This window comes from Rutidosis leptorrhynchoides, chromosome 3 (genome assembly GCF_046630445.1).
Source record: "Rutidosis leptorrhynchoides isolate AG116_Rl617_1_P2 chromosome 3, CSIRO_AGI_Rlap_v1, whole genome shotgun sequence".
Taxonomy (NCBI): domain Eukaryota; kingdom Viridiplantae; phylum Streptophyta; class Magnoliopsida; order Asterales; family Asteraceae; genus Rutidosis; species Rutidosis leptorrhynchoides.
In genome coordinates, this window is record NC_092335.1 from 672,814,599 (window position 1) to 672,886,687 (window position 72,089).

General features: G+C 33.5%; 1 protein-coding gene across 1 annotated transcript; it reads right to left on the reverse strand.

Moving 5' to 3' along the window:
* Positions 1–33,731: 33,731 nt before the first annotated feature.
* LOC139899372 (E3 ubiquitin-protein ligase MIEL1-like) lies at positions 33,732–36,833 on the reverse strand. The gene is made up of 12 exons (XM_071882201.1): positions 36,684–36,833; positions 36,494–36,581; positions 35,813–35,869; positions 35,692–35,724; positions 35,519–35,596; positions 35,381–35,424; positions 35,258–35,298; positions 34,977–35,059; positions 34,801–34,892; positions 34,646–34,715; positions 34,504–34,542; positions 33,732–33,997 (listed from the first exon to the last, which is right to left on the reverse strand). The coding sequence occupies exons 1-12, from the start codon at positions 36,779–36,781 to the stop codon at positions 33,869–33,871; spliced, it is 852 nt and encodes a 283-aa protein (XP_071738302.1). The 5' UTR covers positions 36,782–36,833; the 3' UTR covers positions 33,732–33,868.
* Between the last annotated feature and the right edge of the window lie 35,256 nt (positions 36,834–72,089).

The following is a 72,089-nucleotide window of genomic DNA, read 5'->3' on the forward strand; positions in this document are numbered from 1 at the left end:
TCTGATCTTAGATATTGTTAGATATTATCGTATCTTTCATTATAAATATCCTCCATATTTCTGGAGATATTTTTATAACTATTCTTATCTGAAATCATTAATCTCTTCTTGCTATCAGTATTACATCATATAGAAACTGTTAGTTTCTATATTCTGTAAAATTTCGAGCTTAAAATATGAATGTTATTGAAGTAATGTTGGGAACTGATGCATGAGTTAGTATAATATAATGACACTTGATCAACGTATTTATATTACAGTAAGTCATGCTGAGTTTCTAATGAAACGTGATGGCTCACAGACTCTAACGTCATCATGTGCCATGTTACACGACTCTTACGTTCTGTCTAATCTATAAACATATCAAGAACATATTTTTGATAGTCCTATCTTTTCCTTGAATTCTGGTAATCTGACAAGTTATATCGTGCTATTACCGTTTCTTTCTTAGAACATTAACAATGTTCATTCTGAAACTTATATCTGTGAATTCTGGACCATTACAAGAGATGTCCAATCGCAAGAAGAAGAGAACGAAGGGACAAAGTTCCAAAATAAAAAATTGGAGTATAAATCGCAGAAATTAGGAGGGAGTATTAACGGTGGATGACAGTGATTATAGGAGATAGGAATAGGGACATTGAAATATAAGGAAGAATATAAAGCCCAACAACAACACCGAAATTACAAACTGTGAATATCAGTACGTATAGCAATATAAAGACATGGGAGGATTATAAATACAATAATCCCTAGAGCATAGTAGAAATAAACAGATTCATCCTGTGGAAGCTGGAAAAGGAGAACGATTGTTACGACAGTCAGGATAAGAACAAGGATTAGAATTGGATTAAGCATTTTCACAATCTTTTAGATTTGGGAATTTAGTATATAAGTGGTGAAAAAAATTAATGGAATGAAAGAAGTTCATTTATAGTAAAAATACCAGACAAAGAAAATCGAGGCAGATCATCATATTTAATTATAGAGATCTTAAATTTTTTTTTTTCGCCGAAGAATCAAATCTTTTAGATTTCGAAGATTTTCTTTGAATCCCTCGAATTCCGAAATTCAACCATGACTAGTCAAAAAGTTATGATGAAACATGTCCTTCTTATTTCACTTTTTCGTGATAGCTTCACTCGTACGCTTTGAATAATCGAATTGTTACTCCATATTACTCAATGATGATAAAACTCTAATTATCAGCTCATATTCGTCAAGAAAACATATTTATTGTTAGCCATAACGACCTCACTCAAATTTCGGGACGAAATTTCTTTAACGGGTAGGTACTGTGATGACCCGGAATTTCCGACCAAATTTAAACTTAATCTTTATATGATTTCGATACGATAAGCAAAGTCTGTAAAGTTGAGTCTCAAAAACTTTGAACTGTGTTTCATATATCCATCTAACCTTTAACTATCTCCGACGACTCACGAACAAGTGTTGTATATATATATATATATATATATATATATATATATATATATATATATATATATATATATATATATCTAAATAATTATAAATGAGGGTATTGAAAATACTAAAATAATGAATCACTCGAATTAAAATGTAAAAGTAATAAATAGAATAATTAAGTTCTTTTAGGAAAAATATACATATATATATATATATATATATATATATATATATATATATATATATATATATATATATATATATATATATGAGACACAAATCAATATATGATTATATAAATATGATTTCTATTTATAATTATTATATTGTAAAATATATGAAATATATAAATATTAAATATTCAATAAATATAATCATATCATTTATAAAATAATAAATTAAATGTAATTACAAGTTGAATTATAGTTGTAATATTTTCATTACATTCATTATGATTATTAATATCAATATTAGTACTATAAATATTAATAAAGATTATAATATGAAAATTTGATATATTAATTTGTTATAGTGTCATATTTATTAATGTTATTATTATCATTATGTCATCACTAATCACTAATATAACTAATAGTGAAGTTATAATTTTAGCCATTGTGATATCAATATTATTAAAAATTATAAACTATCATTATATTACTATCACTTTCATTATTATTATTATTACTTAACATTAGTAAAAATTATTATTAATAATTATCAATATACTTGATATTAATATTAGTATTATTATTTTTAGTTTTATTATTAGATATTAATGTTAAAAATTTATCATTATCATTATCATAGTTAATGTAAAATAATAAAATCTATTATTAATAACATTAATAAAATTAGTATTCCTATTATTACAAATCAGTATTTTAATTATATTTAATCAATATTAATATTACTAATATATTTTATTATTTATTAATAATAAAAATGAAAATTATATAAATAATAAAAAGAGTATGAGTTGTTACACACACCTTTCATACTGTGTTACAATTTTGTTTTGACTCTAATCTGTTATCCATCTATCTCAACTTTTGATTTTCTTTAACTTCTTCCTCTTGTTTTTTTTTTTTGATATCAACGTAAATTCTTCTTCTATATCAAAGGATCGATTAATTATTGTTATTAATTAAATCCCTCGAATTCCCAATCCTCACTAACAATTATAACAATCCAAAAATTATTGTAGCTGTGAAGTTAATAATTTTTTTTTCATACTGATACCTCTGCTCAATTACTTTTTAGTCAAATCCTCAAAACGAACCAATTAACAAAATCCTTAAATGCAATGTTATTAGAAATCATTCACTCAAACTTTCTGCAAAGTTTGGACTTCCAATTTTTCAAAACGATGTCAAATTCGTGAGTCAAAGTTTTGAGATAAAAGGTCAACCGAGTGTTCTAGGATTAAATTGGAGTTATAGGAGTCGTTTCAATTGAAATTAATGATTCATAAAGCTTACATGAATCATTTGCATCATATTTCGTGTTATGAAGTTTGTCTAATACGCTTGAGAAATATGAATCAAAATTTTTTTTTATTTTTTTTACAGCGACGCTGTATATAACTATATTCATTTTTTTTTCTTTCTCGTTTTATATTTTTTTTTTATTATCAAAAACATCAATTTCTGATTTCTTATTATCCACAAGTCTTAAATAAATCACGAATTTCGTTTGACTTGGTACTCTGGTCGATTAGCTCAGTGAAGAATGAGAAGGTGATAGAACACTATGAGGAGGGGTTAAAAAAAAATAAAATGAGTATACATCAGGAAAAACACAATAGAGTAGTTGGTTAAGGTGTTGGGGGTATAAGCCGGAGGTCGCCGGTTCGAGTCTCGGCTTGGACGGTTTGATATTTTTTTGGAGCTTTTTAAGGTAGCAACCATTATTATTATTATTATTATTATTATTATTATTATTATTATTATTATTATTATTATTATTATTATTATTATTATTATTATTATTATTATTATTATTATTATGATTATGATTATGATTATGATTATGATTATGATTATGATTGTTATTGTTATTGTTATTGTTATTGTTAGTACTAATTATTATTGTTATAACTATTATCATTACTAAAGTTATTATAATTACTTAGTATTATTATTATTATAAAGTATTAGGATTATTATTATTATTACTATTATCATTATTAGGAACATAATAAAATTATTATTATAAACATTAATTAGTGACAAAAATAATGCAACTTATTATTTTTTGTTTTTTTTTTGGTAAATATTAGTAATTATACCATTTCTAGTACTATTATTATTATTATTATGAATATGTTTAGGATTATTATTATTATTGTTATAAAACAATACAAGTTATTATTATTCTCACTAATATTGGTATAAATATCATTTTTCGTAATTATTAGTTTTACTATTATTATTATAGACATATTTTAACAATATCGTTATTAATATTAGTATTATCAATATTAATAAAATTATTTGTATTAATAAATCATTATTATCAAAACTATCATTTTCATTACAAATAAATATTTTGTACCTAAAATATACTTAATACATATATTATAATCATAATAATAGTTTATACATCACATATCAAATATGATAACATTATTTATATAAATACTTATATATAACGAATTAAGAATATTTTTATATAATACTAACCATATATATATAGAGATATATTAATATAACCAAATATATAGATATTAAACATTTTAAATATATACACAAACTAAATAAGTATAATATATAATTCAAGTTATAATATATAAATTTGTTCGAATACGATTATACATTTTAATATATATACAAATGATATAGGTTCGTGAATCTGAGGCCAACCCTGCATTGTTCAATTGTTCATTATCGTCCTATGTATTTTTACTACAAAATACATTAGGTGAGTTTCATTACTCCCTTTTTAAATGCTTTTGCAATATATATTTTTGGGACTGAGAATGCATGCGCTTTTATAAATGTTTTACGGAATAGACACAAGTAATCAAAACTACATTAGATGGTTGAATGATCGAAATCGAATATGCCCCTTTTTATTAAGTCTGGTAATCTAAGAATAGGGAACAGACACCCTAATTGACGTGAACTCTAAAGATAGATCTATCGGGCCCAACAAGCCCCATCCAAAGTACCGAATGCTTTAGTACTTCGAAATTTATATCATGTCCGAAGGAGGATCCCGGAATGATGCGGATATTCTTATATGCATATTGTGAATGTCAGTTACCAGGTATTCAATCCATATGAATGATACTTTTGTCTCTATGCATGGGACGTATGTTTATGAGAAATGGAAATATGAAATCTTGTGGTCTATTAAAATTATGAAATGATTATTTATGCTAAACTAATGAACTCACCAACCTTTTGGTTGACACTTGAAAGCATGTTTATTCTCAGGTACGAAAGAAATCTTCCGCTGTGCATTTGATCATTTTAAAGATATTACTTGGAGTCATTCATGACATATTTCAAAAGATGTTGCATTCGAGTCATTGAGTTTATCAAGATCATTATAAAGTCAATTATAGGATATATTATGAAAGGGTATGTATGTCTGTCAACTTTAGATGTAATGAAAGATTGTCTTTTCAAAACGAATGCAATGTTTGTAAAATGTATCATATAGAGGTCAAGTACCTCGCGATGTAATCAACTGTTGTGAATCGTTTATAATCGATATGGACTTCGTCCGTATGGATTAGGACGGGTCTTCACATAAGGTTAATTTGACGAAGACTCTCGCACTTTATAATTATGACCGATGGACTATTATGGACAAAACCAGATGGACATATCGAATAATTCAGGACAAAGGACAATTAACTCATGGTAATAAATTAAAATCAACACGTCGAACATCATGATTACGGAAGTTTAAATAAGCATAATTCCTTTATTTTATATCTCATCGCACTTTTAATTATCGTACTTTTAATTATCGCAATTTTATTTACCGTCATTTTATTTATCGCACTTTAATTATCGTCATTTACTTTACGCTTTAAATTAAGTTATATTTATTTTTAATATTTTGCATTAGATTTTAATTGTGACTTAAGTTTTAAAATCGACAAACCGGTCATTAAACAGTAAAACCCCCCTTTTTATAATAATAATATAATTGTAATATATATATTTATATTTTGTACAAATATAGTTATATAAAAATATAGTGTAAAATAAGCCGTCTCCCTGTCGAACGAACCGGACTTTCTAAAAACTATATACTACTCTACGATTAAGTACACTACCTATTGTAGTGACCCGAACTTTTCCATGTTTATTTATATATTAAATGAAATTGTTATTTAAATGATTAAGTGTTTCCAACATGTTAAGCAATCAAACTTGTTAAGACTTGATTAATTGAAATAGGTTTCATATAGACAATTGACCACCCAAGTTGACCGGTGATTCACGAACGTTAAAACTTGTAAAAACTATACGATGACATATATATGGTTATATATATAGTTAACATGATTTTATTATAAGTATGTATCTCATTAGGTATTTTAACAATGAGTTATATACATAAAAATGAGACTATTAATTTAAGAAACTCGAAAACGATATATATAACGATTATCGTTATAACAACGTCTTACTAGGTACATATGAATCATATTAAGATATTGATACACTTGGTTAATTATGTTAAATGATAAGTAAATATATTATTAAGTGTATTAACAATGAAATACATATGTAAAAATAAGACTACTAACTTAATGATTTCGAAACGAGACATATATGTAACGATTATCGTTGTAACGACATTTAACTGTATATATATCATACTAAGATATATTATATATCATAATATCATGATAATATAACAATTTAACATCTCATTTGTTATAATAAACAATGGGTTAACAACATTCAACAAGATCGTTAACCTAAAGGTTTCAAAACAACATTTACATGTAACGACTAACGATGACTTAACGACTCAGTTGAAATGTATATACATGTAGTGTTTTAATATGTATCCATACACTTTTTAAAGACTTCAAGACACTTATCAAAATACTTCTACTTAACAAAAATGCTTACAATTACATCCTCGTTCAGTTTCATCAACAATTCTACTCGTATGCACCCGTATTCGTACTCGTACAATACACAGCTTTTAGATGTATGTACTATTGGTATATACACTCCAATGATCAGATCTTAGCAGCCCATGTGAGTCACCTAACACATGTGGGAACCATCATTTGGCAACTAGCATGAAATATCTCATAAAATTACAAAAATATGAGTAATCATTCATGACTTATTTACATGAAAACAAAATTACATATCCTTTATATCTAATCCATACACCAACGACCAAAAACACCTACAAACACTTTCATTCTTCAATTTTCTTCATCTAATTTATCTCTCTCAAGTTCTATCTTCAAGTTCTAAGTGTTCTTCATAAATTCCAAAAGTTCTAGTTTCATAAAATCAAGAATACTTCCAAGATTGCAAGTTTACTTCCAAGTTTTCTAAATCCATTCCAAGTAATCATCCAAGATCAAGAAAACTTTATTACTTACAGTAGGTTATCTTTCTAATACAAGGTAATAATCATATTCAAACTTTAATTCAATTTCTATAACTATAACAATCTTATTTCGAGTGAAAATCTTACTTGAAATTGTTTTCGTGTCATGATTCTGCTTCAAGAACTTTCAAGCCATCCAAGGATCCTTTGAAGCTATCTATTTTTCTCATTTCCAGTAGGTTTATCCAAGGAACTTGAGGTAGTAATGATGTTCATAACATCATTCGATTCATACATATAAAGCTATCTTATTCGAAGGTTTAAACTTGTAATCACTAGAACATAGTTTAGTTAATTCTAAACTTGTTCGCAAATAAAAGTTAATCCTTCTAACTTGACTTTTAAAATCAACCAAACACATGTTCTATATCTATATGATATGCTAACTTAATGATTTAAAACCTGGAAACACGAAAAACACCGTAAAACTGGATTTACGCCGTCGTAGTAACACCGCGGGCTGTTTTGGGTTAGTTAATTAAAAACTATGATAAACTTTGATTTAAAAGTTGTTATTCTGGGAAAATTATTTTTATTATGAACATGAAACTATATCCAAAAATTATGGTTAAACTCAAAGTGGAAGTATGTTTTCTAAAATGGTCATCTAGACGTCGTTCTTTCGACTGAAATGACTACCTTTACAAAAACGACTTGTAACTTATTTTTCTGACTATAAACCTATACTTTTTATGTTTAGATTCATAAAATAGAGTTCAATATGAAACCATAGCAATTTGATTCACTCAAAACGGATTTAAAATGAAGAAGTTATGGGTAAAACAAGATTGGATAATTTCTCATTTTAGCTACGTGAAAATTGGTAACAAATCTATTCCAACCATAACTTAATCAACTTGTATTATATATTATGTAATCTTGAGATACCATAGACACGTATACAATGTTTCGACCTATGATGTCGACACATCCATATATATTTCGGAACAACCATAGACACTCTATATGTGAATGTTGGAGTTAGCTATATAGGGTTGAGGTTGATTCCAAAATATATATAGTTTGAGGTGTGATCAATACTGAGATACGTATACACTGGGTCGTGGATTGATTCAAGATAATATTTATCGATTTATTTCTGTACATCTAACTGTGAACAACTAGTTGTAGGTTACTAACGAGGACAACTGACTTAATAAACTTAAAACATCAAAATATATTAAAAGTGTTGTAAATATATTTTGAACATACTTTGATATATATGTATATATTGTTATAGGTTCGTGAATCAACCAGTGGCCAAGTCTTACTTCCCGACGAAGTAAAAATCTGTGATAGTGAGTTATAGTCCCACTTTTAAAATCTAATATTTTTAGGATGAGAATACATGCAGGTTTTATAAATGATTTACAAAATAGACACAAGTACGTGAAACTACATTCTATGGTTGAATTATCAAAATCGAATATGCCCCTTTTTATTAAGTCTGGTAATCTAAGAATTAGGGAATAGACACCCTAATTGACGCGAATCCTAAAGATATATCTATTGGGCCTAACAAACCCTATCCAAAGTACCGGATGCTTTAGTACTTCGAAATTTATATCATATCCGAAGGGTGTCCCGGAATGATGGGGATATTCTTATATATGCATCTTGTTAATGTCGGTTACCAGGTGTTCACCATATGAATGATTTTTATCTCTATGTATGGGATGTGTATTGAAATATGAAATCTTATGGTCTATTGTTACGATTTGATATATATAGGTTAAACCTATAACTCACCAACATTTTTGTTGACGTTTAAAGCATGTTTATTCTCAGGTGAATACTAAGAGCTTCCGATGTTGCATACTAAAATAAGGACAAGATTTGGAGTCCATGTTTGTATGATATTGTGTAAAACTGCATTCAAGAAACTGATTTCGATGTAACATATTTGTATTGTAAACCATTATGTAATGGTCGTGTGTAAACAGGATATTTTAGATTATCATTATTTGATAATCTACGTAAAGCTTTTTAAACCTTTATTTATGAAATAAAGGTTATGGTTTGTTTTAAAAATGAATGCAGTCTTTGAAAAACGTCTCATATAGAGGTCAAAACCTCGCAACGAAATCAATTAATATGGAACTTTTTAATCAATAAGAACGGGAAATTTCAGTTGGTATCCGAGCGTTGGTCTTAGAGAACCAGAAAATTTGCATTAGTGTGTCTTATCGAGTTTGTTAGGATGCATTAGTGAGTCTGGACTTCGACCATGTTTTCTTTAAAAATGATTGCTTAACATTTTTGTTGGAAACCATATATTATTAACATGTATATATTATGTGATATATTAATCTCTTAACATGTTTGATATTATGTGATAGATGTCTACCTCTAGCACAAATCCCATTGACTCACCTAATAATAACGAAGAGTCGAATATATATTGGACTGATTCACTAGTTCCCGAAGAAGAACAGGAAGAAGAATCAGAACTGGAAGAAGAATCAGAACCGGAAGAGGAGGAACCGGAGGAGGAAATAGAACCGGTGGGGGAAATAATAAAACGGTTAAGTAAAAGAAAATCCTCAACCAACCGACCAAGGTTAATTATGGTCAATGGTGTTTCCGCCAAGGAAGCAAAATATTGGGAGGATTACCAATTCTCCGATGAATCGGATTCCGACGAGAATTCCGATGATGTTATAGAAATTACCCCAACTGAATTTAAAAAGGCAAAAGAAAATAATAAGGGAAAGGGTATAAAAATAGAGAAATCTAATTCCAATCCCGATGAACTTTATATGTATCGTCAACCCCCGAAGCCCTTAAGTTGTAACAATGACCCGGGAACCTCTAAACCACCAGGTTTTTCTAAACCGTTGTGGAAAACGACAGCTCGTATTAGGGGAACATCATATATCCCTAGAAACTTGGAAAAACGAACCAAAACTGAAGAAGAAGAAACGAGCGAGTCGGAATAAGATAGTTGTATTCGTGTGGTGTAATATATGTAATATAGTGTGCTTATGCTTTATAATATATGTAAAAAAATTGCTTGTATTAATAAGTATTTTTTTTTATGAATCTAACTCTTGTCTATTTTACAGTATAAAAACACAAAATGGATAGACAACCCAATATTTTAAGAGACCTACCCGGAGACATGATTGATGAAATCTTGTCTAGAGTCGGTCAGAATTCTTCGGCACAACTATTTACGGCGAAATCAGTTTGTAAGACATTCGAAGAACGTTCCAAGAATGTCTTGGTTTATAAGAGACTTTCGTTTAAAAGATGGGGGATATCACATTGGGAAACCCATAAGTTACGATGTGTTTACTTTGACGCATATATTGCGGGGAACCCAAATGCTATTTTACGCAATGGGTTAAGAAAAAGCGGCTAACATGCAACATAAAGAAGCATGCTATGCTTACGGGTTAGTAATGTTCGCTTCTCACCAAAGTGAGAAAAAGAACATCGGGCTACAACTATTAAACAAAACGTTCCCACAAGTGACGGAGTCGGTAATTGGGGTAAGAAATGAGGTTTTTTGGTTATTACGAGACTGTTGGTCATTACGTAACCCTCGTCCCTTTGACAACGTTACAACACGCTGTCTTATCAACGGCCATAACGGTTATGTTCCACAAGACCAAGGATGGGAAGTAGTCCTAGTAAAACCAGAATGCATGACTTGTTTCTGGACGTATGAATTACGTGTCTTTATTTCCTTTGTTGAACGACTTGTGTACTAGCTAGAATTATCTTCACAACTATCTTGTATCAAAGTTATTGTGTGCTATATTTCATGCTTTATGTAAAATAAGCGGTATTGTAAGTTTGTAAAATATTGTATAAAAGTTTGAACGCGAAATATTATTATAATCAGTTTTTCATATAGAATTGTAGTAGTTGAATTGTATATTAGCTACTAAGTATGAACTTAACGGGTAGGTACTACCCGAATTTAAACTTATAAAACGCTAATATGAAGAAAAAGCTTTTATAAATGAGTTCATATTATGCTACGAAATACTATTAACTACTCTTAATATTCTGTATGATTAACTTGTTCCATTTGAATATTTTGAAGGAAATGGCACCGACTACTCGACACACCGTGAATATGAATGAAGAGGAATTCCATACTTTTCTAGCTTCAAACATAGCCGCAGTACAGGCTGCGCTACATACCAACAATAACCTTGGATCTAGCAGTACAGGAAATCGTGTAGGATGCACCTACAAAGAATTCACTGCCTGCAAACCTTTGGAATTTGATGGAACCGAAGGACCGATCGGATTGAAACGGTGGACCGAGAAGGTCGAATCGGTGTTTGCCATAAGTAAGTGTACTGAAGAGGACAAAGTGAAGTACGCTACGCATACCTTCACAGGTTCTGCGTTAACATGGTGGAATACCTATCTAGAGCAAGTGGGACAAGATGATGCGTACGCACTACCGTGGTCAGCATTCAAGCACTTGATGAACGAGAAGTACCGTCCCAGAACCGAGGTCAATAAGCTCAAGACAGAACTTAGAGGGTTACAAACCCAAGGATTTGATATTACCACGTACGAAAGACGATTCACAGAATTGTGCCTATTGTGTCCGGGAGCATTCGAAGATGAGGAAGAGAAGATCGACGCGTTTATGAAAGGATTACCAGAAAGAATCCAAGAAGATATAAGTTCACACGAGCCCGCCTCCATACAACAGGCATGTAGAATGGCTTACAAACTAGTGAACCAGATTGAGGAAAGAATTAAAGAACAGACGGCTGAAGAGGCCAATGTGAAGCAAGTCAAAAGAATGTGGGAGGAAAACGGTGATAAGAATCACCAATATAACAACAACAGCAATTACAATAATAATCGCAACAATTATCCCAACAATCGCAACATCAATCGCAACTACAACAAACGACCCAACAACAACAACAACAACAACAGCAACTACAACAATCATCCCAACAACAATAACAACCGCAACAACAACAACAACAACAACAACAACAATCAGAAGCAGCTATGCCAAAGGTGTGAAAAGCATCACTCGGGGTTCTGCACCAAATTTTGCAACAAGTGTAAAAGAAATGGTCATAGCGCTACGAAGTGTGAGGTCTACGGACCAGGGGTTAACAGAACGAAAGGAACAAATGGTGTCGGAACGAGTAATGGCGGAGCAAGTAGTGTCGGAGCAAGTTATGCCAATGTAGTTTGTTATAAATGTGGAAAACCGGGCCACATTATTAGAAATTTCCCGAACCAGGAGAACACGAATGGACAAGGCCGCGGAAGAGTTTTCAATATTAATGCGGTAGAGGCACAAGAAGACCCGGAGCTTGTTACGGGTACGTTTCTTATTGACAATAAATATGCTTACACTTTATTTGATTCGGGTGCGGATAGAAGCTATATGAGTAGAGATTTTTGTGCTAAATTAAGTTGTCAATTGACGCCGTTGGATAGTAAATTTTTACTCGAATTAGCAAACGGTAAATTAATTTCAGCAGATAATATATGCCGGAATCGAGAAATTAAACTGGGTAGCGAAATATTTAAGATTGATTTGATACCAGTAGAGTTAGGGAGTTTTGATGTAATAGTTGGCATGGACTGGCTGAAGAAAGTGAAAGCAGAGATCGTATGTTATAAAAATAAAATTCGCATTGTACGAGAAGAAGGAGAACCCTTAATGGTGTACGGAGAAAAGGGCAACATGAAGCTACATCTTATTAGTAATTTGAAGGCACAAAAACTAATAAGAGAAGGTTGCTATGCTGTTCTAGCACACGTCGAGAAAGTACAAACTGAAGAAAAGAGCATCAATGATGTTCCCGTCGCAAAAGAATTTCCCGATGTATTTCCGAAAGAATTACCGGGACTACCTCCACATCGATGTGTTGAATTTCAAATAGATCTTGTACCAGGAGCTGCACCAATAGCTCGTGGTCCTTATAGACTCGCACCCAGCGAGATGAAAGAACTGCAAAGCCAACTGCAAGAACTATTAGAACGTGGTTTCATTCGACCAAGCACATCACCATGGGGAGCTCCTGTTTTGTTTATCAAGAAGAAGGATGGTACATTTAGGTTGTGTATTGACTACAGAGAGTTGAACAAACTTACCATCAAAAACCGTTATCCACTGCCGAGAATTGATGACTTATTTGATCAACTACAAGGTTCGTCGGTCTATTCAAAGATCGATTTACGTTCTGGATATCATCAAATGCGAGTAAAGGAGGATGATATTCCAAAAACTGCTTTTAGGACGCGTTATGGTCATTACGAGTTTATGGTTATGCCGTTTGGATTGACTAACGCACCAGCTGTGTTCATGGACCTCATTAACCGAGTGTGCGAGCCATATCTTGACAAGTTTGTCATTGTTTTCCTCGATGACATACTTATTTACTCAAAGAATGATCAAGAGCACGAAGAACATTTGAGAAAAGTGCTAGAAGTATTGAGGAAAGAAAAACTGTACGCTAAGTTTTCAAAGTGTGCATTTTGGTTGGAAGAAGTTCAATTCCTCGATCACATAGTGAACAAAGAAGGTATCCAGGTGGACCCGGCAAAGATCGAAACCGTTGAAAAGTGGGAAACCCCAAAAACTCCGAAGCATATACGTCAATTTTTAGGATTGGCTGGTTACTACAGAAGATTCATCCAAGATTTCTCCAAAATAGCAAAACCCTTGACTGCATTAACGCATAAAGGGAAGAAATTTGAATGGAAGGATGAACAAGAGAAGGCGTTTCAATTATTGAAGAAAAAGCTAACTACGGCACCTATATTGTCATTGCCTGAAGGGAATGATGATTTTGTGATTTATTGTGACGCATCAAAGCAAGGTCTCGGTTGTGTATTAATGCAACAGACAAAGGTGATTGCTTATGCGTCTAGACAATTGAAGATTCACGTGCAAAATTATACGACGCATGATTTGGAATTAGGCGCGGTTGTTTTTGCATTAAAGACTTGGAGGCACTACTTATATGGGGTCAAAAGTATTATATATACCGACCACAAAAGTCTTTAACACATATCTAATCAGAAACAACTGAATATGAGGCAGCGTAGGTGGATTGAATTGTTGAATGATTACGACTTTGAGATTCGTTACCACCCGGGGAAGGCAAATGTGGTAGCCGACGCCTTGAGCAGAAAGGACAGAGAACCCATTCGAGTAAAATCTATGAATATAATGATTCACACTAACCTTACTACTCAAATAAAGGAGGCGCAACAAGGAGTTTTAAAAGAGGGAAATTTAAAGGATGAAATACCCAAAGGATCGGAGAAGCATCTTAATATTCGGGAAGAAGGAACCCGGTATAGGGCTGAAAGAATTTGGGTACCAAAATTTGGAGATATGAGAGAAATGGTACTTAGAGAAGCTCATAAAACCAGATACTCAATACATCCTGGAACGGGGAAGATTTACAAGGATCTTAAGAAACATTTTTGGTGGACAGGTATGAAATCCGATATTGCTAAATATGTAGGAGAATGTTTGACGTGTTCTAAGGTCAAAGCTAAACATCAGAAACCATCAGGTCTACTACAACAACCTGAAATCCCGGAATGGAAATGGGAAAACATTACCATGGATTTCATTACTAAATTGCCAAGGACTGCAAGTGGTTATGATACTATTTGGGTAATAGTTGATCATCTCACGAAGTCAGCACACTTCCTGCCAATAAGAGAAGATGAAAAGATGGAGAAGTTAGCACGACTATATTTGAAGGAAGTCGTCTCCAGACATGGAATACCAATCTCTATTATCTCTGATAGGGATGGCAGATTTATTTCAAGATTCTGGCAGACATTACAGCAAGCATTGGGAACTCGTATAGACATGAGTACTGCCTATCATCCACAAACTGATGGGCAGAGTGAAAGGACGATACAAACGCTTGAAGGCATGCTACGAGCTTGTGTTATTGATTTTGGAAACAGTTGGGATTGACATCTACCGTTAGCAGAATTTTCCTACAACAACAGCTACCATTCAAGCATTGAGATGGCGCCGTTTGAAGCACTTTATGGTAGAAAGAGCAGGTCTCCGATTTGTTGGAGTGAAGTGGGGGATAGACAGATTACGGGTCCGGAGATAATACAAGAAACTACCGAGAAAATCATCCAAATTCAACAAAGATTGAAAACCGCCCAGAGTCGACAAAAGAGCTACGCGGCCAGTAAAAGAAAAGATATAGAGTTTGAAATTGGAGAAATGGTCATGCTTAAGGTTTCACCTTGGAAAGGCGTTGTTCGATTTGGTAAACGGGGAAAACTAAATCCAAGGTACATTGGACCATTCAAGATTATAGATAGTGTCGGACCAGTAGCTTACCAACTGGAGCTACCTCAACAACTCGCGGCTGTACATAACACTTTCCACGTCTCAAATTTGAAGAAATGTTTTGCTAAAGAAGATCTCACTATTCCATTGGACGAAATCCAAATCAATGAAAAACTTCAATTCATTGAAGAACCCGTCGAAATAATGGATCGTGAGGTTAAGAGACTTAAACAAAACAAGATACCGATTGTTAAGGTTCGATGGAATGCTCGTAGAGGACCCGAGTTCACCTGGGAGCATGAAGATCAGATGAAGAAGAAATACCCGCATTTATTTCCAGAAGATACGTCAACACCTCCAACTGCTTAAAATTTCAGGACGAAATTTATTTAACGGGTAGGTACTGTAGTGACCCGAACTTTTCCATGTTTATTTATATATTAAATGAAATTGTTATTTACATGATTAAGTGTTTCCAACATGTTAAGAAATCAAACTTGTTAAGACTTGATTAATTGAAATAGGTTTCATATAGACAATTGACCACCCAAGTTGACCGGTGATTCACGAACGTTAAAACTTGTAAAAACTATACGATGACATATATATGGTTATATATATAGTTATCATGATTTTATTATAAGTATGTATCTCATTAGGTATTTTAACAATGAGTTATATACATAAAAATGAGACTATTAATTTAAGAAACTCGAAAACGATATATATAACGATTATCGTTATAACAACGTCTTACTAGGTACATATGAATCATATTAAGATATTGATACACTTGGTTAATTATGTTAAATGATAATTAAATATATTATTAAGTGTATTAACAATGAAATACATATGTAAAAATAAGACTACTAACTTAATGATTTCGAAACGAGACATATATGTAACGATTATCGTTGTAACGACATTTAACTGTATATATATCATACTAAGATATATTATATATCATAATATCATGATAATATAACAATTTAACATCTCATTTGTTATAATAAACAATGGGTTAATAACATTCAACAAGATCATTAACCTAAAGGTTTCAAAACAACATTTACATGTAACGACTAACGATGACTTAACGACTCAGTTGAAATGTATATACATGTAGTGTTTTAATATGTATTCATACACTTTTTAAAGACTTCAAGACACTTATCAAAATACTTCTACTTAACAAAAATGCTTACAATTACATCCTCGTTCAGTTTCATCAACAATTCTACTCGTATGCACCCGTATTCGTACTCGTACAATACACAGCTTTTAGATGTATGTACTATTGGTATATACACTCCAATGATCAGCTCTTAGCAGCCCATGTGAGTCACCTAACACATGTGGGAACCATCATTTGGCAACTAGCATGAAATATCTCATAAAATTACAAAAATATGAGTAATCATTCATGACTTATTTACATGAAAACAAAATTACATATCCTTTATATCTAATCCATACACCAACGACCAAAAACACCTACAAACACTTTCATTCTTCAATTTTCTTCATATAATTGATCTCTCTCAAGTTCTATCTTCAAGTTCTAAGTATTCTTCATAAATTCCAAAAGTTCTAGTTTCATAAAATCAAGAATACTTCCAAGATTGCAAGTTTACTTCCAAGTTTTCTAAATCCATTCCAAGTAATCATCCAAGATCAAGAAACCTTTATTACTTACAGTAGGTTATTTTTCTAATACAAGGTAATAATCATATTCAAACTTTAATTCAATTTCTATAACTATAACAATCTTATTTCGAGTGGAAATCTTACTTGAAATTGTTTTCGTGTCATGATTCTGCTTCAAGAACTTTCAAGCCATCCAAGGATCCTTTGAAGCTAGATCTATTTTTCTCATTTCCAGTAGGTTTATCCAAGGAACTTGAGGTAGTAATGATGTTCATAACATCATTCGATTCATACATATAAAGCTATCTTATTCGAAGGTTTAAACTTGTAATCACTAGAACATAGTTTAGTTAATTCTAAACTTGTTCGCAAATAAAAGTTAATCCTTCTAACTTAACTTTTAAAATTAACTAAACACATGTTCTATATCTATATGATATGCTAACTTAATGATTTAAAACCTGGAAACACGAAAAACACCGTAAAACCGGATTTACGCCGTCGTAGTAACACCGCGGGCTGTTTTGGGTTAATTAATTAAAAACTATGATAAACTTTGATTTAAAAGTTGTTATTCTGGGAAAATTATTTTTATTATGAACATGAAACTATATCCAAAAATTATGGTTAAACTCAAAGTGGAAGTATGTTTTCTAAAATGGTCATCTAGACGTCGTTCTTTCGACTGAAATGACTACCTTTACAAAAACGACTTGTAACTTATTTTTACGACTATAAACCTATACTTTTTCTGTTTAGATTCATAAAATAGAGTTCAATATGAAACCATAGCAATTTGATTCACTCAAAACGGATTTAAAATGAAGAAGTTATGGGTAAAACAAGATTGGATAATTTCTCATTTTAGCTACGTGAAAATTGGTAACAAATCTATTCCAACCATAACTTAATCAACTTGTATTATATATTATGTAATCTTGAGATACCATAGACACGTATATAATGTTTCGACCTATGATGTCGACACATCTATATATATTTCGGAACAACCATAGACACTCTATATGTGAATGTTGGAGTTAGCTATATAGGGTTGAGGTTGATTCCAAAATATATATAGTTTGAGTTATGATCAATACTGAGATACGTATACACTGGGTCGTGGATTGATTCAAGATAATATTTATCGATTTATTTCTGTACATCTATGTGATGACCCGGAAATTTCGACTAAATTTAAACTTAATCTTAAATGATTAATGATTTCGACACGATAAGTAAAGTCTGTAAAACTGAATCTCAAAAATTTTAAACTATTCAAATACCCTTCAGTTGTTCTCAACGATTCGCGAACCATTATATGTAAATATATACATATATATACTATAACTTGAAAACGTAACAAAGTTTTAATTGCATGTTACCGTACATTAAACTTATTGGTTTGTATATCTATTTGAATATATATGATTTCAAGTTATTTAGTAAACGATAGTAACATTCGATTATTGATTCGATTGATATTTAGATAAGTTAACTAAAACGTTTAAGATGAACAAGTAAAACACTAATTTGCTATAGTATTTTCAAATTGCTACAGTACCCAAAATGCTACAGTGTTTTCGAAAATCACTATTTGCTACAGTAAAATTTACTTTGCTACAGTAAAACACTATTTTAAAAATGTATTTTAACAAATAGTGAGACGATGATTTATAGAAGTAAATGACCAAAACACTCTAAAGTTTAAGATATACTTTGAGTGGTATATTTTATGGATAACTTAAGGCTATATTTTGACAAAGGTACGTGACACGAAACGTAAAATGCAAGTTTTCTAAAGGTACGAAAGGACATTCGAAAAACTGGAACCGGGACATAAGTCAAGTGATGACGTACGACTTATCGGAACAAAAATTACAAATCAACTATGCACGGGAATAAAATATAATATATAATTAATTAATATAAATTATATATTATATATATATTATTTAATTATGTCGACAAGCATTAGGACAAAATTATGTGAGCTGGAAAAATGGGCCATGCGATCGCATGGCCAATGGCCTTCAGAACCATGCGATCGCATGGGGTCTGGGGACAGGCCACACCTATAAAAACTCGATCATTCTGCTTCTGTTTTAACATATATTACTCCGTATTTATTTTCTTTATTATTATTATTATTATTATTATTATTATTATTATTATTATTATTATTATTATTATTATTATTATTATTATTATTATTAAGATTATTATTAATCTTATTATTTTTATTATTAGTGTTATTATTTTTGCGATACAAAAATAATAATGTACATAAAATATTACGACGGAGTGCTGTCCAAGTAATTTTCAAAACGAGTTTTCGAGCGAGCTAGAGCTAAGGAAAATATGGGTTATTACCAAGGAGGTTATGGGTAATGTTCGGGGGCATTTTTGTGAATCAAACCTCGTGTTTATCATCTCCGATGCGTCTACGTGCTTTCCTGCAATATTGTATATCAATATAAAACAGTGAGTTCATTGATCCCTTTTTATGCATATTTTTGGGCTGAGAATACATGCGCTGTTTTATAAAATGAATACAAAAACTAAAACTGATTTGAGTGAGTTTCATTTGCTCCCTTTTTAATTGCTTTTGCAATATATATTTTTGGGCTGAGAATACATGCAATATATTTTAAACACAATGGATACAAGTACATACTAAATTCTACACTGAGTTTGAACCAAAAATCCCTTAGCTTTGGTAACTAGTAACTGCCAGTTATAAGAACTGGTGGGCGCGAGTAGTAGTATATGGATCCATAGGGCTTGATATCCTCGTTCGAGCTAGAGCACTAGCCTTTTAACGGACGTATGCTATTTGAGAAGCGTACACGTTGGTTTGCGTGTATTATTAAGATGATTATACAAAGGGTACAAATTATATAAACGTTAAAGTTTAGTTACCAGGGTGCTCAATTTTGTAGAACCGATTGATAAACGTTTCGGATGAAACAACTAAAATCTTGTGGTCCACCTTTTATGTAAAACCTATTGATAAACGTTTTGGATAAAACAACTGAGATCTTGTGATCAACCTTTACATACAGATGATTTGAAATGTTAAAACATATTGATAAACGCTTTGAATAAAACAACTGAACTTTTGTAATCCACATTGATATACGGATTATGTGTAATATTAAAACTATGAACTCACCAACCTTTGTGTTGACACTTGAAGCATGTTTATTCTTAGGTTTCTAGAAGTCTTCCGCTGTTTGCTGATACGTGATACACGTTATGTGCTTGGAGTCATACATGCTATATACAAGAAACTTGCATTCACCAAACCATTACCATGTACCTTATTTTGACTGTATTGTCAATAAATGTATTATTGTAAACCATTTAAATGGTGATTGTCTATACGTAGGAATCATCAGATGTTAAAAACCTGGAATTTATATATTCATTTATGAATTATCTTTTAAAATGAATGCAATGTTACAAAACGTATCACATAGAGGTCAAATACCTCGCAATGGGACCAGATGTTGATGTATTCGTCCAGGTGGATTAGGACGGGTCATCACAATCTAACTGTGGACAACTAGTTGTAGGTTACTAACGAGGACAACTGACTTAATAAACTTAAAACATCAAAATATATTAAAAGTGTTGTAAATATATTTTGAACATACTTAGATATATATGTATATATTGTTATAGGTTCGTGAATCAACCAGCGGCCAAGTCTTACTTCCCGACGAAGTAAAAATCTGTGAAAGTGAGTTATAGTCCCACTTTTAAAATCTAATATTTTTGGGATGAGAATAGATGCAGGTTTTATAAATGATTTACAAAATAGACACAAGTACGTGAAACTACATTCTATGGTTGAATTATCGAAATCGAATATGCCCCTTTTTATTAAGTCTGGTAATCTAAGAATTAGGGAACAGACACCCTAATTGACGCGAATCCTAAAGATAGATCTATTGGGCCTAACAAACCCTATCCAAAGTACCGGATGCTTTAGTACTTCGAAATTTATATCATATCCGATGGGTGTCCCGGAATGATGGGGATATTTTATATATGCATCTTGTTAATGTCGGTTACCAGGTGTTCACCATATGAATGATTTTTATCTCTATGTATGGGATGTGTATTGAAATATGAAATCTTGTGGTCTATTGTTACGATTTGATATATATAGGTTAAACCTATAACTCACCAACATTTTTGTTGACGTTTAAAGCATGTTTATTCTCAGGTGAATACTAAGAGCTTCCGCTGTTGCATACTAAAATAAGGACAAGATTTGGAGTCCATGTTTGTATGATATTGTGTAAAAACAGCATTCAAGAAACTGATTTCGATGTAACATATTTGTATTGTAAACTATTATGTAATGGTCGTGTGTAAACAGGATATTTTAGATTATCATTATTTGATAATCTACGTAAAGCTTTTTAAACCTTTATTTATGAAATAAAAGTTATGGTTTGTTTTAAAAATGAATGCAGTCTTTGAAAAACGTCTCATATAGAGGTCAAAACCTCGCAACGAAATCAATTAATATGGAACGTTTTTAATCAATAAGAACGGGACATTTCACCTATTGTGTTGTAGCAAGGTTTAGGTATATCCCATCTGTAAATAAATAATTAAAACTTGTGTAACTTGTATTATATTTCGCCGTATTTCGTAATAAAAATAATAATATTTCGTATACACCGCTGCACACATCAAGTATTTTTGGCACCGCTGCCGGGGAACTTCAACAACGCCAAAAGCGAAACGCTATAAAAAAAGATTTTTATTAAGTTTTAAACTATTTTTGTAAAAATATATTTTTATAAGTTTTAAATATTTAAAAAAACAAAAATATAAAAACATAAATAAAAGAGAAAAATATATATCTATATTTTTAAGTGTTTAAAATAAAAAAGGTTCATATTTATAAAAGCTAATAAGTAATATATTTTTTATATATATAAGTTTTATTATATTTTCTATAAATTAAAAAGTTAAAAATAAAGTAAAAAAAAGTAAAAAAAAAAACTGAACCTACACGAATTTGAACCTGCCATCAGATGAATCTGCATCATCCGCACTCGCGGAGATTTTAGGCAGCAGAAATCCGCACTCGCGGAGCTACTGTGATAGGCCAACCTAGTACGCATTTAATACCAAATTAGGGTTAAATAATTTATTTAATCTTTTAGGTTAAGATTTAATTATTATTAATAGTAATTAGGGTTAATATTAATTAGTTTTAGTTTAATTAAATTTGTATTTTTATGTATTAATTAGTTTTATTACTTATAAAATTAATACTTTTATAAAATAATAATATAAAAATATTATATTTATAAAAATTGTATTTTTATAACTTTAAGTTTTATTTTTATATTTTGTATCTTTTTATTTCGTTTAATCGTAATTTGTATATTTATCGTTCGTATTTAGTTTAAACTTAGTTTTTGCCGTAGTTACTTTATATTTCTAGATTTTTAGGCTTTGCCGTAAAATCCCTTAAGTGCTTTTTCTTTAGACTAAGATTATGTGCTTTAGAATTTTACGACGTCGCTTATCGCTTTAGTATTTAATAGAATTTAGTGCCTAATTAAGTTATTGCCGTTTTGGATATAGAATTCCTTTTAAGCTTTAATAACTTTAGACGCAATTTTTAATATTTAGTTTTTAGAATTCTAAGTTTCGACGCTTTATTTTCTTATTTTTATTTTTCGACTGTTTGTTTTTCGACATTTGTTTTTCGACTCTTGTTTTTCGACGCGCTTTTTCTTTTTCATTTCGACACTCTAGTTTTTAGGACATAGAATTTTCTTTATTTTCTTCAAATTTCGACGGAAAATTATTTTAAGTGGTTAAATTGATAGACATCCAAAATTTTCTGATTCGTAGTAATTGTTGGATTTGTTAGTGGCGAGTTGTGGGCTTCCGATTTAAAAGGTCCTGGCTACCTGCTGCATCTATTGGCTATTCGAAACGTGGGCAAAATCAGAAAAGTCTATTAATTTGATAACTTATATAAATTTTTTTATTTTTATAACTAATAGGATATTCAATGAATACACCGAGCAAAACGTTCACCACCTTTCATATGTTCACCTCCTGTAACTCGATCAAGACATCTAGCCAATATTGTCGCCATTGATTTTTTGTTAGAATCATCATCTAGTCGACCAAGTACTCCAATTCAAATTTTCGATAATCCATTTTTTGAACCCGACCTCACAATTGAGAACCCGGAGGATATTCAAGGACAATTCAGAGATCCTGAACCAATAATCATTCCTCCTGAACCACAAATTACTCATCCGGAGATTGTTGAGGAAGAAACCATTAAGTCAGAATCCTCTAGTGATTCAGATTCAACAAATTCAATCATGGAAAATCTGGAACCTCTAAGTATGGAAGACCAAATGAGGGCTAAATGCACTGGCCAAGGTCACGCAATTACTCAACCTGACATTAATGCGCCAGATTATGAAATCAAAGGATAAATCGTACACATGGTAACTAATCAATGCCAATTTAGTGGTGCGCCAAAAGAAGATCCAAACGAATATCTTCGAACCTTTAATAGGATCTGTACTCTATTCAAAATCAGAAAGGTTGAGGATGAACAGATCTATCTCATGTTGTTTCCCTGGACTTTAAAGGGAGAAGCCAAAGATTGGTTAGAATCATTACCTGAAGGAGCGATTGACACATGAGATGTTTTAGTTGAGAAATTTCTTAAAAGATTCTTTCCAGCATCTAAGGCCGTGAGATTTCAAGGAGAAATTGTTACGTTCATGCAAAAGCCAAATGAAACTCTATATGAGGCGTGGAAAAGATTCGGAAAGTTGTTGAGAGGATGTCCTCAACACGGTTTAGACACTTATCAAATTATACAAATATTCTACCAAGGTGTCGACATTGCTACACGAAAAGACATCGACACAGCAGCTGGTGGTTCCATTATGAAGAAAACCGCTACCGAAGCTCACAAAATTATTGATAACACAGCCTCCCACTTGCATGACTGGCATCAGGAAAAAGATATTTTTCGTTCATCTAAAGCGGCTAGAGCCGATTCTAGCCATGACTTTGATTCCGTTTCTGCAAAAATAGATGCTTTCGAGAGACGAATGGAAAAGATGACTAAAGATATTAACGCAATACGAATCAGTTGTGAGCAATGCGGTGGGCCACACTTAACGAAAGATTGTCACATTGAGCAAACGATGGAACAACGTGAGAATGTTTCCTACATGAACCAAAGGCCGGGAAATAATTATCAAAATAATTATCAACCGCCAAGGCCAAACTTCAATCGAAATCAAAACATTCTTTACAATCCAAATGGACCCAACAATAACTCGTATAACCAACAAGGTCCGAATAACCAACCAACTCAAAACAACAATTTCAATCAACAAAGACCTGGTTTGTATAAACCATCACAACAAACCGAAGAGAAAAATCCAAATAAGGAAGAAATGATGGCAAAGCTAATGGAATCTCAAACAAAATTTATTACATCTCAAACCCAAACGAATGAGAGGTTTGATCAGTCATTAAGAACTCAAAAAGCTTCCATTTTGAATCTAGAAAAACACGTAGGTACTCTTGCTAGCATGATGAGTGAGAGGTCACAAGGAAAGCTACCGAGTAATACTGAAGTAAATCCTCGGAATGAGAATGTTAATATGGTATCAACGAATTCTGAAAAACCAGCATCAGAAGATGGGAAGGTTTTAGATGTGAGTAACAATGAAGAAGTTACAACACCACCACCACCCGAGTATGTAAAGCCAGTGGTGACACCATACAGACCACCCATCCCGTTTCCAAGAAAAGGAGTTGAGTATGAGCAAGTGATACGTAATAAAGTTTGTGATACCTTTGGAAAGAAGAAGAAGAAGAATAAGAAAATGCAAGAAACAAAAACCGTAGAAGTAAACCCGGTGAAGACAGTTCCATCAAAACTTCCACCCAGGGTGGGTGATCCGGGTGAATTTATTGTTCCTTGTCTACTTAGTGATTGTGTCATGTATGATGCACTATCAGATTTAGGTGCAAGTGTGAGTGTTATGCCTCTTTCATTATATAAGAGATTAGGAGTATGTGAGTTAAGTCCAACGGAAATGAGTGTTCGACTCTTTGATCAAACCATTAAGCACCCAGTTGGAATTGCTGACAACCTACCCGTTCAAGTGGGTAATTTAACCTTTTTAGTCGAATTTATTGTCATTGACATAGAAGAGGACTCAAACATTCCTCTAATTTTAGGTCGACCATTCTTAGCGTCCACCGGGGCGTTATTTGATGTAAGAAAGGGTAGAATGACACTTAATGATGGTGACAAATCGGTCACCTTTGTGATTCAAAAGTCTAAATCTCCACCAACCAAAACCGTTGAACCAATAACTCCAACGGTAGTGCTTAACAATAATAAAACGCCTAAGTGTGGGGAAGATGAAGTAACACCTAATGATGACCTGATAACAAAGAACTCCATTGTTGATACAAAATTAAATGATCCCGTTATTAATAGTTCAATGAAGAAACTTATTAAACGGATTCGCGATGCTAGAACCAAGGGGAACTTTAAGTTATGTAACCGGTTAGTATCCAATCTATCGCCTAAAGAAAAGGTGAAACTAGTTGAATTTGTGGATATTACACAGGAATCCGACCAATGGCTTAAAGCAAAAGTCACAGATATGCAAGTTGATTATGGTCCAAGAGAAATTGACGATGAAGTTAATCACAATTTCGACACCACAGCTACCTAAGCGTGGGGAGATTCAAATGTTCTAAAAAGAAAATAATGTCTAGAATTAGTTGTTCTGTTCTCGTGTAATTCCGAGAATGGAATTCGATTGGTCTTTTCCACTAGCAGACACTAAAGAACTAGTTTTCTCCCCTCATTCTGAATTTTTTGTTTTGTAGGTTTGTATGAAATTAATACGCTTTTTAAATTTAAGTGTTGTGTGAATTTAAAAACAAAATTTACTTTATTTCGTTAAGTTTAAAAAATAATTTCTAAAATTCGTCGTAAGTTAAAGACTAGATCATAGAATCGAAATTGCTTTACCCGAGGGCGGGGCGAAAAATTTTGTTATCATTATTTTTAATTTTATTGATCTAAAGTATACCAAAAAAATTTAAAAAACCCAAAAAAATTTTTGCTTTTAAAACAATCGCTTTAAAAACGACAAATTTTAAATTTTGTCAAGGGACGGACTAGGTAAACATACCGAAACTACCTAAAGTAAAAGAAAATAAAATTTTAAAAAATTATTCATTTAAATTGTTTTAATAAATAAAGATTTTATATATATATATATATATATATATATATATATATATATATATATATATATATATATATATATATATATATATATATATATATATATATTTGTAGTCTATCTTATGTAAAACAGGGTAAAATAGCGCACTTTCAAAGACTGACATTAAGTTCAGCAAAAGCTACTAATTTTAACGACAAGACATAAAATATCAAATGTGATATAAAACAATATGTTTGTAAACTCGGTATTTTTAATCATTTTTCTACACTAATCACTCTCATGAATTTAAATTTTTACTGATTTCTTGCAAATGAGGGCATTGCAAGATCTCAAGTGTGGGGAAGGGTTATAAATTCCCTCGGGTTTACACTTAGTTTACTTGCCAAATTTTGTAAAAATAAATTCTCTCGGGTTTACACTTAGTTTAATTGAAAAATTTTCAACTAAATGAATTCAAAATCACATTTATACATATTTATGAACGATAAAACTAGGTGTTAATGCCGAAATTATTGTTACCTCGGAGAGAACATAAATGGAGAAATAACCCAAAACGCTTGAATTCATTTAAAATGGAATAGAAGAGAATAAAAAAGCAAAGAAAATAATAAATAAAAGCTAAGTGTGGGAAGAATGCACCAAGTTCTTTAAAACAAATATCACATATTTTGTACAAGATTATTGCAGGTGCTTTTGTTTTGCACTAAACTAATCAGTTTTACCCGATTTACTGTAATATATTTGAAAGAAAGATGGATCTACACGATGAATCAATTCCATCATTAAAAGAAAGTAAAGTCTTTCGAAAAAGACACGCGCTTCTTGATTTAGGTCAAGAAGTTGTCGTCCAGACCAGCTGTAGGTTGACGAAAAATCTAGAAAAGTCATCTCTAAAATCAGCAGGAAATCCACGGACCACAGCATCAAACAGGGTCGCCAAGTGGTCAGACTTATCCTAACCATGAGAGGATCTGTCTCGTAAAATGGGGAGGGCGCTGTGCAAATTAGCTTGATAAGACTAATGAATCAGACCCCTAGAAAGGATAATCTCCTTAAAAGATTAAAAATCAGCTCTTAAGCCTGATATTACTCAATCCTTGAGATTGACCTTAAAGATTGAGAATTACAAACTCATGGAATTCAATGATATCTAAACTCGAGCTTGAACGAGAAAATATTTTGATCAAAATTAAAACCGATTAGTTTTCTGAAAACCTATGTTCAATGCGTTCATTACCATTGAACGTAAAATCCTAAGAATTCACCAGAATTCATTAGGTCACCTGAACCAAATCGGGTGTCAACTGTAAGAACGTTGGTTGCATATCATGGTCGAAGACAGGACCTTGTGCCAGACCAAAAAATTATAGGGTGATCTTTACTATTGCTCCTACAAAGGATAGTAATTGCATCCGATACGTTCTTGACCATAATCAAAAGCATGTCATTAGACATTGCCTTAACAGTTGCTTGTTCAACGCTTTACTTTACAACTGGACGGTAGTTCACCGAAAGGTAATATACGGAGCAAGTATACTGGACGTGTTGCTTTCCTAATACAAGGTTAGCAAGTGGGTGACACAAAATCACGAGTTTTGAGCTAAAATTTTAAAATATGAAACCCATAAAAACATTTTTGCAAACACCGGTGAAGGGTTATTCCGGAAAACTTGTCTAGGGTAAAATCTAGCTTGAATTTTCAAAAGATCAAATATTTTCATAAAGATCCAATTTCCTTAAAGGATCTAAATCTTTATAAGTCATGTGGGACTGTAAACCACATCGTTACTATCATTGTTTATACCGCCATATTAAAATCACTGTTGTACAAAGTGTGAGAATAAAAAAAAGTGATTCGAGTGAAGTGTGATTTAATTTCAAGTGCTGTATTGCTTGAGGACAAGCAACGTTCAAGTGTGGGGATATTTGATAGTGCTCTAAATAAACATATATTTAGTATCAATATCCTTCCAATATGTAAAGCTTTTAGTTACTATTGTTCTATTTTTATGTAAAAATCGTTTAAATAAATAAAGGCGAAGACAAAAGAAGAAAATGACGATTTGAAGACGCAAATGACCAAAAAGCTCAAAAGTACAAGATACAATCCAAGTGGTTCAATTTATTGATGAGAAACGTCTAAAAATGACAAGAGTACAAGCCGCAAAACGTAAAGTACAAGATATCTAAGCGTACGAAAGGACGTTCGAAAATTCGGAACCGAGACATGAACCAACTATCAACGTGCGACTCAACGGAGCTAAAATCACAAATTAACTATGCACATAAATATAATATAATATATAATTAATTATGTAAATTATATATATATATTAAATAAATAAACGTCGGCAAGCTAGGATCCAATTTCTGCGTGAGCTGGAATTCGAAGCTCCGCACTCGCGGAGCTGTAAGGCACAAAACCTCCACACTCGCGGAGCACACCAGGACCCAAATCCCACTATAAAAGGCGATGCAATTCGACGAAATATTTACCCCATATCAATTCAATCTCTCTATTTCTATAATATATATTATATATTTATAATATATATTTATAATATATATTAGTTTAGTTTTATATTAGTTAGTTTGGGTAATGTAAAAGTTATTTTACGGGTTTTAAAGTCGGAACTCTGTCCGTGTAACGCTACGCGATTAATAATCATTGTAAGTTAAATTCTCCTTTTTCAATTATGTATCGTACTTAAGTTATTATTATGCTTATTTGAGCCGAAGTAATCGTGATGTTGGGCTAAATATTAAGACGGGGTTATTGGGCTTTGGACCATAATTGGGGTTTGAACAAAAGAACGACACTTGTGGAAATTGGACTATGGGCTATTAATGGGCTTTATATTTAATTAACTACATGATATCTTGTTAATTTAATATAAAGGTTATAATTTGACGTATCTATAAATAACCATATACGCTTAATCGGGTACGGTGGGCGGGATATCTATAAATACCAATAATTGTTCATTTGACCAGACACGGGAATGAATTAATAGTCAATGGACTCGTTGAAACAGGGGTGGATTACATTCAAGGGTAATTGGTGTAATTGTTAATAAAGTATTGAAACCTTGGATTACACGCAGTCGATAACCTGGTGTATTCATTAAACAAAGTATTAAGACCTTGTTACAGTTCGAATCCCCAATTAGTTGGAATATTTGACTTCGGATATAAGGTTAATTTGACGAAGACTCTCGCACTTTATAATTATGACCGATGAACTATTATGGACAAAACCAGATGGACATATCGAATAATTCAGGATAAAGGACAATTAACCCATGGTAATAAATTAAAATCAACACGTCGAACATCATGATTACGGAAGTTTAAATAAGCATAATTCCTTTATTTTATATCTCATCGCACTTTTAATTATCGTACTTTTAATTATCGCAATTTTATTTACCGTCATTTTATTTATCGCACTTTAAATTATCGCACTTTAATTATCGTCATTTACTTTACGCTTTAAATTAAGTTATATTTATTTTTAATATTTTGCATTAGGTTTTAATTGTGACTTAAGTTTTAAAATCGACAAACCGGTCATTAAACGGTAAAACCCCCATTTTTATAATAATAATAATTGTAATATATATATTTATATTTTGTACAAATATAGTTATATAAAAATATAGTGTAAAATAAGCCGTCTCCCTGTGAAACTAACCGGACTTACTAAAAACTATACTACTCTACGATTAGGTACACTGCCTATTGTATTGTAGCAAGGTTTAGGTATATCCCATCTGTAAATAAATAATTAAAACTTGTGTAACTTGTATTATGTTTCGTCTTATTTCGTAATAAAAATAATAATATTTCGTATACACCGCTGCACACATCAAATATTGTTATTGTTAAAAACTAATATCATTATAATCATTATTACTTTGTTAACATGAAAACTAATACTGATATTATTATTAATATTATCAATATCATTATTTTTTTAAATTAGTAGGATTATGAAAAGAAAAGATTTTAAAAATAAATATATTGTTTTTCAAGAAAATTATAAATGAAATATCATTATTATTATTATCACTGATCATTATTAACATTATTACAAATAGATATTCGTATATAAAATTTTATTATCATAATATTAGTAATACATATCACTACATTTTTTTTTTAAAATGATACTAATTAAGTATAAAAGATATCAATTGATATATAAGTATATTTTCATCATATAAAAACCCTAGTATAAATTTTTATTAATAACCTGTTATAAAAAAAGATAAATATTAGTTATATAAATTATATAAATTAAATATATTAAATTTAACTGAATAACATATAACATAACAAACATATTATTAATAATAATATATATAAACTTGCTCGATTACAATTATATGTGTTAATCGATATACAATTGATATAGGTTCGTGAATCCGAGGCCAACCCTGCATTGTTCAATTTCGTCGTATGAATATTTTTACTACAAAATATTGTAGAGTGAGTTCATTTGATTCCCTTTTACTCTTTACATTTTTGGGACTGAGAATACATGCACTATTTTTATAACTGCTTTATTAAATGCTTTTGAAATACATTTTGAACTGAGAATACATGAAATGATTTTATAAATGTTTGACGAGATAGACACAAGCAAAACATTCCTCGAATGAATTATTATGCAGATAGAAGTTCTGTGGATTATTATTGAATTAGTTGGATGTGATAATTGCGACTAATTGTTGTGAATATTTTTCCCCTGATTATTATTGCTTGGTAACCTAAGAATTAGAAACGGGTATGGCCCTAATTCACGCGAATCCTAAAGGTAGCTACCGGGTTTAACACCCCCACCCAGAATGTTCACTAGACGGAAGAGCTAGTGGGCGTGGTGTTTAGTCTTTCGAAGTTTATATATTATACAGACGAGATGTTCTGTTTTTGGGGATATTATTGATGCGCATTATTGTTAAGGTCGGTTACCATGTTGAGCAATAAAATCGAAATGAATGTTATGTATCGAGAGAATGATTTTTATACACAGGTTATGTGTATTAGTTTTGTGTACGAGATATGTGCACGATTATTGAAAATCGCGAGGCAACCTACGGGGAGAAAAGGATACGAACCTACTCTGCTAAGCATTATGAAAAATGGTTTCGTACACGAGATAGGTGTACTGTATTTGAATCTTGTGGTCTATCAAAATGATGAATTTTATTGTTTACGATAAACTTATGAACTAACCAACCTTTTGGTTGACACTTGAAAGCATGTTTATTCTCAGGTATGAAAGAAATCTTCCGATGTGCATTTGCTCATTTTAGAGATATTATTTGGAGTCATTCATGGCATATTTCAAAAGACGTTGCATTCGAGTCATTGAGTTCAACAAGATTATTATTAAGTCAATTATAGTTGGATATATTATGAAATGGTATGCATGCCGTCAACTTTCGATGTAATGAAAGTTTGTCTTTTAAAAACGAATGCAATGTTTGTAAAATGTATCATATAGAGGTCAAGTACCTCGCGATGTAACCAAATGTAATGTATTCGTCCAGATGGATTAGGACGGGTCATTAAAATAGCCGAGTCCACTCATCATTGGCCGCACCAAGAGGTGCACCACGTCGAACCGTGCACTCAGAGGTACGCCCACTAAGTTGTCCACCACATTCGGGCTATAGCCCGGCTCTGATTTGCCTCTCTCCAAACTCACTCAAAAAACCCTAGTTTTCTTTTCTCCTTTCCCAGCCTCCTTTATCCAACCTTGCTTTACTGCTACCATCTTGTTGGTCTCTCTGGCCAATTTGTTTCCTTTGGCTTCATCTCCGACAAACCACTGGCATCTCGATGGTGGTGTGGTTTGTCCCTCTTCTTCTTGTTTTCCGGCTTGATGCTCGTATTCCGGCCGGTAACGATCCCTAGCTCCGGTCTCGAGTCTGAGGTCGTTTGCTTGGTCGGGATGCGTGTTGATAGTCGGTTTTTTGTTTTTGTATTTTCGGTGACCATCTTCTACCTTCTTTTACCTCGGTGGTTTTCTTTGTTTCCCGTATCCGAGTTAGAATTTTGTTGCCGGAGTTTTGGTCCTCATTCTAGCGGTTGACTTTGCGATTTGATGTCTATTTATTCTTCAAATATGTAGGTGCTTTGTTGTTACACCTTTGCAGATGACCTCATCGGAGTTGTTTTGTCGACAAGTTAACCTTTGTTGTGTATTTCTTGTTTGCCCGAGCTCCAGGTGACGATTACCTCTCTTGGTACTCTAATTCTCGTTGGTGGTCTGATTTGGAGCATTTTGATGTGGGTTGCTGGATCTGTGGGTGCTTTTGGTGGTGGTGGTTGCCCATTTTTTTCGGCATGCTGTTTTTTGTAGGTTGGCTTTGTCAGAATTTATGTTGGCTGTCAGACCCGTCCTCTGACTCTTTTTTGGCGGATATCAGGCGCCTGCTAGCGGTGTGGTTGTGGTTGCGGGCAGTGTTCTCCTGCTCGTCCTATTAATTTCTGATTCCGGGAGGTTTGAGAGCCTTCACTGTTTTTTCTTCGTTGGCTTTTAGACATGTAGGAATGGTATTAGTGTAGCTTGTACTTAAATTTTCTTTTGGTATAGTCTTAGTGACATTTATTCTCATTATCGTGTGTTCACCCGTTGGTGAATCCTTCTGTTTAGATTGTTTGTTGGTTAGGGCTCGTTTGGTGGATTACTTTTGTATCGGTTGTACTTGTTGATTTTCGAATCGCTTTAATTATATGATGTTTTTTCTCCATAAAGAAAAATTAAGACATCTCAAAAAGGGATACTGGACAATAGAATTTGCACACATGTTGTACAAATTATTCATGGTTTTAAACGTACACTTAGATAACACTGAGATGCAGTTAATTCGTAAAAAGGCTTGATTTGGAGTATACTTTTTTCTTTTTAGTACAAAATCAAAAGTAAGAAAGTGGCTAAAATGATACTTATACAGATAGCGTAATCTCTATAAGTGGCTCGAAACCTTTTTATTTTATTTTTTGTGATGAAACTAAATGTTCCCTGATTAATCTATCTATTCTATTTATAAAGTTAAAACGTTGTACGAATGATCTTTTAAAAACTTATCTTGAAATCTTATATAAACAACTTATTCGCAAGTGGCCAAAGACTCCTCCACTCTTCATGCTTTATTAAGGTATAGTTAAGTTATATTCCGTGAGGCAAACGGGACCTAATTCTACACAATGATTGACCATTTGACCAGTCAAATTAAGTCAACTTCAAAGTGAATTTGCTGTTTGAAAAGCGGGTTGTGGTCCGTGATCGCCCGCTTTGAGGGGGCGGCTCCTCCGTTTTGGATAAACGAAAAGCTCGAATCTAAGAACCCGAACGAAAGGCTTTTACAACACTTCGAAGGTTGCAAGTTCTAGTCTCTAGGAGCACGGGGTATAATTTGATTCACATGTGAAGAAATATCTTGATTGTGATCCATTTTTAAGTTTTAGGTATCTTTAAATTTGGAGAACACAATCATTAATATATAGCATACGCAACATTTAAACCACACATAATAATCAAAATTCATAAAAAATCTTGATACATGAGAATGATTACGCTACCGAAATTGACTTGTTAATTTGACTCCATCTAGCAGGAGGCGTTTGTTACCGTTCCAATCCTTCGAGTATTGTAAGACTTACAGTGACTGCACTTATGACCAAGAATATGAAAGGATGCTTTGCTAGTATTGTTGCAGTCATTGCACAAAATAGAAATCTGTAATGTGTGGACAAATCAGCACAAAGGCGTTAACTTTTGAATCCTATGATTTACGAAAAAAGAATCTATGTCGATAGACAGTCAAAGATAAAAAATCCAAATTGCATTAGTAATCATCTTATTAATATGATTGAGATTGAGAAGGTTCAAGCAACAACAATATAGTCTATGATACGCTTAAACGACAGGGGTGCGCCTACATGGGTGTATTAGGCATGCAGGTCAATACTTTGATAGCCAGAGACGAAAAGAAACATGCAAGCCAGACGAGTGGGTAACGGGTCAAAACGGGTTCAGGTCATGTTTAGTCAAAGTAGCATTATTCCCATTTTTTTCTATTCAATTTCATGCATATCCCTTTACTCTTTTAGACCTTTTAATTAAATTCCTTTTGATTTAATCTAAAGATTATGTGATCAATATACCATGTTTAATAAGTGATGGATTATGTGATCAATATGCCCCATTTGAGCCAGTTAAACAAAAACCCAAGAAGCACTTACCTCGTATCGATATTCTTCAGGCATGGCAGTAGCTTCAATCTGTCAAATTACAAGTTTCAAAAAAAAAAAAAAAAAACGATAGGCTCATACACAAAAATGCAAATCATGGAAAGAAAATTATTGCAAATTAGCAAATATATACCTCCTGGTCTAATCTTCGCCATGTTCTCGGCAAATCAGTCATTGACTTTGAACAAATGGGACAACGATATCTGCAAGACAAATCAAGCTCACTCATAAACTATAATTAATAATCACTTAATTAACAAAAATGTAATAAAAAGATAATGAATTAACTGATTCTGTTTAATCATCTCATCCCAACATTCCAGATGCATTTTGTGTCCACAATTCATATGAGTTGTGCTCTTCATCGAGTCAAAAAGAAACTGCCATATTGCCATAAAGCATTATTTTTATATATAAAACAACACATGAATCATATTTTTTTATTTTATAGGATAAGATATAACCTCATAACATATAGGGCAATGGTTTTTCACAGAGTTCTCTACACACGGGTGATTACCACGTAACCTTAGATAGTAGCAGGAACCTGCGTTCATCCAGATAAAATCATCAAGTTTTAATTTTTATTATTGATTCAACAGGTAACATTAAAAATTTGATGATAAATGTATGTCTGAAAGGACATATAGCCAATAACTTCTTATTTTAATTATATTGTCAGATTAAATTTATACAATACTTTGCAAAGAGGCTTATTTCATGACATGATGAATTAAAAACATACCACACTTTTGGCAATGGAAGAAATTTGATGCACCGCCGACTCTGCAGTGACATCATCAGCTTATATAAGAAAATAACCATGCATAATTTCAAAAAACAAAAACATAAGTTTGTTAATACTAACCTGCATATTCCACATTCGTTGCAATGGAACTGTTGCTTTGAGATCTGAATCACATAACCAAATTAGGACAGGGTTTTAAACGATATTTTTATATAGAGTAACTCATATGTGGTACAAAAGTAAATAGATAATGTTTACATCATCATCGTAAAACTTGCATATTCCACAGAAATATTCCCCCATTTTCACTCCGCAGTTGGTACATATTTGTGCAACCTATAATATCAACGAAACATACCGTTTATAATCTGATAGCATTTATATTCATCCGGCCTACACATTCCATGATCACAATGAAGGATTTAACAAACCTCTTGTTCAGTATTGCAAATTTCACAAATGACCTGAAAACCGAATGATTGATCCATTATCACACAACATCAATATGAAAACAAATATCAATCCAAAGTTTCACGAAAAGAAAAACCCTACATGTTTAATGTCTTGTCGAACAATTTCATGGCGCTCTTTGGGGTTTGACAATGCGTTCTATATACAAAAACGCAAAAGAAAAAAATAACAAAAGTTAGAATAAATTAATATTAAACCAGTAAAGGATTTACCTCAATCTAAAGTTATAAGAGCACAAGTACAATAGGAACATTAATAAAACATCGTTGATACAAGTAAATCACTAAATTCACATTCATATATATCTCAAATATACGTAAAAAAGTATATGCACATTCTCATATCTCGAAAATTCACATGGATGTTAATTTAGTCAATCGCAGACTTTATGCATGTATATGATTTACTCTTATTGTTCTCACGGTATCCGTGTTCTAACCAGATACTCGATCTCTACATATGTGTGTGTGTGTGTGTACACACATCAACACACACATACAGATATACAGATGAAAACTTGTATCAACGAAATTGTGCATCCATCATAAATGAACATCCATTTTTCTACTCAAATTAACATAAATGAATCTGTATCCACTAAATTCGTATAAGATACACCTATCTTCTAACTTAGATGGTTGACATCTCTATCCATACATATATGTATATAAATGTATAGATATAGATAAGAAACGTATATATATATATATATATATATATATATATATATATAGATGTATATATATATATAGATGTATATACCGTGGCTTCGTTGTGACAGTGACGGCAGAAAAATATCTGATCACAACAAGGAGCACGAATTTTGCATCTTCTACGATAATGAGAGCACCTAGGGTTATGAAATCGAATCAATAACATAAATTAGGGATTTTATGATGAAATATATACAGAGTAAAAGGTCGATGAATGAATGAATGAATTAAATAATTACCCGTGGAGCAACTTTCCGATATCTAACGGATTATTGTTATTGTTTTCTTCGAGTGATGAAGTGTTGTTAATTTTATCATCATGTTTCTTCTCCGCCATTGAGGTCTCTGAGAGAGGGTCCGGCGGTTGAATTTTTATTTTTATTTTAAATTAAATTAAATTAAATTAAATTAAATGTTTATTTATGTTTATTTATGAAGGAGATATGTACCATGTACGGCTTATGGGGTCAAGTTGAGACGGAGTTATGTACCTTGATAGTTTCATATGTTGAGTATTTATCTCCTGATTTTCTTGCATTACTAGACTAGATTTAGATGTGAAATTTTGGATGAAAAATGTTTTAGCATACTGAATTGCTCTACATTTTTTTAACGCGGTTAGAGTCGATGAAGGGGTTCAAACGCGATTTCGGAAGTCGGAACCCACCCATCTGATCATTACCTTGAACGAACCGAAACAATCCTACTACCCCTCATAAGGAAACCCCCATGTCGAATCCATACAGGCATCGCGTGTGTTAAAGCTCCCCAGGTGAGATTCAAACGCATAGACGTCTGACACTTCCGAGTGAGAGTCGAACCTTTGACTTCGCATACCACCAGACCACCAATGCACAATGAAATGTCCCGTTCTTATTGATTAAAAACGTTCCATATTAATTGATTTCGTTGCGAGGTTTTGACCTCTATATGAGACGTTTTTCAAAGACTGCATTCATTTTAAAACAAACCATAACCTTTATTTCATCAATAAAGGTTTAAAAAGCTTTACGTAGATTATCAAATAATGATAATCTAAAATATCATGTTTACACACGACCATTACATAATGGTTTACAATACAAATATGTTACAACAAAATAAGTTTCTTGAATGCAGTTTTTACACAATATCATACAAGCATGGACTCCAAATCTCGTCCTTATTTAAGTATGCGACAGCGGAAGCTCTTAATAATCACCTGAGAATAAACATGCTTAAAACGTCAACAAAAATGTTGGTGAGTTATAGGTTTAACCTATATATATCAAATCATAATAATAGACCACAAGATTTCATATTTCAATACACATCCCATACATAGAGATAAAAATCATTCATATGGTGAACACCTGGTAACCGACATTAACAAGATGCATATATAAGAATATCCCCATCATTCCGGGACACCCTTCGGATATGATATAAATTTCGAAGTACTAAAGCATCCGGTACTTTGGATAGGGTTTGTTAGGCCCAATAGATCTATCTTTAGGATTCGCGTCAATTAGGGTGTCTGTTCCCTAATTCTTAGATTACCAGACTTAATAAAAAGGGGCATATTCGATTTCGATAATTCAACCATAGAATGTAGTTTCACGTACTTGTGTCTATTTTGTAAATCATTTATAAAACCTGCATGTATTCTCATCCCAAAAATATTAGATTTTAAAAGTGGGACTATAACTCACTTTCACAGATTTTTACTTCGTCGGGAAGTAAGACTTGGCCACTTGTTGATTCACGAACCTATAACAATATATACATATATATCAAAGTATGTTCAAAATATATTTACAACACTTTTAATATATTTTGATGTTTTAAGTTTATTAAGTCAGTTGTCCTCGTTAGTAACCTACAACTAGTTGTCTACAGTTAGATGTACAGAAATAAATCGATAAATATTATCTTGAATCAATCCACGACCCAGTGTATACGTATCTCAGTATTGATCACAACTCAAACTATATATATTTTGGAATCAACCTCAACCCTGTATAGCTAACTCCAACATTCACATATAGAGTGTCTATGGTTGTTCCGAAATATATATAGATGTGTCGACATGATAGGTCGAAACATTGTATACGTGTCTATGGTATCTCAAGATTACATAATATACAATACAAGTTGATTAAGTTATGGTTGGAATAGATTTGTTACCAATTTTCACGTAGCTAAAATGAGAAAAATTATCCAATCTTGTTTTACCCATAACTTCTTCATTTTAAATCCGTTTTGAGTGAATCAAATTGCTATGGTTTCATATTGAACTCTATTTTATGAATCTAAACAGAAAAAGTATAGGTTTATAGTCGTAAAAATAAGTTACAAGTCGTTTTTGTAAAGGTAGTCATTTCAGTCGAAAGAACGACGTCTAGATGACCATTTTAGAAAACATACTTCCACTTTGAGTTTAACCATAATTTTTGGATATAGTTTCATGTTCATGATAAAAATAATTTTCCCAGAATAACAACTTTTAAATCAAAGTTTATCATAGTTTTTAATTAACTAACCCAAAACAGCCCGCGGTGTTACTACGACGGCGTAAATCCGGTTTTACGGTGTTTTTCGTGTTTTCAGGTTTTAAATCATTAAGTTAGCATATCATATAGATATAGAACATGTGTTTAGTTGATTTTAAAAGTCAAGTTAGAAGGATTAACTTTTATTTGCGAACAAGTTTAGAATTAACTAAACTATGTTCTAGTGATTACAAGTTTAAACCTTCGAATAAGATAGCTTTATATGTATGAATCGAATGATGTTATGAACATCATTACTACCTTAAGTTCCTTGGATAAACCTACTGGAAAAGAGAAAAATGGATCTAGCTTCAACGGATCCTTGGATGGCTCGAAGCAGAATCATGACACGAAAACAAGTTCAAGTAAGATCATCACTTGAAATAAGATTGTTATAGTTATAGAATTTGAACCAAAGTTTGAATATGATTATTACCTTGTATTAGAATGATAACCTACTGTAAGAAACAAATATTTCTTGAGGTTGGATGTGAAATGTCCCGTTCTTATTGATTAAAAACGTTCCATATTAATTGATTTCGTTGCGAGGTTTTGACCTCTATATGAGACGTTTTTCAAAGACTGCATTCATTTTAAAACAAACCATAACCTTTATTTCATCAATAAAGGTTTAAAAAGCTTTACGTAGATTATCAAATAATGATAATCTAAAATATCCTGTTTACACACGACCATTACATAATAGTTTACAATACAAATATGTTACAACAAAATAAGTTTCTTGAATGCAGTTTTTACACAATATCATACAAGCATGGACTCCAAATCTCGTCCTTATTTAAGTATGCGACAGCGGAAGCTCTTAATAATCACCTGAGAATAAACATGCTTAAAACGTCAACAAAAATGTTGGTGAGTTATAGGTTTAACCTATATATATCAAATCATAATAATAGACCACAAGATTTCATATTTCAATACACATCCCATACATAGAGATAAAAATCATTCATATGGTGAACACCTGGTAACCGACATTAACAAGATGCATATATAAGAATATCCCCATCATTCCGGGACACCCTTCGGATATGATATTAATTTCGAAGTACTAAAGCATCCGGTACTTTGGATGAGGTTTGTTAGGCCCAATAGATCTATCTTTAGGATTCGCGTCAATTAGGGTGTCTGTTCCCTAATTCTTAGATTACCAGACTTAATAAAAAGGGGCATATTCGATTTCGATAATTCAACCATAGAATGTAGTTTCACGTACTTGTGTCTATTTTGTAAATCATTTATAAAACCTGCATGTATTCTCATCCCAAAAATATTAGATTTTAAAAGTGGGACTATAACTCACTTTCACAGATTTTTACTTCGTTGGGAAGTAAGACTTGGCCACTGATTGATTCACGAACCTATAACAATATATACATATATATCAAAGTATGTTCAAAATATATTTACAACACTTTTAATATATTTTGATGTTTTAAGTTTATTAAGTCAGCTGTCCTCGTTAGTAACCTACAACTAGTTGTCCACAGTTAGATGTACAGAAATAAATCGATAAATATTATCTTGAATCAATCCACGACCCAGTGTATACGTATCTCAGTATTGATCACAACTCAAACTATATATATTTTGGAATCAGCCTCAACCCTGTATAGCTAACTCCAACATTCACATATAGAGTGTCTATGGTTGTTCCGAAATATATATAGATGTGTCGACATGATAGGTCAAAAAATTGTATACGTGTCTATGGTATCTCAAGATTACATAATATACAATACAAGTTGATTAAGTTATGGTTGGAATAGATTTGTTACCAATTTTCACGTAGCTAAAATGAGAAAAATTATCCAATCTTGTTTTACCCATAACTTCTTCATTTTAAATCCGTTTTGAGTGAATCAAATTGCTATGGTTTCATATTGAACTTTATTTTATGAATCTAAACAGAAAAAGTATAGGTTTATAGTCGGAAAAATAAGTTACAAGTCGTTTTTGTAAAGGTAGTCATTTCAGTCGAAAGAACGACGTCTAGATGACCATTTTAGAAAACATACTTCCACTTTGAGTTTAACCATAATTTTTGGATATAGTTTCATGTTCATAATAAAAATCATTTTCTCAGAATAACAACTTTTAAATCAAAGTTTATCATAGTTTTTAATTAACTAACCCAAAACAGCCCGCGGTGTTACTACGACGGCGTAAGTCCGGTTTTACGGTGTTTTTCGTGTTTCCAGGTTTTAAATCATTAAGTTAGCATATCATATAGATATAGAACATGTGTTTAGTTGATTTTAAAAGTCAAGTTAGAAGGATTAACTTTTGTTTGCGAACAAGTTTAGAATTAACTAAACTATGTTCTAGTGATTACAAGTTTAAACCTTCGAATAAGATAGCTTTATATGTATGAATTGAATGATGTTTTGAACATCATTACTACCTTAAGTTCCTTGGATAAACCTACTAGAAAAGAGAAAAATGGATCTAGCTTCAACGGATCCTTGGATGGCTCGAAGTTCTTGAAGCAGAATCATGACACGAAAACAAGTTCAAGTAAGATCATCACTTGAAATAAGATTGTTATAGTTATAGAAATTGAACCAAAGTTTGAATATGATTATTACCTTGTATTAGAATGATAACCTACTGTAAGAAACAAAGATTTCTTGAGGTTGGATGATCACCTTACAAGATTGGAAGTGAGCTAGCAAACTTGAAAGTATTCTTGATTTTATGTAACTAGAACTTGTAGAATATATGAAGAACACTTAGAACTTGAAGATAGAACTTGAGAGAGATCAATTAGATGAAGAAAATTGAAGAATGAAAGTGTTTGTAGGTGTTTTTGGTCGTTGGTGTATGGATTAGATATAAAGGATATGTAATTTTGTTTTCATGTAAATAAGTCATGAATGATTACTCATATTTTTGTAATTTTATGAGATATTTCATGCTAGTTGCCAAATGATGGTTCCCACATGTGTTAGGTGACTCACATGGGCTGCTAAGAGCTGATCATTGGAGTGTATATACCAATAGTACATACATCTAAAAGCTGTGTATTGTACGAGTACGAATACGGGTGCATACGAGTAGAATTGTTGATGAAACTGAACGAGGATGTAATTGTAAGCATTTTTGTTAAGTAGAAGTATTTTGATAAGTGTATTGAAGTCTTTCAAAAGTGTATAAATACATATTAAAACACTACATGTATATACATTTTAACTGAGTCGTTAAGTCATCGTTAGTCGTTACATGTAAGTGTTGTTTTGAAACCTTTAGGTTAACGATCTTGTTAAATGTTGTTAACCCAATGTTTATAATATCAAATGAGATTTTAAATTATTATATTATCATGATATTATCATGTATGAATATCTCTTAATATGATATATATACATTAAATGTCTTTACAACGATAATCGTTACATATATGTCTCGTTTAAAAATTAGTAGTCTTGTTTTTACATATGTAGTTCATTGTTAATATACTTAATGATATGTTTACTTATCATAGTATCATGTTAACTATATATATATCCATATATATATCATCATATAGTTTTTACAAGTTTTAACGTTCGTGAATCACCGGTCAACTTGGGTGGTCAAATGTCTATATGAAACATATTTCAATTAATCAAGTCTTAACAAGTTTGATTGCTTAACATGATGGAAACATTTAATCATGTAAATATCAATCTCAATTAATATATATAAACATGGAAAAGTTCGGGTCACTACAGTACCTACCCGTTAAATAAATTTCGTCCCGAAATTTTAAGCTGTTGAAGGTGTTGACGAATCTTCTGGAAATAGATGCGGGTATTTATTCTTCATCTGATCTTCACGCTCCCAGGTGAACTCGGGTCCTCTACGAGCATTCCATCGAACCTTAACAATTGGTATCTTGTTTTGCTTAAGTCTTTTAACCTCACGATCCATTATTTCGACGGGTTCTTCGATGAATTGAAGTTTTTCGTTGATTTGGATTTCATCTAACAGAATAGTGAGATCTTATTTAGCAAAACATTTCTTCAAATTCAAGACGTGGAAAGTGTTATGTACAGCCGCGAGTTGTTGAGGTAACTCAAGTCGGTAAGCTACTGGTCCGACACGATCAATAATCTTGAATGGTCCAATATACCTTGGATTTAATTTCCCTCGTTTACCAAATCGAACAACGCCTTTCCAAGGTGCAACTTTAAGCATGACCATCTCTCCAATTTCAAATTCTATATCTTTTCTTTTAATGTCAGCGTAGCTCTTTTGTCGACTTTGGGCGGTTTTCAACCGTTGTTGAATTTGGATGATCTTCTCGGTAGTTTCTTGTATAATCTCCGGACCCGTAATCTGTCTATCCCCCACTTCATTCCAACAATTCAGAGACCTGCACTTTCTACCATAAAGTGCTTCAAATGGCGCCATCTCAATGCTTGAATGGTAGCTGTTGTTGTAGGAAAATTCTGCTAACGGTAGATGTCGATCCCAACTGTTTCCGAAATCAATAACACATGCTCGTAGCATGTCTTCAAGCGTTTGTATCGTCCTTTCGCTCTGCCCATCAGTTTGTGGATGATAGGCAGTACTCATGTCTAGACGAGTTCCTAATGCTTGCTGTAATGTCTGCCAGAATCTTGAAATAAATCTGCCATCCCTATCAGAGATAATAGAGATTGGTATTCCATGTCTGGAGACGACTTCCTTCAAATACAGTCGTGCTAACTTCTCCATCTTGTCATCTTCTCTTATTGGCAGGAAGTGTGCTGATTTGGTGAGACGATCAACTATTACCCAAATAGTATCAAAACCACTTGCAGTCCTTGGCAATTTAGTGATGAAATCCATGGTAATGTTTTCCCATTTCCATTCCGGGATTTCGGGTTGTTGAAGTAGACCTGATGGTTTCTGATGCTCAGCTTTGACCTTAGAACACGTCAAACATTCTCCTACGTATTTAGCAACATCGGCTTTCATACCCGGCCACCAAAAATGTTTCTTGAGATCCTTGTACATCTTCCCCGTTCCAGGATGTATTGAGTATCTGGTTTTATGAGCTTCTCTAAGTACCATTTCTCTCATATCTCCAAATTTTGGTACCCAAATCCTTTCAGCCCTATACCGGGTTCCGTCTTCCCGAATATTAAGATGCTTCTCCGATCCTTTGGGTATTTCATCCTTTAAATTTCCCTCTTTTAAAACTCTTTGTTGCGCCTCCTTTATTTGAGTAGTAATGTTATTATGAATCATTATATTCATAGATTTTACTCGAATGGGTTCTCTGTCCTTCCTGCTCAAGGCATCGGCTACCACATTTGCCTTCCCCGGGTGGTAACGAATCTCAAAGTCGTAATCATTCAACAATTCAATCCACCTACGCTGCCTCATATTCAGTTGTTTCTGATTAAATATGTGTTGAAGACTTTTGTGGTCGGTATATATAATACTTTTGACCCCATATAAGTAGTGCCTCCAAGTCTTTAATGCAAAAACAACCGCGCCTAATTCCAAATCATGCGTCGTATAATTTTGTTCGTGAATCTTCAATTGTCTAGACGCATAAGCAATCACCTTCGTTCGTTGCATTAATACACAACCGAGACCTTGCTTTGATGCGTCACAATAAATTACAAAATCATCATTCCCTTCAGGCAATGACAATATAGGTGCCGTAGTTAGCTTTTTCTTCAATAACTGAAACGCTTTCTCTTGTTCATCATTCCATTCAAATTTCTTCCCTTTATGCGTTAATGCAGTCACGGGTTTTGCTATTCTGGAAAAGTCTTGGATGAACCTTCTGTAGTAACCAGCTAGTCCTAAAAACTGGCGTATGTGTTTCGGAGTTTTCGGGGTTTCCCACTTTTCAACAGTTTCTATCTTTGCCGGATCCACCTTAATACCTTCTTTGTTCACTATGTAACCGAGGAATTGAACTTCTTCCAACCAAAATGCACACTTTGAAAACTTAGCGTACAATTCTTCCTTCCTCAATACTTCTAACACCTTTCTCAAATGTTCACCGTGTTCTTGGTCATTCTTTGAGTAAATAAGTATGTCATCAATGAAAACAATGACAAACTTGTCAAGGTATGGTCCACACACTCGGTTCATAAGGTCCATGAACACAGCTGGTGCATTAGTTAAACCAAACGGCATGACCATAAACTCGTAATGACCGTAACGTGTTCTGAAAGCAGTCTTTGGAATATCATCTTCTTTCACCCGCATTTGATGATACCCAGAACGTAAGTCAATCTTTGAATAAACAGATGAGCCTTGTAGTTGATCAAATAAGTCGTCGATTCTCGGTAGTGGGTAGCGGTTCTTGATGGTAAGTTTGTTCAACTCTCGGTAGTCGATACACAACCTGAATGTACCATCTTTCTTCTTGACAAACAAAACAGGAGCTCCCCACGGTGATGTGCTTGGTCGAATGAAACCACGCTCTAAAAGTTCTTGTAATTGGCTTTGCAGTTCTTTCATCTCGCTGGGTGCGAGTCTGTAAGGAGCACGAGATATTGGTGCAGCTCCTGGTACAAGATCTATTTGAAATTCAACGGATCGATGTGGGGGTAATCCCGGTAATTCTTTCGGAAATACATCGGGAAATTCTTTTGAAATGGGAACATCATTGATGCTCTTTTCTTCAGTTTGTACTTTCTCGACGTGTGCTAGAACAGCATAGCAACCTTTTCTTATTAGTTTTTGTGCCTTCAAATTACTAATAAGATGTAGCTTCGTGTTGCCCTTTTCTCCGTACACCATTAAGGGTTTTCCTTTTTCTCGTATAATGCGAATTGCATTTTTGTAACAAACGATCTCTGCTTTCACTTCTTTCAACCAGTCCATACCGATTATCACATTAAAACTCCCTAACTCTACTGGTATCAAATCAATCTTAAATGTTTCGCTAACCAGTTTAATTTCTCGATTTCGACATATATTATCTGCTGAAATTAATTTACCATTTGCTAATTCGAGTAAAAATTTACTATCCAAAGGTGTCAATGGACAACTTAATTTAGCACAAAAATCTCTACTCATATAGCTTCTATCCGCACCTGAATCAAATAAAACGTAAGCAGATTTATTGTCAATAAGAAACGTACCCGTAACAAGCTCCGGGTCTTTCTGTGCCTCTGCCGCATTAATATTGAAAACTCTTCCGCGGCCTTGTCCATTCGTGTTCTCCTGGTTCGGGCAATTTCTAATTATGTGGCCCGGTTTTGGACATTTATAACAAACTACATTGGCATAACTTGCTCCGACACTACTTGCTCTGCCATTACTCGTTCCGACACCATTTGTTCCTTTCGTTCTATTAACCCATGGTCCGTAGACCTCACACTTCGCCGCGCTATGACCATTTCTTTTACACTTGTTGCAAAATTTGGTGCAGAACCCCGAGTGATACTTTTCACACCTTTGGCATAGCTGCTTCTGATTGTTGTTGTTATTGCGGTTATTATTGTTGTTGGGATGATTGTTGTAGTTGTTGTTGTTGTTGTTGTTGTTGTTGTTGTTGTTGTTGTTGTTGTTGTTGTTGTTGTTGTTGTTGGGCCGTTTGTTGTAGTTGCGATTGATGTTGCGATTGTTGGGATAATTGTTGCGATTATTGTTGTAATTGCTGTTGTTGTTGTATTGGTGATTCTTATCACCGTTTTCCTCCCACTTTCTTTTGACTTGCTTCACATTGGCCTCTTCAGCAGTCTGTTCTTTAATTCTTTCTTCAATCTGGTTCACTAGTTTGTGAGCCATTCTACATGCCTGTTGTATGGGGGCGGGCTCGTGTGAACTTATATCTTCTTGGATTCTTTTCGGTAATCCTTTCACAAACGCGTCGATCTTCTCTTCCTCATCTTCGAATGCTCCCGGACACAATAGGCACAATTCTGTAAATCGTCTTTCGTACGTGGTAATATCAAATCCTTGGGTTCGTAACCCTCTAAGTTCTGTCTTGAGCTTATTGACCTCGGTTCTGGGACGGTACTTCTCGTTCATCAAGTGCTTGAATGCTGACCACGGTAGTGCGTACGCATCGTCTTGTCCCACTTGCTCTAGATAGGTATTCCACCATGTTAACGCAGAACCTGTGAAGGTATGCGTAGCGTACTTCACTTTGTCCTCTTCAGTACACTTACTTATGGCAAACACCGATTCGACCTTCTCGGTCCACCGTTTCAATCCGATCGGTCCTTCGGTTCCATCAAATTCCAAAGGTTTGCAGGCAGTGAATTCTTTGTAGGTGCATCCTACACGATTTCCTGTACTGCTAGATCCAAGGTTATTGTTGGTATGTAGCGCAGCCTGTACTGCGGCTATGTTTGAAGCTAGAAAAGTACGGAATTCCTCTTCATTCATATTCACGGTGTGTCGAGTAGTCGGTGCCATTTCCTTCAAAATAGTCAAATGGAACAAGTTAATCATACAGAATATTAAGAGTAGTTAATAGTATTTCGTAGCATAATATGAACTCATTTATAAAAGCTTTTTCTTCATATTAGCATTTTATAAGTTTAAATTACCCGTTAAGTTCATACTTAGTAGCTAATATACAATTCAACTACTACAATTCTATATGAAAAACTGATTATAATAATATTTCGCGTTCAAACTTTTATACCATATTTTACAAACTTACAATACCGCTTATTTTACATAAAGCATCAAATATAGCACAAAGTAACTTTGATACAAGATAGTTGTGAAGATAATTCTAGCTAGTACACAAGTCGTTCAGCAAAGGCAATAAAGACACGTAATTCATACGTCCAGAAACAAGTCATGCATTCTGGTTTTACTAGGACTACTTCCCATCCTTGGTCTTGTGGAACATAACCGTTATGGCCGTTGATAAGACAGCGTGTTGTAACATCGTCAAAGGGACGAGGGTTACGTAATGTCCAACAGTCCCGTAACAATCTAAAAACCTCATTTCTTACCCCAATTACCGACTCCGTCACTTGTGGGAACGTTTTGTTTAATAGTTGTAGCCCGATGTTCTTGTTCTCACTTTGGTGAGAAGCGAACATTACTAATCCGTAAGCATAACATGCTTCTTTATGTTGCATGTTAGCCGCTTTTTTCTAAATCACGAAGTCCAATATTTGGATATATTGAGTCAAAATAATTTCTTAACCCATTGCGTAAAATAGCATTTGGGTTCCCCGCAATATATGCGTCAAAGTAAACACATCGTAACTTATGGATTTCCCAATGTGATATCCCCCATCTTTCGAACGAAAGCCTTTTATAAACCAAGGCATCCTTGGAACGTTCTTCGAATGTCTTACAAACTGATCTCGCCTTAAATAGTTGTGCCGAGGAATTCTGACCGACTCTAGACAAGATTTCATCAATCATGTCTCCGGGTAGGTCTCTTAAAATATTGGGGTGTCTATCCATTTTGTGTTTTTATACTGTAAAATAGACAAGAGTTAGATTCATAAAAAAAAATACTTATTAATACAAGCAATTTTTACATATATCATAAAGCATAAGCACACTATATTACATATATTACACCACACGAATACAACTATCTTATTCCGACTCGCTTGTTTCTTCTTCTTCGGTTTTGGTTCGTTTTGCCAAGTTTCTAGGGATATATGATGTTCCCCTAATACTAGCTGTCGTTTTCCACAACAGTTTAGAAAAACCTGGTGGTTTAGAGGTTCCCGGGTCATTGTTACAACTTAAGGACTTCGGGGGTTGACGATACATATAAAGTTCATCGGGGTTGGAATTAGTTTTCTCTATTTTTATGCCCTTTCCCTTATTATTTTCTTTTGCCTTTTTAAATTCAGTTGGGGTAATTTCTATAACATCATCGGAATTCTCGTCGGAATCCGATTCATCGGAGAATTGGTAATCCTCCCAATATTTTGCTTCCTTGGCGGAAACACCATTGACCATAATTAACTTTGGTCGGTTGGTTGAGGATTTTCTTTTACTTAACCGTTTTATTATTTCCCCCACCGGTTCTATTTCTTCATCCGGTTCCGATTCTTCTTCCGGTTCCGATTCTTCTTCCGGTTCCGACTCTTCTTCCGGTTCCTCTTCGGGAACTTGTGAATCAGTCCACGAATCATTCCAATTTACATTTGACTCTTCATTATTATTAGGTGAGCCAATGGGACTTGTTCTAGAGGTAGACATCTATCACATAATATCAAACGCGTTAAGAGATTAATATATCACATAATATTCACATGTTAAAAATATATAGTTTCCAACAAAATTTGTTAAGCAATCATTTTTCAAGTAAACACGGTCGAAGTCCAGACTCACTAATGCATCCTAACAAACTTGATAAGACACACTAATGCAAAATTCTGGTTCTCTAAGACCAACGCTCTGATACCAACTGAAATGTCCCGTTCTTATTGATTAAAAACATTCCATATTAATTGATTTCGTTGCGAGATTTTGACCTCTATATGAGACATTTTTCAAAGACTGCATTCATTTTAAAACAAACCATAACCTTTATTTCATCAATAAAGGTTTAAAAAGTTTTACGTAGATTATCAAATAATGATAATCTAAAATATCCTGTTTACACACGACCATTACATAATAGTTTACAATACAAATATGTTACAACAAAATAAGTTTCTTGAATGCAGTTTTTACACAATATCATACAAGCATGGACTCCAAATCTCGTCCTTATTTAAGTATGCGACAGCGGAAGCTCTTAATAATCACCTGAGAATAAACATGCTTAAAACGTCAACAAAAATGTTGGTGAGTTATAGGTTTAACCTATATATATCAAATCATAATAATAGACCACAAGATTTCATATTTCAATACACATCCCATACATAGAGATAAAAATCATTCATATGGTGAACACCTGGTAACCGACATTAACAAGATGCATATATAAGAATATCTCCATCATTCCGGGACACCCTTCGGATATGATATTAATTTCGAAGTACTAAAGCATCCGGTACTTTGGATGAGGTTTGTTAGGCCTAATAGATCTATCTTTAGGATTCGCGTCAATTTGGGTGTCTGTTCCCTAATTCTTAGATTACCAGACTTAATAAAAAGGGGCATATTCGATTTCGATAATTCAACCATAGAATGTAGTTTCACGTACTTGTGTCTATTTTGTAAATCATTTATAAAACCTGCATGTATTCTTATCCCAAAAATATTAGATTTTAAAAGTGGGACTATAACTCACTTTCACAGATTTTTACTTCGTCGGAAAGTAAGACTTGGCCACTGATTGATTCAGGAACCTATAACAATATATACATATATATCAAAGTATGTTCAAAATATATTTACAACACTTTTAATATATTTTGATGTTTTAAGTTTATTAAATCAGTTGTCCTCGTTAGTAACCTACAACTTGTTGTCCACAGTTAGATGTACAGAAATAAATCGATAAATATTATCTTGAATCAATCCACGACCCAGTGTATACGTTTCTCAGTATTGATCACAACTCAAACTATATATATTTTGGAATCAGCCTCAACCCTGTATAGCTAACTCCAACATTCACATATAGAGTGTCTATGGTTGTTCCGAAATATATATAGATGTGTCGACATGATAGGTCGAAACATTGTATACGTGTCTATGGAATCTCAAGATTACATAATATACAATACAAGTTGATTAAGTTATGGTTGGAATAGATTTGTTACCAATTTTCACGTAGCTAAAATGAGAAAAATTATCCAATCTTGTTTTACCCATAACTTCTTCATTTTGAATCCGTTTTGAGTGAATCAAATTGATATGGTTTCATATTGAACTTTATTTTATGAATCTAAACAGAAAAAGTATAGGTTTATAGTCGGAAAAATAAGTTACAAGTCGTTTTTGTAAAGGTAGTCATTTCAGTCGAAAGAACGACGTCTAGATGACCATTTTAGAAAACATACTTCCACTTTGAGTTTCACCATAATTTTTGGATATAGTTTCATGTTCATAATAAAAATAATTTTCTCAGAATAACAACTTTTAAATCAAAGTTTATCATAGTTTTTAATTAACTAACCCAAAACAGCCCGCGGTGTTACTACGACGGCGTAAGTCCGGTTTTACGGTGTTTTTCGTGTTTCCAGGTTTTAAATCATTAAGTTAGCATATCATATAGATATAGAACATGTGTTTAGTTGATTTTAAAAGTCAAGTTAGAAGGAGTAACTTTTGTTTGCGAACAAGTTTAGAATTAACTAAACTATGTTCTAGTGATTACAAGTTTAAACCTTCAAATAAGATAGCTTTATATGTATGAATCGAATGATGTTATGAACATCATTACTACCTTAAGTTCCTTGGATAAACCTACTAGAAAAGAGAAAAATGGATCTAGCTTCAACGGATCCTTGGATGGCTCGAAGCAGAATCATGACACGAAAACAAGTTCAAGTAAGATCATCACTTGAAATAAGATTGTTATAGTTATAGAAATTGAACCAAAGTTTGAATATGATTATTACCTTGTATTAGAATGATAACCTACTGTAAGAAACAAAGATTTCTTGAGGTTGGATGATCACCTTACAAGATTGGAAGTGAGCTAGCAAACTTGAAAGTATTCTTGATTTTATGTAACTAGAACTTGTAGAATATATGAAGAACACTTAGAACTTGAAGATAGAACTTGAGAGATATCAATTAGATGAAGAAAATTGAAGAATGAAAGTGTTTGTAGGTGTTTTTGGTCGTTGGTGTATGGATTAGATATAAAGGATATGTAATTTTGTTTTCATGTAAAGAAGTCATGAATGATTACTCATATTTTTGTAATTTTATGAGATATTTCATGCTAGTTGCCAAATGATGGTTCCCACATGTGTTAGGTGACTCACATGGGCTGCTAAGAGCTGATCATTGGAGTGTATATACCAATAGTACATACATCTAAAAGCTGTGTATTGTACGAGTACGAATACGGGTGCATACGAGTAGAATTGTTGATGAAACTGAACGAGGATGTAATTGTAAGCATTTTTGTTAAGTAGAAGTATTTTGATAAGTGTATTGAAGTCTTTCAAAAGTGTATAAATACATATTAAAACACTACATGTATATACATTTTAACTGAGTCGTTAAGTCATCGTTAGTCGTTACATGTAAGTGTTGTTTTGAAACCTTTAGGTTAACGATCTTGTTAAATGTTGTTAACCCAATGTTTATAATATCAAATGAGATTTTAAATTATTATATTATCATGATATTATCATGTATGAATATCTCTTAATATGATATATATACATTAAATGTCTTTACAACGATAATCGTTACATATATGTCTCGTTTAAAAATTAGTAGTCTTGTTTTTACATATGTAGTTCATTGTTAATATACTTAATGATATGTTTACTTATCATAGTATCATGTTAACTATATATATATATATATATCCATATATATGTCATCATATAGTTTTTACAAGTTTTAACGTTCGTGAATCACCGGTCAACTTGGGTGGTCAATTGTCTATATGAAACATATTTCAATTAATCAAGTCTTAACAAGTTTGATTGCTTAACATGATGGAAACATTTAATCATGTAAATATCAATCTCAATTAATATATATAAACATGGAAAAGTTCGGGTCACTACAGGATGATCACCTTACAAGATTGGAAGTGAGCTAGCAAACTTGAAAGTATTCTTGATTTTATGAAACTAGAACTTTTGGAATTTATGAAGAACACTTAGAACTTGAATATAGAACTTAAGAGAGATCAATTAGATGAAGAAAATTGAAGAATGAAAGTGTTTGTAGGTGTTCCTGGTCGTTGGTGTATGGATTAGATATAAAGGATATGTAATTTTGTTTTCATATAAATAAGTCATGAATGACTACTCATATTTTTATAATTTTATGAGATATTTCATGCTAGTTGCCAAATGATGGTTCCTACATGTGTTAGGTGACTCACATGGGCTGCTAAGAGCTGATCATTGGAGTGTGTATACCAATAGTACATACATCTAAAAGCTGTGTATTGTACGAGTACGAATACGGGTGCATACGAGTAGAATTGTTGATGAAACTGAACGAGGATGTAATTGTAAGCATTTTTGTTAAGTAGAAGTATTTTGATAAGTGTATTGAAGTCTTTCAAAAGTGTATAAATACATATTAAAACACTACATGTATATACATTTTAACTGAGTCGTTAAGTCATCGTTAGTTGTTACATGTAAGTGTTGTTTTGAAACCTTTAGGTTAACGATCTTGTTAAATGTTGTTAACCCAATGTTTATAATATCAAATGAGATTTTAAATTATTATATTATCATGATATTATCATGTATGAATATCTCTTAATATGATATATATATACATTAAATGTCTTTACAACGATAATCGTTACATATATGTCTCGTTTAAAAATCATTAAGTTAGTAGTCTTGTTTTTACATATGTAGTTCATTGTTAATATACTTAATGATATGTTTACTTATCATAGTATCATGTTAACTATATATATATATATCCATATATATGTCATCATATAGTTTTTACAAGTTTTAACGTTCGTGAATCACCGGTCAACTTGGGTGGTCAATTGTCTATATGAAACATATTTCAATTAATCAAGTCTTAACAAGTTTGATTGCTTAACATGTTGGAAACATTTAATCATGTAAATATCAATCTCAATTAATTTATATAAACATGGAAAATTTTGGGTCACTACAGTACCTACCCGTTAAATAAATTTCGTCCCGAAATTTTAAGCTGTTGAAGGTGTTGACGAATCTTCTGGAAATAGATGCGGGTATTTCTTCTTCATCTGATCTTCACGCTCCCAGGTGAACTCGGGTCCTCTACGAGCATTCCATCGAACCTTAACAATTGGTATCTTGTTTTGCTTAAGTCTTTTAACCTCACGATCCATTATTTCGACGGGTTCTTCGATGAATTGGAGTTTTTCGTTGATTTGGATTTCATCTAACGGAATAGTGAGATCTTCTTTAGCAAAACATTTCTTCAAATTCGAGACGTGGAAAGTGTTATGTACAGTCGCGAGTTGTTGAGGTAACTCAAGTCGGTAAGCTACTGGTCCGACACGATCAATAATCTTGAATGGTCCAATATACCTTGGATTTAATTTCCCTCGTTTACCAAATCGAACAACGCCTTTCCAAGGTGCAACTTTAAGCATGACCATCTCTCCAATTTCAAATTCTATATCTTTTCTTTTAATGTCAGCGTAGCTCTTTTGTCGACTTTGGGCGGTTTTCAACCGTTGTTGAATTTGGATGATCTTCTCGGTAGTTTCTTGTATAATCTCCGAACCCGTAATCTGTCTATCCCCCACTTCACTCCAACAAATCGGAGACCTGCACTTTCTACCATAAAGTGCTTCAAACGGCGCCATCTCAATGCTTGAATGGTAACTGTTGTTGTAGGAAAATTCTGCTAACGGTAGATGTCGATCCCAACTGTTTCCGAAATCAATAACACATGCTCGTAGCATGTCTTCAAGCGTTTGTATCGTCCTTTCGCTCTGCCCATCAGTTTGTGGATGATAGGCAGTACTCATGTCTAGACGAGTTTCTAATGCTTGCTGTAATGTCTGCCAGAATCTTGAAATAAATCTGCCATCCCTATCAGAGATAATAGAGATTGGTATTCCATGTCTGGAGACGACTTCCTTCAAATACAGTCGTGCTAACTTCTCCATCTTGTCATCTTCTCTTATTGGCAGGAAGTGTGCTGATTTGGTGAGACGATCAACTATTACCCAAATAGTATCAAAACCACTTGCAGTCCTTGGCAATTTAGTGATGAAATCCATGGTAATGTTTTCCCATTTCCATTCTGGGATTTCGGGTTATTGAAGTAGACCTGATGGTTTCTGATGCTCAACTTTGACCTTAGAACACGTCAAACATTCTCCTACGTATTTAGCAGCATCGGCTTTCATACCCGGCCACCAAAAATGTTTCTTGAGATCCTTGTACATCTTCCCCGTTCTAGGATGTATTGAGTATCTGGTTTTATGAGCTTCTCTAAGTACCATTTCTCTCATATCTCCAAATTTTGGTACCCAAATCCTTTCAGCCCTATACCGGGTTCCGTCTTCCCGAATATTAAGATGCTGCTCCGATCCTTTGGGTATTTCATCCTTTAAATTTCCCTCTTTTAAAACTCCTTGTTGCGCCTCCTTTATTTGAGTAGTAAGGTTATTATGAATCATTATATTCATAGATTTTACTCGAATGGGTTCTCTGTCCTTCCTGCTCAAGGCATCGGCTACCACATTTGCCTTCCCCGGGTGGTAACGAATCTTAAAGTCGTAATCATTCAACAATTCAATCCACCTACGCTGCCTCATATTCAGTTGTTTCTGATTAAATATGTGTTGAAGACTTTTGTGGTCGGTATATATAATACTTTTGACCCCATATAAGTAGTGCCTCCAAGTCTTTAATGCAAAAACAACCGCGCCTAATTCCAAATCATGCGTCGTATAATTTTGCTCGTGAATTTTCAATTGTCTAGATGCATAAGCAATCACCTTCGTTCATTGCATTAATACACAACCGAGACCTTGCTTTGATGCGTCACAATAAATTACAAAATCATCATTCCCTTCAGGCAATGACAATATAGGTGCCGTAGTTAGCTTTTTCTTCAATAACTGAAACGCTTTCTCTTGTTCATCCTTCCATTCAAATTTATTCCCTTTATGCGTTAATGCAGTCAAGGGTTTTGCTATTCTGGAAAAGTCTTGGATGAACCTTCTGTAGTAACCAGCTAATCCTAAAAACTGGCGTATGTGTTTCGGAGTTTTCGGGGTTTCCCACTTTTCAACAGTTTCTATCTTTGCCGGATCCACCTTAATACCTTCTTTGTTCACTATGTGACCGAGGAATTGAAATTCTTACAACCAAAATGCACACTTTGAAAACTTAGCGTACAATTCTTCCTTCCTCAATACTTCTAACACTTTTCTCAAATGTTCACCGTGTTCTTGGTCATTCTTTTAGTAAATAAGTATGTCATCAATGAAAACAATGACAAACTTGTCAAGGTATGGTCCACACACTCGGTTCATAAGGTCCATGAACATAGCTGGTGCATTAGTTAAACCAAACAGCATGACCATAAACTCGTAATGACCGTAACGTGTTCTGAAAGCAGTCTTTGGAATATCATCGTCTTTCACCCGTATTTGATGATACCCGGAACGTAAGTCAATATTTGAATAAACAGACAAGCCTTGTAGTTGATCAAATAAGTCGTCGATTCTCGGTAGTGGGTAGCGGTTCTTAATGGTAAGTTTGTTCAACTCTCGGTAGTCGATACACAACCTGAATGTACCATCTTTCTTCTTGACAAACAAAACAGGAGCTCCCCACGGTGATGTGCTTGGTCGAATGAAACCACGCTCTAAAAGTTCTTGTAATTGGCTTTGCAGTTCTTTCATCTCACTGGGTGCGAGTCTGTAAGGAGCACGAGCTATTGGTGCAGCTCCTGGTACAAGATCTATTTGAAATTCAACGGATCGATGTGGGAGTAATCCCGGTAATTCTTTCGGAAATACATCAGGAAATTCTTTTACGACGGGAACATCATTGATGCTCTTTTCTTCAGTTTGTACTTTCTCGACGTGTGCTAGAACAGCATAGCAACCTTTTCTTATTAGTTTTTGTGCCTTCAAATTACTAATAAGATGTAGCTTCGTGTTGCCCTTTTCTCCGTACACCATTAAGGGTTTTCCTTTTTCTCGTATAATGCGAATTGCATTTTTGTAACAAACGATCTCTGCTTTCACTTCTTTCAACCAGTACATACCGATTATCACATCAAAACTCCCTAACTCTACTGGTATCAAGTCAATCTTAAATGTTTCGCTAACCAGTTTAATTTCTCGATTCCGACATATATTATCTGCTGAAATTAATTTACCATTTGCTAATTCGAGTAAAAATTTACTATCTAAAGGCGTCAATGGACAACTTAATTTAGCACAAAAATCTCTACTCATATAGCTTCTATCCGCACCCGAATCAAATAAAACGTAAGCAGATTTATTGTCAATAAGAAACGTACCCGTAACAAGCTCCGGGTCTTCCTGTGCCTCTGCCGCATTAATATTGAAAACTCTTCCACGGCCTTGTCCATTCGTGTTCTCCTGGTTCGGGCAATTTATAATAATGTGGCCCGGTTTTCCATATTTATAACAAACTACATTGGCATAACTTGCTCCGACACTACTTGCTCCGCCATTACTCGTTCCAACACCATTTGTTCCTTTCATTCTATTAACCCCTGGTCCATAGACCTCACACTTCGCCGCGCTATGTGAAATGTCCCGTTCTTATTGATTAAAAACGTTCCATATTAATTGATTTCGTTGCGAGGTTTTGACCTCTATATGAGACGTTTTTCAAAGACTGCATTCATTTTAAAACAAACCATAACCTTTATTTCATCAATAAAGGTTTAAAAAGCTTTACGTAGATTATCAAATAATGATAATCTAAAATATCCTGTTTACACACGACCATTACATAATGGTTTACAATACAAATATGTTACAACAAAATAAGTTTCTTGAATGCAGTTTTTATACAATATCATACAAGCATGGACTCCAAATCTCGTCCTTATTTAAGTATGCGACAGCGGAAGCTCTTAATAATCACCTGAGAATAAACATGCTTAAAACGTCAACAAAAAATGTTGGTGAGTTATAGGTTTAACCTATATATATCAAATCATAATAATAGACCACAAGATTTCATATTTCAATACACATCCCATACATAGAGATAAAAATCATTCATATGGTGAACACCTGGTAACCGACATTAATAAGATGCATATATAAGAATATCCCCATCATTCCGGGACACCCTTCGGATATGATATAAATTTCGAAGTACTAAAGCATCCGGTACTTTGGATGGGGTTTGTTAGGCCCAATAGATCTATCTTTAGGATTCGCGTCAATTAGGGTGTCTGTTCCCTAATTCTTAGATTACCAGACTTAATAAAAAGGGGCATATTCGATTTTGATAATTCAACCATAGAATGTAGTTTCACGTACTTGTGTCTATTTTGTAAATCATTTATAAAACCTGCATGTATTCTCATCCCAAAAATATTAGATTTTAAAAGTGGGACTATAACTCACTTTCACAGATTTTTACTTCGTCGGGAAGTAAGACTTGGCCACTGGTTGATTCACGAACCTATAACAATATATACATGTATATCAAAGTATGTTCAAAATATATTTACAGCACTTTTAATATATTTTGATGTTTTAAGTTTATTAAGTCAGCTGTCCTCGTTAGTAACCTACAACTAGTTGTCCACAGTTAGATGTACAGAAATAAATCGATAAATATTATCTTGAATCAATCCATGACCCAGTGTATACGTATCTCAGTATTGATCACAACTCAAACTATATATATTTTGGAATCAACCTCAACCCTGTATAGCTAACTCCAACATTCACATATAGAGTGTCTATGGTTGTTCCGAAATATATATAGATGTGTCGACATGATAGGTCGAAACATTGTATACGTGTCTATGGTATCTCAAGATTACATAATATACAATACAAGTTGATTAAGTTATGGTTGGAATAGATTTATTACCAATTTTCACGTAGCTAAAATGAGAAAAATTATCCAATCTTGTTTTACCCATAACTTCTTCATTTTAAATCCGTTTTGAGTGAATCAAATTGCTATAGTTTCATATTGAACTCTATTTTATGAATCTAAACAGAAAAAGTATAGGTTTATTGTCAGAAAAATAAGTTACAAGTCGTTTTTGTAAAGGTAGTCATTTCAGTCGAAAGAACGACGTCTAGATGACCATTTTAGAAAACATACTTCCACTTTGAGTTTAACCATAATTTTTGGATATAGTTTCATGTTCATAATAAAAATCATTTTCTCAGAATAACAACTTTTAAATCAAAGTTTATCATAGTTTTTAATTAACTAACCCAAAACAGCCTGCGGTGTTACTACGACGGCGTAAATCCGGTTTTACGGTGTTTTTCGTGTTTCCAGGTTTTAAATCATTAAGTTAGCATATCATATAGATATAGAAAATGTGTTTAGTTGATTTTAAAAGTCAAGTTAGAAGGATTAACTTTTGTTTGCGAACAAGTTTAGAATTCACTAAACTATGTTCTAGTGATTACAAGTTTAAACCTTCGAATAAGATAGCTTTATATGTATGAATCGAATGATGTTATGAACATAATTACTACCTTAAGTTCCTTGGATAAACCTACTGGAAAAGAGAAAAATGGATCTAGCTTCAACGGATCCTTGGATGGCTCGAAGTTCTTGAAGCAGAATCATGACACGAAAACAAGTTCAAGTAAGATCATCACTTGAAATAAGATTGTTATAGTTATAGAAATTGAACCAAAGTTTGAATATGATTATTACCTTGTATTAGAATGATAACCTACTGTAAGAAGCAAAGATTTCTTGAGGTTGGATGATCACCTTACAAGATTGGAAGTGAGCTAGCAAACTTGAAAGTATTCTTGATTTTATGAAACTAGAACTTTTGGAATTTATGAAGGACACTTAGAACTTGAAGATAGAACTTGAGAGAGATCAATTAGATGAAGAAAATTTAAGAATAAAAGTGTTTGTAGGTGTTTTTGGTCGTTGGTGTATGGATTAGATATAAAGGATATGTAATTTTGTTTTCATGTAAATAAGTCATGAATGATTACTCATATTTTTGTAATTTTATGAGATATTTCATGCTAGTTGCCAAATGATGGTTCCCACATGTGTTAGGTGACTCACATGGGCTGCTAAGAGCTGATCATTGGAGTGTATATATCAATAGTACATACATCTAAAAGCTGTATATTGTACGAGTACGAATACGGGTGCATACGAGTAGAATTGTTGATGAAACTGAACGAGGATGTAATTGTAAGCATTTTTGTTAAGTAGAAGTATTTTGATAAGTTTATTGAAGTCTTTCAAAAGTGTATAAATACATATTAAAACACTACATGTATATACATTTTAACTGAGTCGTTAAGTCATCGTTAGTCGTTACATGTAAGTGTTGTTTTGAAACCTTTAGGTTAACGATCTTGTTAAATGTTGTTAACCCAATGTTTATAATATCAAATGAGATTTTAAATTATTATATTATCATGATATTATCATGTATGAATATCTCTTAATATGATATATATACATTAAATGTCTTTACAACGATAATCGTTACATATATGTCTCGTTTAAAAATCATTAAGTTAGTAGTCTTGTTTTTACATATGTAGTTCATTGTTAATATACTTAATGATATGTTTACTTATCATAGTATCATGTTAACTATATATATATCCATATATATGTCATCATATAGTTTTTACAAGTTTTAACGTTCGTGAATCACCGGTCAACTTGGGTGGTCAATTGTCTATATGAAACATATTTCAATTAATCAAGTCTTAACAAATTTGATTGCTTAACATGTTGGAAACATTTAATCATGTAAATATCAATCTCAATTAATATATATAAACATGGAAAAGTTCGGGTCACTACAGTACCTACCCGTTAAATAAATTTCGTCCCAAAATTTTAAGCTGTTGAAGGTGTTGACGACTCTTCTGGAAATAGATGCGGGTATTTCTTCTTCATCTGATCTTCACGCTCCCAGGTGAACTCAGGTCCTCTACGAGCATTCCATCGAACCTTAACAATTGGTATCTTGTTTTGCTTAAGTCTTTTAACCTCACGATCCATTATTTCGACGGGTTCTTCGATGAATTGAAGTTTTTCGTTGATTTGGATTTCATCTAACGGAATAGTGAGATCTTCTTTAGCAAAACATTTCTTCAAATTCGAGACGTAGAAAGTGTTATGTACAGCCGCGAGTTGTTGAGGTAACTCTAGTCGGTAAGCTACTGGTCCGACACGATCAATAATCTTGAATGGTCCAATATACCTTGGATTTAATTTCCCTCGTTTACCAAATCGAACAACGCCTTTCCAAGGTGCAACTTTAAGCATGACCATCTCTCCAATTTCAAATTCTATATCTTTTCTTTTAATGTCAGCGTAGCTCTTTTGTCGACTTTGGGCGGTTTTCAACCGTTGTTGAATTTGGATGATCTTCTCGGTAGTTTCTTGTATAATCTCCGGACCCGTAATCTGTCTATCCCCCACTTCACTCCAACAAATCGGAGACCTGCACTTTCTACCATAAAGTGCTTCAAACGGCGCCATCTCAATGCTTGAATGGTAGCTGTTGTTGTAGGAAAATTCTGCTAACGGTAGATGTCGATCCCAACTGTTTTCGAAATCAATAACACATGCTCGTAGCATGTCTTCAAGCGTTTGTATCGTCCTTTCGCTCTGCCCATCAGTTTGTGGATGATAGGCAGTACTCATGTCTAGACGAGTTCCTAATGCTTGCTGTAATGTCTGCCAGAATCTTGAAATAAATCTGCCATCCCTATCAGAGATAATAGAGATTGGTATTCCATGTCTGGAGATGACTTCCTTCAAATACAGTCGTGCTAACTTCTTCATCTTGTCATCTTCTCTTATTGGCAGGAAGTGTACTGATTTGGTGAGACGATCAACTATTACCCAAATAGTATCAAAACCACTTGCAGTCCTTGGCAATTTAGTGATGAAATTCATGGTAATGTTTTCCCATTTCCATTCCGGGATTTCGGGTTGTTGAAGTAGACCTGATGGTTTCTGATGCTTGGCTTTGACCTTAGAACACGTCAAACATTCTCCTACGTATTTAGCAACATCGGCTTTCATACCCGGCCACCAAAAATGTTTCTTGAGATCCTTGTACATCTTCCCCGTTCCAGGATGTATTGAGTATCTGGTTTTATGAGCTTCTCTAAGTACCATTTCTCTCATATCTCCAAATTTTGGTACCCAAATCCTTTCAGCCCTATACCGGGTTCCGTCTTCCTGAATATTAAGATGCTTCTCCGATCCTTTGGGTATTTCATCCTTTAAATTTCCCTCTTTTAAAACTCCTTGTTGTGCCTCCTTTATTTAAGTAGTAAGGTTATTATGAATCATTATATTCATAGATTTTACTCGAATGGGTTCTCTGTCCTTCCTGCTCAAGGCATCGGCTACCACATTTGCCTTCCCCGGGTGGTAACGAATCTCAAAGTTGTAATCATTCAACAATTCAATCCACCTACGCTGCCTCATATTCAGTTGTTTCTGATTAAATATGTGTTGAAGACTTTTGTGGTCGGTATATATAATACTTTTGACCCCATATAAGTAGTGCCTCCAAGTCTTTAATGCAAAAACAACCGCTCCTAATTCCAAATCATGCGTCGTATAATTTTGTTCGTGAATCTTCAATTGTATAGACGCATAAGCAATCACCTTCGTTCGTTGCATTAATACACAACCGAGACCTTGCTTTGATGCGTCACAATAAATCACAAAATCATCATTCCCTTCAGGCAATGACAATATAGGTGCCGTAGTTAGCTTTTTCTTCAATAACTGAAACGATTTCTCTTGTTCATCATTCCATTCAAATTTCTTCCCTTTATGCGTTAATGCAGTCAAGGGTTTTGCTATTCTGGAAAAGTCTTGGATGAACCTTCTGTAGTAACCAGCTAGTCCTAAAAACTGGCGTATGTGTTTCGGAGTTTTCGGGGTTTCCCACTTTTCAACAGTTTCTATCTTTACCGGATCCACCTTAATACCTTCTTTGTTCACTATGTGACCGAGGAATTGAACTTCTTCCAACCAAAATGCACACTTTGAAAACTTAGCGTACAATTCTTCCTTCCTCAATACTTCTAACACCTTTCTCAAATGTTCACCGTGTTCTTGGTCATTCTTTGAGTAAATAAGTATGTCATCAATGAAAACAATGACAAACTTGTCAAGGTATGGTCCACACACTCGGTTCATAAGGTCCATGAACACAGCTGGTGCATTAGTTAAACCAAACGGCATGACCATAAACTCGTAATGACCGTAACGTGTTCTGAAAGCAGTCTTTGGAATATCATCTTCTTTCACCCGCATTTGATGATACCCGGAACGTAAGTCAATCTTTGAATAAACAGACGAGCCTTGTAGTTGATCAAATAAGTCGTCGATTCTCGGTAGTGGGTAGCGGTTCTTGATGGTAAGTTTGTTCAACTCTCGGTAGTCGATACACAACCTGAATGTACCATCTTTCTTCTTGACAAACAAAACAGGAGCTCCCCACGGTGATGTGCTTGGTCGAATGAAACCACGCTCTAAAAGTTTTTGTAATTGGCTTTGTAGTTCTTTCATCTCGCTGGGTGCGAGTCTGTAAGGAGCACGAGCTATTGGTGCAGCTCCTGGTACAAGATCTATTTGAAATTCAACGGATCGATGTGGGGGTAATCCTGGTAATTCTTTCGGAAATACAACAGGAAATTCTTTTGCAACGGGAACATCATTGATGCTCTTTTCTTCAGTTTGTACTTTCTCGACGTGTGCTAGAACAGCATAGCAACCTTTTCTTATTAGTTTTTGTGCCTTCAAATTACTAATAAGATGTAGCTTCGTGTTGCCCTTTTCTCCGTACACCATTAAGGGTTTTCCTTTTTCTCGTATAATGCGAATTGCATTTTTGTAACAGACGATCTCTGCTTTCACTTCTTTCAACCAGTCCATACCGATTATCACATCAAAACTCCCTAACTCTACTGGTATCAAATCAATCTTAAATGTTTCGCTAACCAGTTTAATTTCTCGATTCCGACATATATTATCTGCTGAAATTAATTTACCATTTGCTAATTCGAGTAAAAATTTACTATCCAAAGGCGTCAATGGACAACTTAATTTAGCACAAAAATCTCTACTCATATAGCTTCTATCCTCACCCGAATCAAATAAAACGTAAGCAGATTTATTGTCAATAAGAAACATACCCGTAACAAGCTCCGGGTCTTCCTGTGCCTCTGCCGCATTAATATTGAAAACTCTTCCACGGCCTTGTCCATTCGTGTTCTCCTGGTTCGGGCAATTTCTAATAATGTGACCCGGTTTTCCACATTTATAACAAACTACATTGGCATAACTTGCTCCGACACTACTTGCTCCGCCATTACTCGTTCCGACACCATTTGTTCCTTTCGTTCTATTAACCCCTGGTCCGTAGACTTCACACTTCGCCGCGCTATGACCATTTCTTTTACACTTGTTGTAAAATTTGGTGCAGAATCCCGAGTGATACTTTTCACACCTTTGGCATAGCTGCTTCTGATTGTTGTTGTTGTTGCGGTTATTATTGTTGTTAGGATGATTGTTGTAGTTGCTGTTGTTGTTGTTGTTGTTGTTGTTGTTGTTGGGCCGTTTGTTGTAGTTGCGATTGATGTTGCGATTGTTGGGATAATTGTTGCGATTATTGTTGTAATTGCTGTTGTTGTTGTATTGGTGATTCTTATCACCGTTTTCCTCCCACTTTCTTTTGACTTGCTTCACATTGGCCTCTTTAGCAGTCTGTTCTTTAATTCTTTCTTCAATCTGGTTCACTAGTTTGTGAGCCATTCTACATGCCTGTTGTATAGAGGCGGGCTCGTGTGAACTTATATCTTCTTGGATTCTTTTCGGTAATCCTTTCACAAACGCGTCGATCTTCTCTTCCTCATCTTCGAATGCTCCCGGACACAATAGGCACAATTCTGTGAATCGTCTTTCGTACGTGGTAATATCAAATCCTTGGGTTCGTAACCCTCTAAGTTCTGTCTTGAGCTTATTGACCTCGGTTCTGGGACGGTACTTCTCGTTCATCAAGTGCTTGAATACTGACCACGGTAGTGCATAAGCATCATCTTGTCCCACTTGCTCTAGATAGGTATTCCACCATGTTAACGCAGAACCTGTGAAGGTATGCGTAGCGTACTTCACTTTGTCCTCTTCAGTACACTTACTTATGGCAAACACCGATTCGACCTTCTCGGTCCACCGTTTCAATCCGATCGGTCCTTCGGTTCCATCAAATTCAAAAGGTTTGCAGGCAGTGAATTCTTTGTAGGTGCATCCTACACGATTTCCTGTACTGCTAGATCCAAGGTTATTGTTGGTATGTAGCGCAGCCTGTACTGCAGCTATGTTTGAAGCTAGAAAAGTACGGAATTCCTCTTCATTCATATTCACGGTGTGTCGAGTAGTCGGTGCCATTTCCTTCAAAATAGTCAAATGGAACAAGTTAATCATACAGAATATTAAGAGTAGTTAATAGTATTTCGTAGCATAATATGAACTCATTTATAAAAGCTTTTTCTTTATATTAGCGTTTTATAAGTTTAAATTCGGGTAGTACCTACCCGTTAAGTTCATACTTAGTAGCTAATATACAATTCAACTACTACAATTCTATATGAAAAACTGATTATAATAATATTTCGCGTTCAAACTTTTACACAATATTTTACAAACTTACAATACCGCTTATTTTACATATAGCATGAAATATAGCACACAATAAATTTGATACAAGATAGTTGTGAAGATAATTCTAACTAGTACACAAGTCGTTCAGCAAAGGCAATAAAGACACGTAATTCATACGTCTAGAAACAAGTCATGCATTCTGGTTTTACTAGGATTACTTCCCATCCTTGGTCTTGTGGAACATAACCGTTATGACCGTTGATAAGACAGCGTGTTGTAACGTCGTCAAAGGGACGAGGGTTACGTAATGTCCAACAGTCCCGTAACAATCTAAAAACCTCATTTCTTACCCCAATTACTGACTCCGTCACTTGTGGAAACGTTTTGTTTAATAGTTGTAGCCCGATGTTCTTGTTCTCACTTTGGTGAGAAGCGAACATTACTAATCCGTAAGCATAACATGCTTCTTTATGTTGCATGTTAGCCACTTTTTCTAAATCACGAAGTCCAATATTCGGATATATTGAGTCAAAATAATTTCTTAACCCATTGCGAAAAATAGCATTTGGGTTCCCCGCAATATATGCGTCAAAGTAAACACATCGTAACTTATGGATTTCCCAATGTGATATCCCCCATCTTCCGAACGAAAGCCTTTTATAAACCAAGGCATTCTTGGAACGTTCTTCGAATGTCTTACAAACTGATCTCGCCTTAAATAGTTGTGCCGAAGAATTCTGACCGACTCTAGACAAGATTTCATCAATCATGTCTCCGGGTAGGTCTCTTAAAATATTGGGTTGTCTATCCATTTTGTGTTTTTATACTGTAAAATAGACAAGAGTTAGATTCATAAAAAAATACTTATTAATACAAGCAATTTTTACATATATCATAAAGCATAAGCACACTATATTACATATATTACACCATACGAATACAACTATCTTATTCCGACTCGCTTGTTTCTTCTTCTTCGGTTTTGGTTCGTTTTGCCAAGTTTCTAGGGATATATGATGTTCCCCTAATACGAGCCGTCGTTATCCACATTGGTTTAGAAAAACCTGGTGGTTTAGAGGTTCCCGGGTCATTGTTACAACTTAAGGACTTCGGGGGTTGACGATACATATAAAGTTCATCGGGGTTGGAATTAGATTTCTCTATTTTTATGCCCTTTCCTTTATTATTTTCTTTTGCCTTTTTAAATTCAGTTGGGGTAATTTCTATAACATCATCGGAATTCTCGTCGGAATCCGATTCATCGGAGAATTTGTAATCCTCCCAATATTTTGCTTCCTTGGCGGAAACACCATTGACCATAATTAACCTTGGTCGGTTGGTTGAGGATTTTCTTTTACTTAACCGTTTTATTATTTCCCCCACCGGTTCTACTTCTTCATCCGGTTCCGATTCTTCTTCCGGTTCCGATTCTTCTTCCGGTTCCGACTCTTCTTCCGGTTCCTCTTCGGGAACTTGTGAATCAGTCCACGAATCATTCCAATTTACATTTGACTCTTCATTATTATTAGGTGAGTCAATGGGACTTGTTCTAGAGGTAGACATCTATCACATAATATCAAACGCGTTAAGAGATTAATATATCACATAATATTCACATGTTAAAAATATATAGTTTCCAACAAAATTTGTTAAGCAATCATTTTTCAAGTAAACACGGTCGAAGTCCAGACTCACTAATGCATCCTAACAAACTCGATAAGACACACTAATGCAAAATTCTGGTTCTCTAAGACCAACGCTCTGATACCAACTGAAATGTCCCGTTCTTATTGATTAAAAACGTTCCATATTAATTGATTTCGTTGCGAGGTTTTGACCTCTATATGAGACGTTTTTCAAAGACTGCATTCATTTTAAAACAAACCATAACCTTTATTTCATCAATAAAGGTTTAAAAAGCTTTACGTAGATTATCAAATAATGATAATCTAAAATATCCTGTTTACACACGACCATTACATAATGGTTTACAATACAAATATGTTACAACAAAATAAGTTTCTTGAATGCAGTTTTTATACAATATCATACAAGCATGGACTCCAAATCTCGTCCTTATTTAAGTATGCGACAGCGGAAGCTCTTAATAATCACCTGAGAATAAACATGCTTAAAACGTCAACAAAAAATGTTGGTGAGTTATAGGTTTAACCTATATATATATCAAATCATAATAATAGACCACAAGATTTCATATTTCAATACACATCCCATACATAGAGATAAAAATCATTCATATGGTGAACACCTGGTAACCGACATTAACAAGATGCATATATAAGAATATCCCCATCATTCCGGGACACCCTTCGGATATGATATAAATTTCGAAGTACTAAAGCATCCGGTACTTTGGATGGGGTTTGTTAGGCCCAATAGATCTATCTTTAGGATTCGCGTCAATTAGGGTGTCTGTTCCCTAATTCTTAGATTACCAGACTTAATAAAAATGGGCATATTCGATTTTGATAATTCAACCATAGAATGTAGTTTCACGTACTTGTGTCTATTTTGTAAATCATTTATAAAACCTGCATGTATTCTCATCCCAAAAATATTAGATTTTAAAAGTGGGACTATAACTCACTTTCACAGATTTTTACTTCGTCGGGAAGTAAGACTTGGCCACTGGTTGATTCACGAACCTATAACAATATATACATGTATATCAAAGTATGTTCAAAATATATTTACAACACTTTTAATATATTTTGATGTTTTAAGTTTATTAAGTCAGCTGTCCTCGTTAGTAACCTACAACTAGTTGTCCACAGTTAGATGTACAGAAATAAATCGATAAATATTATCTTGAATCAATCCACGACCCAGTGTATACGTATCTCAGTATTGATCACAACTCAAACTATATATATTTTGGAATCAACCTCAACCCTGTATAGCTAACTCCAACATTCACATATAGAGTGTCTATGGTTGTTCCGAAATATATATAGATGTGTCGACATGATAGGTCGAAACATTGTATACGTGTCTATGGTGATTACATAATATACAATACAAGTTGATTAAGTTATGGTTGGAATAGATTTGTTACCAATTTTCACGTAGCTAAAATGAGAAAAATTATCCAATCTTGTTTTACCCATAACTTCTTCATTTTAAATCCGTTTTGAGTGAATCAAATTGCTATGGTTTCATATTGAACTCTATTTTATGAATCTAAACAGAAAAAGTATAGGTTTATAGTCGGAAAAATAAGTTACAAGTCGTTTTTGTAAAGGTAGTCATTTCAGTCGAAAGAACGACGTCTAGATGACCATTTTAGAAAACATACTTCCACTTTGAGTTTAACCATAATTTTTGGATATAGTTTCATGTTCATAATAAAAATCATTTTCTCAGAATAACAACTTTTAAATCAAAGTTTATCATAGTTTTTAATTAATTAACCCAAAATAGCCCGCGGTGTTACTACGACGGCGTAAATCCGGTTTTACGGTGTTTTTCGTGTTTCCAGGTTTTAAATCATTAAGTTAGCATATCATATAGATATAGAACATGTGTTTAGTTGATTTTAAAAGTCAAGTTAGAAGGATTAACTTTTGTTTGCGAACAAGTTTAGAATTCACTAAACTATGTTCTAGTGATTACAAGTTTAAACCTTCGAATAAGATAGCTTTATATGTATGAATCGAATGATGTTATGAACATCATTACTACCTTAAGTTCCTTGGATAAACCTACTGGAAAAGAGAAAAATGGATCTAGCTTCAATGGATCCTTGGATGGCTCGAAGTTCTTGAAGCATAATCATGACACGAAAACAAGTTCAAGTAAGATCATCACTTGAAATAAGATTGTTATAGTTATAGAAATTGAACCAAAGTTTGAATATGATTATTACCTTGTATTAGAATGATAACCTACTGTAAGAAGTAAAGATTTCTTGAGGTTGGATGATCACCTTACAAAATTGGAAGTGAGCTAGCAAACTTGAAAGTATTCTTGATTTTATGAAACTAGAACTTTTGGAATTTATGAAGAACACTTAGAACTTGAAGATAGAACTTGAGAGAGATCAATTAGATAAAGAAAATTGAAGAATAAAAGTGTTTGTAGGTGTTTTTGGTCGTTGGTGTATGGATTAGATATAAAGGATATGTAATTTTGTTTTCATGTAAATAAGTCATGAATGATTACTCATATTTTTGTAATTTTATGAGATATTTCATGCTAGTTGCCAAATGATGGTTCCCACATGTGTTAGGTGACTCACATGGGCTGCTAAGAGCTGATCATTGGAGTGTATATATCAATAGTACATACATCTAAAAGCTGTATATTGTACGAGTACGAATACGGGTGCATACGAGTAGAATTGTTGATGAAACTGAACGAGGATGTAATTGTAAGAATTTTTGTTAAGTAGAAGTATTTTGATAAGTGTATTGAAGTCTTTCAAAAGTGTATAAATACATATTAAAACACTACATGTATATACATTTTAACTGAGTCGTTAAGTCATCGTTAGTCGTTACATGTAAGTGTTGTTTTGAAACCTTTAGGTTAACGATCTTGTTAAATGTTGTTAACCCAATGTTTATAATATCAAATGAGATTTTAAATTATTATATTATCATGATATTATCATGTATGAATATCTCTTAATATGATATATATACATTAAATGTCTTTACAACGATAATCGTTACATATATGTCTCGTTTAAAAATCATTAAGTTAGTAGTCTTGTTTTTACATATGTAGTTCATTGTTAATATACTTAATGATATGTTTACTTATCATAGTATCATGTTAACTATATATATATCCATATATATGTCATCATATAGTTTTTACAAGTTTTAACGTTCGTGAATCACCGGTCAACTTGGGTGGTCAATTGTCTATATGAAACATATTTCAATTAATCAAGTCTTAACAAGTTTGATTGCTTAACATGTTGGAAACATTTAATCATGTAAATATCAATCTCAATTAATATATATAAACATGGAAAAGTTCGGGTCACTACACTATGACCATTTCTTTTACACTTGTTGCAAAATTTGGTGCAGAACCCCGAGTGATACTTTTCACACCTTTGGCATAGCTGCTTCTGATTGTTGTTGTTGTTGCCGTTATTATTGTTGTTGGGATGATTGTTGTAGTTGCTGTTGTTGTTGTTGTTGTTGTTGTTGTTGTTGTTGTTGTTGTTGTTGTTGTTGGGCCGTTTGTTGTAGTTGCGATTGACGTTGCGATTGTTGGGATAATTGTTGCGATTATTGTTTTAATTGCTGTTGTTGTTGTATTGGTGATTCTTATCACCGTTTTCCTCCCACTTTCTTTTGACTTGCTTCACATTGGCCTCTTCAGCAGTCTGTTCTTTAATTCTTTCTTCAATCTGGTTCACTAGTTTGTGAGCCATTCTACATGCCTGTTGTATGGAGGCGGGCTCGTGTGAACTTATATCTTCTTGGATTCTTTCCGGTAATCCTTTCACAAACGTGTCGATCTTCTCTTCCTCATCTTCGAATGCTCCCGGACACAATAGGCACAATTCTGTAAATCGTCTTTCGTACGTGGTAATATCAAATCCTTGGGTTCGTAACCCTCTAAGTTCTGTCTTGAGCTTATTGACCTCGGTTCTGGGACGGTACTTCTCGTTCATCAAGTGCTTGAATGCTGACCACGGTAGTGCGTATGCATCGTTTTGTCCCACTTGCTCTAGATAGGTATTCCACCATGTTAACGCAGAGCCTGTGAAGGTATGCGTAGCGTACTTCACTTTGTCCTCTTCAGTACACTTACTTATGGCAAACACCGATTCGACCTTCTCGGTCCACCGTTTCAATCCGATCGGTCCTTCGATTCCATCAAATTCCAAAGGTTTGCAGGCAGTGAATTCTTTGTAGGTGCATCCTACATGATTTCCTGTACTGCTAGATCCAAGGTTATTGTTGGTATGTAGCGCAGCCTGTACTGCGGCTATGTTTGAAGCTAGAAAAGTACGGAATTCCTCTTCATTCATATTCACGGTGTGTCGAGTAGTCGGTGCCATTTCCTTCAAAATAGTCAAATGGAACAAGTTAATCATACAGAATATTAAGAGTAGTTAATAGTATTTCGTAGCATAATATGAACTCATTTATAAAAGCTTTTTCTTCATATTAGCGTTTTATAAGTTTAAATTCGGGTAGTACCTACCCGTTAAGTTCATACTTAGTAGCTAATATACAATTCAACTACTACAATTCTATATGAAAAACTGATTATAATAATATTTCACGTTCAAACTTTTACACAATATTTTACAAACTTACAATACCGCTTATTTTACATATAACATGAAATATAGCACACAATAAATTTGATACAAGATGGTTGTGAAGATAATTCTAGCTAGTACACAAGTCGTTCAGCAAAGGCAATAAAGACACGTAATTCATACGTCCAGAAACAAGTCATGCATTCTGGTTTTACTAGGACTACTTCCCATCCTTGGTCTTGTGGAACATAACCGTTATGGCCGTTGATAAGACAGCGTGTTGTAACGTCGTCAAAGGGACGAGGGTTACGTAATGTCCAACAGTCCCGTAACAATCTAAAAACCTCATTTCTTACCCCAATTACCGACTCCGTCACTTGTGAGAACGTTTTGTTTAATAGTTGTAGCCCGATGTTCTTGTTCTCACTTTGGTGAGAAGCGAACATTACTAATCCGTAAGCATAACATGCTTCTTTATGTTGC

Excerpts from the sequence above, each read along its gene's own strand:
- LOC139899372 (XM_071882201.1), bottom strand. The coding sequence starts at position 36,781 with ATGGCGGAGAAGAAACATGATGATAAAATTAACAACACTTCATCACTC. Across the intron at positions 35,299-35,380 it reads AACGAATGTGGAATATGCAG|AGTCGGCGGTGCATCAAATT; the intron begins GTTAGTATTAAC and ends ATGTCACTGCAG. Across the intron at positions 34,543-34,645 it reads GGCGAAGATTAGACCAGGAG|ATTGAAGCTACTGCCATGCC; the intron begins GTATATATTTGC and ends GTAATTTGACAG.